The sequence below is a fragment of the Psammomys obesus genome, unplaced genomic scaffold, assembly GCF_907164565.1.
Source record: "Psammomys obesus unplaced genomic scaffold, mPsaObe1.curated_primary_1811, whole genome shotgun sequence".
Taxonomy (NCBI): Eukaryota; Metazoa; Chordata; class Mammalia; order Rodentia; family Muridae; genus Psammomys; species Psammomys obesus.
The window spans coordinates 1,866,122-1,938,210 of NW_026585686.1; the positions used below are offsets into that span (position 1 = coordinate 1,866,122).

The following is a 72,089-nucleotide window of genomic DNA, read 5'->3' on the forward strand; positions in this document are numbered from 1 at the left end:
AGGAATCGGACGTGGGAGTGCTCCACATCGATGGTGGCACCCAGGCGCCTGGTGTCGCGCGCAATATAATTTGCAAAGATGATCGACCTCATGCTGGTCTTCCCCGACCCGCTCTTCCCCATCAGCAGCACCTTTTTCTTCATGGCTGTATTTGGCATCACCTGCCGGCGTCGCCACGGACTGGGCCTGAGGCTCGGCCTACCGGGGGACCGACCGAGGATGGGGGCGGCGGCTCAGGGGGGCTGGGCGCCAGGCACCGCCGGGCAGCGGGAGGCTGAGAACGGGAGCTCCGGGCAGGAGAGACCGCAGGAGAGACCGCGGCGAGGCGAGTCCGCAGAGCACAGAGCCCGAGGCAATGGCTACAGCCACTCGGAGTTGGCGATTGCCGATAATGATGCGATCAGCTTCGGCCCGGCCGCCACCCACTTCCCGCCGGTATCTCGCGAGAACTCCGAGCTCTTGCCGCCACCCAATTCCGGTGGTGGCATCGCGAGAACGTAGGCTGCGCTGTGGTGACCTGCGGAATTCTGAGACACTGCTTCTTCAATTGCAACCTAGTAGTCAGGCATGGAGAGTTAAACGGGAGAGGGAGCCCACGCCGGTGTTTTGTTTTGTTTGGGTTGCTCTGGGGTTTTGCGGGAGGGTTTTTCGCGAGAGAATGGGAGGGATGGTGCTGCCCTTGCGTGGCCAAAAGTCCCCACACGCCCACTGCCATAGTCCCCTCCCGGAGAGAGGTGCTTCAGGCCTGAGAAGCAGGCAGCTGGAGGCAAGGCCTTAGCTGTCTGCCCACAAAGGGATGATGAACCAGCATAAAGAGGCTTCGAGAAGCTAAGTAATTGCCCAGGACTAGGCAGTACCTTACCAGGTACTCCAAGTTAGTCCTTTTTCTATTTCCAGACAAGTTCCTTTTTCATATCCTATTTTCTCATAATCTCAGACTTGAGAATTTGTAATTAGAATCCAAAACTTGAGGAAAGGGTAATATGGAACAGTATGCATTAGTCCCGTCCTCACAGTAAGCCGAACTCTTCTCAAGTGAGGAAATCAGACCTTAGGAGGTTAAAAAGTAGAGTCTGAATGACTTCCAGGGTTTTCCTTGCTTAAGAGCTCTGCTCTTTCTCTTCAAGGAGAAATCATCAGTGTCATCCAGTACATTCAGGATGAATCAGTAAGATTGCCAGGGCACTTCAAATTCCTAAATTAAGACACTGCGTATTGTAAAGCCTTTCTCAGGCTGTGTGCTACACGTGCGTGCACGTGTGTGTTGAAATAGGTGTTTTATTTAGGGCTGGCCATTCATTAGTCACTCTCAGTACTTTGACCAATTATGAGTCTGCATTAACTGCTGCCCACTACAGAGAAAATCCTCTCTGGTTGAGGCTGAAGGCAGCACTCATCTGTGTGTATAAACAAGAATACTTAGAGGGAGTTTGACATGTCCATTTAGCAAGATAACTGCAGTCCGTTCTTCAGCTTTCCAGTACCAGGCATGAATTCTCGCCTTCGGAACAGGCGGTTCCAATCCAATCTAAGAGCGGTTGTTTAATCCCATAACCTTTGTGCTGTTATTGTACCAGTGGGCACGGCAAGTTGGTATTGTAGCATTCAGAGTTTCCCACTATGTAATGCTACTGATGACTTTCCCTGCAGCCTGCTTAGTACCCTGTGGCACTACGAAAACTAGCCAGCAAGGAGGATGTGTTTAGATCAGTTCCAGCTTGCTGTCCTTTTTAATTTTTTTTAAAAAAGTTTTATGTCTTCATGTCCTGCAACCAAAATAATTCTGTTTTAAGCATTAGGATCTTAATGTCTACTTATGGCCAGTAACCGAGAGTGATAATCTGTGTCGTTTTGGGAGCCTCTGGGGCCTTCCTGGCCCTGATGCCATGTCTGAACTGAGTTTTTGTCTAATAACCTACATCTTCTGGGGGAAGTGTTGTCCACCCATGCTGGGTACCTGTGTTCAAAGTTATACACACACATATACACTATGTAAATATGTAATACATATTTTATTTAAATTTGCTTACAGTAGAGGAATGTTAATTTAGAACTTGGCTGTATTGGCAAGAGAGCATATCCAAAGACCTTCTAGGTCTGTGTGATCCAGCTAGAATACAAACATGCCTTTAATCCAGGAGATGGGGGCAAGCAGATATGAGTTCAAGGCCAGCTTGGTATAGTAGAAGTATCAGGTAAAGAAAAGCTTACAGTGATGGTGTTGCATGCCTTTGATCCCAAACAGTGAAGGTAAGGCTAGTTTGTAGAAGGAAGCATCCATATTTAAAAGTGATGCTAATTGAGTGGCAGAAAAGGTGACAGATCAGAGAAAGTTGGCAATAGGATATGCCCAACTCTCCCGAGAAGAGAGAGGAAAGGGAAGCTACATAAGGGGCAATGAGAGAGAGAGAGAGAGAGAGAGAGAGAGAGAGAGAGGAGGCAGTTTTACTGGGACAGTAATAGGATGCAGAGAGAGGACTCAGGTGAAGACTGAAGGAGAAGGAGCCAGGAGATTAGAGCAGATTTCTGGAATTAGTTTGAGGCCAAGCAGAGACTAAGAGAAAAGCCAGACTGAATAAGTTAGCTGGGAAAGGAGTTTGAGCCAGAACAGCTGAATTGAACCAGCCAGCCCAGAGCTCAGTAAGAACAAGAAAGGGTGAGCTTATTCAGCAGTAAGTCTTACAGGCTGAAAACATTCTAGGGCTAGAGTAATTGTGCAGAGGCTAAAAGCTTCCAGGACTAGGCCTAGGTTAGCAGACAGAGCAGACAGAGCAGTAGTCCTCCAAGACAATGACTGAAACATGTGAATAAGGGTTACCCTTACAGCTTACAGGTAGAAGGTTTCCGTAAGTGCTTTTCTCACATCCTTAATTTTGGTTAACAAACTCCCCACCCATTCCTCACCCTGTACTCCCATCACTGCTTAAACTTTTGACCTCCAGTATTTCCTCTTCTCTGTTTTCCTGTTGTATGTATTCTACTATACCTTCACCCATTAAGAACTGTCACCCCTACCTAGGCCCTTTTTAGCCTCCTGAGTTCAACAGATACTCCAAAGTAAACACACAAGTCTAAAAGTCAGTATACTTTGTTTTGTCTATTTAGTGTTTTAATATTTTCATATGTTTCAGTAATATCATATGTTTTGTTTTATGTCTGTCTGTGTCTTGAGTATATGCCTCATGTGTGCAGGTGTCTGAGGAGATAAGAGAAGGCATTGGATTCTGAACCAACATTATAGTCAATAGAGAGCTGCCGTAGTTGTAGTTGGGTGCTAGAAACCAAACATGACTTCTCTAGAAGAGTGAGGAATACTGATTATAGTGAGGATTTTTGGTTTCTTTAAAAACACATAAATATTATGTGAATATATTTTTTTTAAAATCCCAGGTGTGGGATATGGGGCTGCTTTAGATTGACCACAACAGCTAACTATGATTTGTCTCATGTTCTAGCAAAGTCATGGTTTTGCCAGCTGAGGATAGTCTACCTTTTGGAATTTTGGGGACTCTTCAAAGGTTATGTAATGCCAAAGCCCCAAGAGGAGGGTGGCTACTTCTTCCAACCTTCCCCACCCCACCCCACCTTACCCTACCCGACCCCTTGGCTGCTGCTCCTTCTGCTGCTGTTTGCTGGTTGGAGATATCCTGACAATGAAGATCAAAATTGTCCCAAGGACCTTGATGCCCCTAATCAGCGAGATCGACACCTCCTTTCCCCTCAATTCTTCTTTCTCTCCTACCTAGTATTGGGGTTTTGGAAGAGATTGGGGTGTTGGAAGGATGGTAGATATAAGAACCCAATAAAGTATTCAAAAGTCCGGCTACAGCTGATAACTCCTGCCCTGCCTCTCCAATCGCTAGTGTTTTAGTTATCCTGTGCTGAGAGGAGTTTGTTTGTTCTGCTCTATCTGGGCTGTTGTCAATGCCATGTGTGGCTGGACTGGCATCTTTTTTTCTAAATCTGGGAATGTTTCTGTTTGATTCCTTTGAAAACATTTTTCACGTTTTAGAATGAGATTCTTCTCCTTCAGTGCCTATACTCCAATAAATTTGGCCTTTATTTTAGAATGTTATGTGTATCTTGGATTTTCCATTGGAGCCTTCTTTTATTTTTTTCCCTTTATCTTCATTGGACTGTTCCACTTTCTCCATCTTGTCTTCAAACTCAGATATTCTGTTCCCCTATCCATTCTTGCTGATACTTTCCAGAGTTTATTTGATCTGTTATGTTTTTTTACTTCCAGATTTCAGATAAGTTTTTTTTTTAAAGATTTATTTATTTTATGTATATGAAGACTGTTTTCATGCACAGCAGAAAAGGGAATCAGATTCCATTATAGATGGTAGAAAGCCACCATGTGGTTGCTGGGAATTAGACTCAGGACCTCTGTGCTCCTAACCACTGAGCCATCTCTCCAGCCCTCGGGTCAGTTTTTCTTTAACATTTCTATCTCTGTTGAATTCCTTTCATACCACCCATTGTCTTTCTTATTTCATCCAGCTGTTTGGTTGTGTCTTATAATTATTATTTTGAGTTCTCTCTTTCGGTGTGTTTCTGTGACCACTGTGGCCAGCAGAGTAATGACATGTGGGGTTCAAGAGGTAGTTTGTTTCAACATGACTAATTAGCCAGTGTTGGTTTAAACTTTGGGCATCTGACCCTAAGTAGCTTATTTTAGATGTACTTAAGCACAGCACAGCTTGGTCAAAACTTTATTGGTGGCAATTAACTTAATCTTGTGTGTACAATAAAGTGTGCAACGTGACTACATTGGAACTCTTTGTGAATTACATGTGACATCTTCAATAAAGATGGGTTCTATAGATTGACTGTATTTGACACTTTCCATAAAGATGGGTTCTACAGACTGACAAACTCATGATAAGTTTCTAGAGGAGGATCCACTGTGGCCTTGACCACACAGACAGCCCATTGGTTACCAGGCTACTAACCACATCTGCTTCCAGCCTTCAGGCTGATAACAGGTTATACATCCTTCCCTGTGAAGGAACAACCCTGTGTGTTTAACATTCCTGGCTCCCCTAGTACTAATCTGTGAGCACCGTGACCTCTATGTCTCCCAGACCGCCCCACTCCACACTTTTTTATTTGTTTAAAGAGAAAATTGTGGCTGTATTAGAGGCCAAGGTTGAATGTATTGCCTGCATGGCTAGTCTAACTAATATAGGTTAGCATAACAGAATTATAAGAATAGCTAACTGAGGACCAATGGGAGGGAAAAGCCATCTTAGCCATGGTGACCATTCAAAGGTCACTTGAGAGAGTTTGTTTATCTTTATGAAGATCATTAACTTGACCATCCATAGTATGAGAGAAATCTGACACCTTAAAGCAGCACACACCAGGGAACTGTTGACAGCCAAGGTTGTGCTTGAGCAACAGATAATATAAAGTGACTGTAAAACTGTGGTTCTCAGTTCACCCGTATCTTGATTAATTTCTGCTCACGTTTTTGCTGCAATAGTAATAGTTTTACTAATCATACAGGCCGTCTGTGAGACCTCTCTGTTTTCCAGTAATCATTCCTGGGACTGGACTTAAAAAAGCCTAAAAACAATCCTTAGCATGGGAAAACATCATACTGTTTCCTATTATAGGTGTGCCTTTTATCCCTCATGACAAAAGGCATTTGGAGTCTTCACCGACAAGCTGGGGATTAATGTGAAATACAGTCAGGAAACATACCAGCATCATTTTGGAGTCAGTAGTACAGTGTCCTTGTTCTTATGTCATCTGCTTACTCTTCCCCTTGGGGTGTTTCCTCTTGATGGGTTTATTTTCTACCTTCAGATGCTTCATTTGTCCAGTGGTCTCTGTGATGCTGTCCAGATCAGATGCATCAGAGCAGGAACCATCTGAAACTTCATTTTCTGGAAAGTCATAAGCATAGCCTTGCCCTGACCTGATGTTAAAAGAACATCGGGCCTTTCCATTGATCAGTTTTTAGATCTTTCCATTTAACATGTACTTTTGGCTGTGTCTCCTTTAAGCCAAAATGCTTTGGGGTAGCAGCAGCAATATTATCCTTTAAAGTGAAAAAGTTTAACGTTAGCCTGGCTAAATGCAGTGTAGTATATGGAGATTTAGGTGAGTGCATATGTCTTTTTATTTTCAAAATTTGCTATTTAAGCATTTGGTGGTGTCTTTCTACAATAGCCTAACCCTGTAGATAAGGGATTTCAGTAATGTGATTAATACTAAATAAATTGCAAAATTCTTTAAATCATTTGCTAGTATAAGCAGGACCAGTTTTTACTTGTAATTGGAGTCCTAGAAAGGAAATGATTAAAGAGCTACTTGAAAAAAGTCAAGTTCCAGATATGACACAGCAGTATTTTTTCTGGAGCCCCCAGGTCCCATGCCACACCTGGGGCTGTGCTCTGCTGTGGGAGGCTTGGGGGTCCTTGTGCTCTCACTCTCTGGGATTTCATCTAACTCAGTCTCACTAGAGGTCATTGCTGTAGGGTTAATACAATTTGAGGGTTATGTTGTCTTCGTTTTTTTTCATAGTTCTTACATTACAGCCTTAGATGTATGCATCTGACCTTATTTCTTTGATGTTTTATTTTTTTAAAGATTTGTTTTTAATTGTGTGTGTGTGTGTATGTCTGTGTGCGTGCACAGTTGCATGTGCATGTATACATGTGACTGTAGGTGTCTGTGGAGATCAGGGGCATCAGGTTCCCCAGAGAACTAGAATTTCAGGCCCTATGAGCCATCTGATACAGGTATTGGAAACCTAACTCCAGTCCCCTGTAAGAGCAGTACATACTCTTAACAGCTGCGCCATCTCTCCAGTCCCTTGCTTTATTATTATTTTTTATCAGCTGCCCTCTTTTGGTCAAAGTTTTTGCATGTTCCAGTGGGGCCATGGATGTGGTAGGGTTGACTGCGTGGTCAGCACCTATTTCCTCAGACTAGGAGCTCTAGGTGCCTGGAGTATACTTGATGTTGCTTCCAGAGCAGGGCCTTAGCTGGGAGAGCAGCCACAGCTGTTTGATTTTCCTACTATGCAAACATACTAGCCAATTACTAATGGTGGGTGCCCTGACTTTAGTAACTATTACAGGATAAACAACCAAGAAGAGAGTGGCATATGCTTGGGTTTTAGTTAATAATGTTGGGACCAATGAAGACAATGATGAGGCACAGAGCAGATTTTATATGAAAGAGGTTTATTAGATGGAGATGAAGAGAGAGAGAGAGAGAGAGAGAGAGAGAGAGAGAGAGAGAAGGAGAGAGCAGGACATGATGGGGGAAGAAAGGGGATGCCCCGACAGAGAAAGGGGAGAAGGTAAGGGCCAAGAGAGCAAGAGGGCAAGAGAGGGACAACGTGGCAGGTTGGTCCCATTAAAGAGCAAGGTAACCACACCTGCCAGGTGTGGCCACCTGGCTGGAGACACATGATGACATCATAGATTGCTAGGCAACTCAGAAGCAGGTGCCTAAATACTAAGAAATAATATTAGTGGAAGGCCAGAAAGGTAGGTAGAAGTGAATATTAAATATCAGATTGACTTTGAAAAACTAGGTTGTATGAGGGTAACAGTTAAATTTGATCAACTTTAGAAAGAAAAACTTCAAAGTGGGTAAAGTAACTAGGAGGGAAAGTACCGACACGGTCAGGGTCCACAGATTTTAGAGATTGCTAAAGCTATGGAACATTAATTATAATTAGGAAGTAAGGAGAGTAGGAGAAGAGGATAAGAGAAAGAAGTCATGTAATAAGTGTGTGGCATATGTCATGTGGCTGAAGAGTAGAGTGAAGAATGACTAAGAGTACGCTGGGTGGGGACATAAACAGTGGTCCTAACGCCTAACTGAACAATGTAAAAATGAAAGCAAAATCATCATGAGACACACGTGCTAGAGGGCAAATCAATAGAAAATGAGAGACAGAGAGAAAGAGAGGAAGAGAGAGGGAGAGAGAGATTGATGGAGTGACTTGCTGGCACAGCTGCATTGAGTTGAAAGAAGTTCTCAGGTCCCTCTAGTAGGCTCTAATAGGTTCCATGTGGGTCAAAAGCAGGCCAAAAGAGACTTTGGCTTCTGCAGCTTCAGTGTTCTTTTGGTGTGAGGGAGGGGAGGTTTTAAGTCCTTTCCTAATATGACCCATGTTGGCATAATGTTCTTATGGAGCGCATACAATTTATCCTTGTTCATTCAAATGCTGATTTCTCTACCCCACTACCTGGTTTCAATCTGGACATTGCATTGTGATGCTTATTCTAAGCATCACCTGTCTCAAGTTTGTGTAAACTTGTCACATTTGTTCTCTGAAATTGTCAATTAAACAACCAGCCAGTGATGTGCAATGGTGAGAATAGGGTGGGCCATCCTGGTCTGGAGGGGAGGAGAGCAAGATCGGCAGGACAGAACTTCCGACCAGGAGGAGAGATGAATTGGGCCTAAGATACGACTAAAAGCAAGTATATTGGGTGAAATATGAATGGTAGGAAACCATGTGGGCTTGGAGGTTTAGGATGGAGTAACTATTGCCCAGCATTGTGCCCTAGGTTACTTAAATAAATCCTAGTCTCTGTGTGGTGATTTTGGTATACAACTGGTTTAGGAATAACTGCTGATTAACTAAAAGATAGATCAACAATAAATATTACTAACACACAATAGACCTCCCAGACTGCTGCTCATTGCTTGGGGCTTTTCTTTGTCCTGGATGGATGGCTGGCTGGTTCACTACAGTCAGGCTGATTCTATTTACTTATTTTTATTTAAACAATTTTTATTACATTTAAAAATTTGAATGTGAGTGGGCATGTGTATGTCATGGTGTGTGTGTGAGGGTCAGGAAAGAACTTTTGGGAGTTGATTTTCTTTTATCAGTAGATGCTGGGGATCGAACTCAAATTGCCTTGTCTTGGTAGCAAGTGCCTTTACCTGCTGCCAACTTTCTGGCTCTGATTTTTTAAAAAAACAAAATAATTTTTTTGCACTAAATGTCTTCATTTACATTTCAAATGGTAATTGTAATATTATCTTTTAAACGTTTTTAATTTGGGGGGAACATGCCCAGGCACTCCTGTCTGCTGCTGTGTGTATCTTTAGGCTTGGGTAGCAAATTCTACCAAGAATTTTCTACTAAGAATAAGCCTGATAAGTTTTTCAGTTAGATCTTCCCTTCCTTCCTTTCTTTCTTCCTTCCCTCCTTCCTTTGTGTTTTCTTCTCTTTTCTTTTGTGTGTGTGTGTGTGTGTGTATACATGTATATATATTTATTTTAAGGGTTTCTCTGTGTAGTCTTGGCTATCCTGGAACTCAGTCAGTAGACCAGGCAGGCCTTGAACTCACAGAGATACACCTGTCTCTGCCTTTCAAGTGCTGGGATTAAAGGTACCACACCCAAACTGGATTTTCACTGATATAAAGAAATAGTCAAGCAATGGTGGTGCATGCCTTCAATTCTAGCAGAGGCAGGTGCATTTCTTTGAGTTTGAGGCCAGGCTGGTCTACAGATGGGTTTCCAGGATAGCCAGGGCTACACAGAGAAACCCTATCTTGAAAAAAGCTACACACACACACACACACACACACACACACACACACACACACACAAAGATAAAAGAAAAGAAAAGAAAGGAAATGGTTGGGCTTAGTGGTGAACACCTATAATGTTAGTGCTAAGGAAGTGAAGGCAGGGGTATTGGGGAAGGGTCTTGTGCATTGTGTTTTCAGATGCTGATTTCAGTGACCTGAGATCTGGTTACCTCCCTGCCATGGGCATTGTTATACATACATGTTGAATCATCTTCTGTATTCCTGTGACGAAAGGAATGATCCCCGCTTATCCCTGATTGGTTAATAAAGTTGCTGGTAGCCTGGGCTGGGTAGAAGAAACATCTACCAGGTTTGGGGTCTCAGGACAACCATGAGGAGAGGACAAGGCGGAGGAAGGAGACAGAGAGGAGAATAGGAAGTTGCCATGGGGTGATGAGAACCAGGAGCACATGGCCAAGAGCAGCTTGCTCTGAGGACTGGCCTAATAGAGCAGAAGCAGCCCAAATGGAGAATGTGCAAGTATTTGGGACTTTGGATGGGATGCAGACAAGATAGCTTAAAGGGCTGATATTTGCCCAACTCTAGTGCTTTAAGGCTTATTTTAAATCTAACAAGTTTCTGGGTCTTTTATTTGGAAAATAGCTGGTTTAGGAATAACTGCTGCCATAATAATTTCCAGTATTAATTAATATGTACAGAATAATTAATGCATTTTATACAGGGGGATCAAGAGTTCAAGGACAGTCTAAATAAAACAAAGCACAAAAAGAAACAAAGACTCAAGAGGTGAGTCTGAGCTCTGGATCAAGAGACAGGCTGGCAGGCAGATGTGACAAACTATTCACTCCAGGCAAATGATAACAGGACATTCATTCAGAATCACATAAAAGTGGCATTTTGACCATTCACATTCGTTGCTTTCTCATGGTTCCCCAGATATCCAGTAGCTACCATCTTAAGTCATTCTGAATGCCCACACCAACACCATGTTGTCTAAATGTATGCTATGCTCTTATGATTTTCATTCTCTCACTAGGACTTATGAAAAAAGTGGTTTATTTAGCTTACAGTTTTGGAGAAATAAGGCCCAAATGGCTTACAGCAGGCTCAATGAAGGTTGGCCCTTGACTACATTGCCACATGGCACATAAGAATAGCAATGGCAAAAATATGTGTGGGGAGCAATTAAGTTATCTTAAACCAGGTGCAGAGTGTGCATGAGAACAAACCAGCTTCTAGAACATCCTCTCATGAGAACTACCAAAGAAACCTGTGAGAACTACCTTCTGAAGCCAGGCTTGACTCCTAAAGATCCTACCATACCCGAGGAATTATCACAATCCAGGAGCATGGTATTTGTGGGTCAAGCCATCATTAACAGTGGCTACTTTGGGGACATAAATGACACTCAAAGAACAATCTAGTTATCAAATAGAAGGTGAGCCTCCCACTCTTAAGTTTGTAGGCAGGCTTTACTTGCTCTTTCTGCTTATAATATGGAGCCTCAGTCCTCAGTGTCAGCTGTTCCCCTAGGCTAGACACTGTGATTTATTGTTTCTGGGGAATTTGCCCACTAATATGAAACTGGAGGGAGGGATCTGTGGGTATGAGTGTTTCTTAAAGAGATTCTCAAATGCTCCACCTGTTTATAGTGTGATTTTTATCCTGTCATCAAAAGAAACAATTTTACCTCGAAGGAATAAGAGAGATGGCTTATTTTGGAGCATATGTAAGTGGCGATGGCCTTGGAACATAGATTTCTATCTCTCCAAATACAATGCTCCAAGGGAAAAGCAGTTTCATGGCATTTTTATAGCAACAGAACAAAGAAAGTTATAAGTCAAGGGATTTAAAACACATTGGTGTAAACATCAGAGAGGCAGGTTGCATCAAGATGGGGTACTTGTTATAGGGCTTGGATGCTGTCCTTTAACTGTGGAAAACTAGGATTTTGTTAACATTCAAAACGATTTTTATCTGTTTGTCAAATGTTAGGTCCAAAACAGATGGGGCAAAGAATGGCTATTTAGAAGGCTAACCATTGCCCAAGATAAAATGCTGGAACAACAGCATTGCAACCGCTTGTCATCACTGATGGTTAATCAGCCAGTCAGCTTATTCCTCAGTATCCCCCCCCCCCCACCTGGTATTTATTCACAATATCCAGTGAAGCCTTCAATTCTTTAATGATTAGGATGTTCTGTGACAAGAATGAATTTCCTTGGCTTTTCCTACTATTGGCTGAAGATTCTGCTTTATTGAATCAGCTAAGTTAGTTGCTATTTTTGTTTTCCTACTTATCTTACTTCTTATCCCATTCTAGAATTTACCTTCTCGGCCAGGTGGTGGTACAAACACCTTTAATCCCAGCACTGGGGAGGCTGAGGCAGGTGGATCTCTGTGATTTCAAAGCCAGCCTGGTCTACAGAGCGAGTTCTAGGACATCCAGGGCTACCCAGAGAAACCCTTTCTTGAAAAACAACCCCCCAAACCCAGAAACAAACAAAAAGAATTTACCTTCTCATCATACTAACCTCATTTTAGTGAAATTGAGGTTAAAGAAAATAAATACATATGTTGAATCTTCCACTTTATTTGGACAAGGGGGAGATGGTAGTCAAAATATTCAAAACAACAGTAACTTTTTTGTGTGTGTGTGACGGGGTCTTGTTATGTATCTCAGACTGGCCTCAAACTCACCATCCTCCTGATTCTGCCTCCCAAGTGTTAGCATGACAAATGTGCACAGTCATCCCTAGTCCAAACAAGAAAAATTTGTTAATGACTCCGAAAGGGATTTTATGCAGGAATTTGTCTATTTTGTGTTGTTTTTGAGACAGGGTCTTTCAGTGCAGTTCTGGTTATTTTGGAATTTTCTGTGTAGACCAGACTGGCTTCAAGCTTACTGAAGTTTGCCTCCCTTCAGAGTGCTAAGACTACAGGTGTGCACCAGTATGCTGGGTTATGTGGGATTACTCCCCTCCCCCATTTTTTGCCATGGTGGAGAACAGATCTGGGGTTCCATACGTGTGAGGCAATTGCTCTATCACTGATCTATATCCTGAGCCCAAATAACTAAACAAATTAAAATAAGGTATAACTTACACATTATGGAAGTCTTCTATTTATGTTACTCCCCAGTTTTATTTTCATGGCTCAGTTTAAATATCTACCACCCTAAAACTTTTGTTTTTTCAACTTGTGTTCAGTCTCTGTCTGACTCTGAGACTCAGGCAACTGTTGGTTTGCTCTTCCTGTTTATAGACTTACCTTTTCTAGAATTTCATATAAATGGAACTATATGTGTATGTAAATTGTACCTGGTTTCTTTCTCTCAGAATATAGTTTTTGAAGCTCATACTGTAGTATGTATTAGCCTACTCCTTTCATTACCAAATAACAGTCTGTTGAATAAGTATGGAGTCTCATATTCTATTTCATTCACCAGATGGTAGAAATTAGGGTTGCTTCAAGTTTTTAGGCTACTATGAAAAATGCCAGTATGGAATATCCTACATATATATCTCTTGTTAGAATTTACACTCTCAAAAAAAAAAAAAAAAAGAATTTACCCTCTCATTACACAACTTTCATTTTAGTGGAATTTAGGAAAACGAAAATAATTACGTGTGTGGATACTGCCACTTTATTTGGACAAGAGAGAAATCTTGAGCCCAAATACTCAAAACGACAGTTTTCTTTTGTTTCTGTCTTTAGACACATTATCATGGAGGTCAGAGGACAGTCAATTCTCTTCTTTTATCACGTGTGTTCTGGGGATTGGCCTGGTAGCAAGTACATTTACCATACTGAACCATCTCACAGGATTTTCTGTAGTAAGAATTTTGGTATCTTAAAAAAACAAAACAACCCAGTTTTGTTATGTAAACATGTTTTTGTTTTATTCCCAGGTGTGGGATATGGGGCTGCTTCAGATTATCTATAGCAAGGCCTTTGGCAAGTCCCAGTGATGCCCCTCACCTCTGATTTCTGTTCTCTTACCAGACTCTCTCTCCCTATTCCTAATTTCCACTCCTGCTCCCCTCCCAATTCTTTTTTCTACCCAGTTCCCTCCCTCTACCCACCTCCAATGCCTATTCTATTTCCCCTTCTGAGTGAGATTCAAGCATTCTTCCCTGGGCCCTGCTTATAACTTAGCTTCTTTGGGTCTGTGGATTATGACACAGTTATCCTGTACTTTATGGCTAATATCCACTTATGAGTCCATTCTGTGCATGTCTTTTTGGGTTTGGGTTATCTCACTTGGGATGATTTTTCCAGTTCCATCCATTTTCTTGCAAATTCAGTATGTCCTTGTTTTATAGCTGAGTTGTATTCCATTGTGTAAATGTACTACATTTTCTTTATCCATTCTTCAGTTGAGGGACATCTGGGTTGTTTCCAGTTACCGGATATTATGAATAAAGCTGCTATGAATATAGTTGAGAAAATGTCCTGTTGTATGGCAGAGCATCTTGAGTATATGCCCAGAGGTGGTATAGCTGGATTTTGAAGTAGAACTATTCCAGATTTTCTGAGAAACTGCCAGATTTATTTCCAAAGTGGTTGTACAAGTTTACACTCTGACCAGCAATGGAGGAGGAGTGTTCCCCTTTCACCCCTGGACTTGCAGTGGAGGGATAAGGACACCAAGCCACCCACAAAATATTCTACCCAAAATTTGTCCTGCCTACAAGATGTGCAGGGACAAAATTGGAACAAAGACCCAGGGGAGAGAACCAATCCCTGATGTTATTCCACTGTGTTTGTAAATAGGAGCCTAGCATAACTCCTCTGAGAGGCTTCACCCAGCAGCTGATGGAAATGGATGCAGAGACCCATAGCCAAATATTAGACAGAGCTCTGGGAGTCCTATGGAAGAGTTGGGGGAATGTTTGAGGGAGCTGGAGGAATCAAGGACTCCACAAGAAGACCTACAGAGTCAACTAACCTGGTTCCATGGATGCTCAGAGAGACTGAACCACCAACCAAAGAGCATGCACAGACTGGTCCTAGGCCCTGTGCACATATGTAGCAGATGCACAGCTTGGTCTCCATGTGGAAACCCCAACAACTGGAGTGGGGGCCTCTCTGACTCTGATGCCTCCTTTTGGATCTTGTCTCCATAACTGGGCTGCTGCAGCGACTTAATGTGTTAGGGCAGGTGTGTACCTATGGGGGACCTCCCCCTTCTCTATGGAGAAGGAAACAGAATGGTGGGGAGAGATTTTGAAGGGGGAACAGGGAGGAGAGGAGGGAGGCTGCAATCAGGATGTAAAGTGAATAAATAAATTAAAAAAAAAAAGAAAAGAAATTGGAGATATCCTGATAAGAGGAACTCGATGCCCCAATCAGCAGAAGTCTAAAAAGATTTCAATGCCCCCTCTCCCCACTAACTTTCTGTCTCTCTTAACCTGGTGTCAAGGTGTTGGAAAGGATTGGGGTTGAGAAGGGTAGTAGATTTAAGAACCCAAATAAAGTAGTGTTAAAATAGTGCCTACAATTTTCTTATTTATTTGAGAAAAGGTCTCACAATGTAGCTCTGCTTGGCCTGGAACTTACTGTGTAGATAAGGCTGGCCTCAAATTCATAGAAATCCACCTGTTTCCCTGAGTTTGAGGCCAGCCTGTTCTACAAAGTGAGTCCAGGACAGTCAAGGTTACACAGAGAAAGTGTCTGGAATACACACACAAACAAAAAGCAAAAACAACAACAAATATCCACTGGTCTCTGATTCCTCAGTGCTGGGATTAACTTACTAATTTTTTTATGGACATGTGTTTTATTCCTCTTGGGTAAAAAAGAGTTGAATTGCTGGGTTTATATAGTAAATAGTGTAACTTTTAAGGAAATGGCCAAAGTATTTTCTAAAATGGCTGAACCATGTGATACTCCAGGTAGCAATCTGAGGAGTCAATACATCTTTCTTGTCCTTGTAATACTGGATTAGTCATTCAAATCAATGTGTAGTGGAATCTCACTGAATTCACAATCTGTTTACCCCTAATGGTTATTGTTATGTGTTTTGTTGAGGACCACCTGATTCATGAGACACCAAAAGACCACCAAGAGTCTATTCCTTTGCAAAACACATGAGGATCTTTTTATTACAAGGTATAGCTTCTGCTAACACCTTTACTGCTCCAGCGGCTGAGAGCAGAGAGTCTTGTGCTCAGGGTAGGTGGTTGATTTAAAGATTCCAGTCGCTCCCATCGCACCCAAAGCAGGGGAATTCCTGCCTGGCAAGGATCTATTGGTTGAAACACAAAAGGGGATGTTGTATTTTAAACTGATTGGCTGTAGGAAGGGCCCCAAACCGTTAACTGTCTGGCTTCCTTGTTTGGCTGTACTAGAGGAGAGGGGAGATCTGGGCCAGTTTCCTAAGCAACTGTATTTCTAGTGGGCAGGGAAAGAATGCAGTAAGGCTGGTTCCTCCCTGCAGGTGGCTGGACATATCTCCACCTGTCTGGCCTTTTTCAGGCTTGTGCTTTAAACGTTAATTCAATAACCGAAAAAACTAATTTTTAATTCTTTGGTCTCTCACTCTCAGGTCTGGTGACTTGCTCTCAGCATGTAACCATACAACTGTTATTTATTACAGAGGCAAGACACATAGAAACCAGCACAAAGGAAAGCTACACAGGCTAAAGCAGTGGTTCTCAACCTTCCTAATGCTGTGGCCCTTTAATACAGCTCCTCAGGTTGTGCTGACCTCAACCATAAAATTATTTTTGTTACTACTTCACAACCCTGATATGCGGGATATCTGAAATGTCACCCTGAGAAAGGATCGTTCCACTCCCAGGTTGGGAACCGCTAGATTAAAGGCCTCAGGGAACTAGGGGCTAGCATCCTAGAGGCTTTTGCAAGAGGCATTGCAGAAAATCACCTCCATCCCTGACAAAAATCTGGTAGGAGCTCTCAGCACAGTTAGTTTTTAGGATTATTTCCCCTCCCCTCCTACCCCCACCCTTTTTCTCTTTCCCTTCTCATTTGAATTTGAAAAGAGTATGAGTGCAACCTGCTACACGGCAAAAAGCTGGCTCTGCTTGTGAATAGTGGAGCCATTGTGGTGTCAGAGAACTTGGTTATGAACTAACTTGCTGATGGAAGGGTGGCTGTGATTCCTGTGTCTAAAGAGCTATTTCACTGAGAGGCTGATTTAGAAGTTTATATAGGGTGATCACATATGGGTGGCTACCTTCTCCTCACTGGAGCTAGATGCCTCAATGGCTAATCTCTGATCCTAAATTTATTACTGTGTGTGTGAAGTCAATTCTTTCCCTTCCAGCTTGCTTCCTGGGCTAGAACTCACAATGCCAGGTTTTCATGTCAGTCACATTGAACTGCTGAGCCAGCAGGCTGATTTAATTGAGCTTAATTGCATAGTCATGAGATGATTCACAGTTCTGCTAATCTTCAAGAACAAGAAACATTTTCTTGGGCTATTTTTAGCACTGATTGGTTTGTTCTTGTGTAGCTCTTGACACAATGAGAAAGCACAAGATATAGTCAGGGAACAGCAGCTTGAGGTCCCCTTGCTCACCACAGCTTTATACTGGCTGTAATGAGAAAAGAACTCATGGCCTGATCATTATAGAAGACAAGGGCCACATGAAGCTAGTGAGTTGGGAAATGAGTTCTCTCCTCAAAACCTGGCTTAACTTCTGCTAGCCCGTACATGGATAAGGTTTAGGTAGCAGTGGAGAGAATGCTGGTCGCCAGCACTGTTTACTCTGTAAAGACTACACGGTAACCCTGCCCTTACAGTGAACAGTGTGTGCAGGCTTTGGTTCGGCTTCCAAAAGCTCCCATTTCTCTCTGAGGCCTCCTTTTCTCTGTCCCATCTCACACTTCTGCATCCCCAGACAGGCAAGAAGTAGCTTTGCTCTTCTCAAGAGTGATCAGTAAGTGGTGTGTCTGTCTGAGTGTATGTCTTTGACTTTCTACAACGCAGGTTGGGAAACTGTAAATAGTTAGATAATAAATATTTGGCTTCTGTGGCCAAAGAGACAAAATCAAGAGTGTTTCTGTAGAATGTGACAAAACTTAAATCTTCGTAGACAGCAATGTTAGAATTTTGTTTCACAGATCATGTGATATTGTTTTAATTTTTCAACCATTTCAACGTGTCAAACATTCTTAGCTCAGTGGCCCTACCAACCAGCTACCAAATGGACTTGGACAGCCGGCAATGGTTTGTTTGCTTTTGTTTTAGAATGGCATGCAAGGAAAATACGAAAACAGAGCACACAACAGCTCAACACTTCTGCAGTCAATGATTCCTCAGATACTTGCAACCCAGACTGATTATCTGAATTCCAGCCCTCGGACCCACATGGCAAGAGGAGGAAGCCAACCCCTGCAGGTTGTCTTCTGACTTCCACAAGGCACAGGTGGCTCTCTCTACCAGAAAAATAAAACTATTATACAAATCTAGACATTCTACTATAGTAGTATACTATATACTACAATACTTTTTTCTTGCTTTTGAGAAAGGGAAATGCTATGTGGCCCGGGCTGGTTTGAAACTTGTGATCTTCTTGCCTCATTGTTCGAGCTGCTGGGATTCTAGGCACATGCTGCCATGCCCAGCCCTAGAGCAGGGACCCTTGACCTTGCTTTATCACCAGAAAAAGCTGCTATCTTGTAAAAACATGGTTCCCAAAATAGTTTTGTTTTTTTCTTTGAAATAGAGTGAAGTCTCACTTTGCAGCCCACAATGGCCTTGAGCTTTCGGCCAGCCTCCTGCCTCAGTCTGTGTACAGGGATCACAGGCCTAAGCATCATGTGCTCAGACTAGCAGTTATTTGATACAGGAGATTCCGGGGCAGAGGTCTGCAGTAGTTTCCAGGACCAGGTTAGTTGTTAGGGAAGAGAGGTGAGAGGGCAAAATAGTGTCTTCAGAGCAGTGGTCCTCGAAGTGTGGGCTCTGCTCCAGCTTCGTCATCACTAAGAACTTGTAAGGGACACATTTTCTGGAGCCCATATCACAGAAACAACAGAAACTCAGGGTGGGGCCTGGCAATCTGGTTTTCATCCAGCCACGTGGTTCTGATGCAGCGAACATTTGAGAAGGCCCTGCTTCCAGGCCTCATTACCAGCAGCTGGAGAAGCACTGAATCACCTGAGCAATAAAGGCTGGGCCCTCCCAGACTGATTTGTTCTCAAGAATGGAGGCCTGTGGTTGAGAGAAATTCCAAGGTGCAGACAGCCTAGGTCCAGATTTTCCAGGAAGATCTGGAAATGGGATTCAGGGTCAACATTCTGGAGGTCAGGGCATGTATTTCTTTAAGGAGTATAATGTATCCTAGAGATGGCAAGTGCCACCCTGACAAAATACTTCTCAGTGTCTTTGCATTATGTGGTGTTGGTTAACTCTGGGACCCAGAGGCTTTTTCAAAGCTCTCCAACACGTCCTCCATCTTCCTTCCAAGGTCCAGTGGGCGAGTCCCTGTTTTGGGTCTGCCAGGTGGGGCAGTATGTGATGGCTGACCTCACAGGAGTCTCTTGTGATGTCATTGCCACCTCAAGATGCCCTGAAGGTCACAGAGGACTCAGCCCTGGGCCCTGCGGCTTGCAGGGCCAGGCTGCTGCTGGCAGGTGCATGCTTCCCAGCGTTAGCTGTGGGAGCCGCACGCAGGCATGAGCCAGCCTGGCGTGCTGTCTGCTTAGCAGGTGCTGCTTGTTTGCCCAACGCCAGCTTCAGGAAGGGAATAGACTACAGAATTTCGCAAAAGGGCCAAAGTTTTCTTCTGAGCAAATACAGTGATCGCTGTCCCAGGCAGTTGGGATCCTGGAAGTTGCCGTGGTGGAAGCTCCAAGGTGAAGGATGGTGAGGAGGAAGTGCATCTGCGAACTGTGCTCCTGCGGGTAAGGAAGTCCCCCCCCCCCCCCAAGCCCCGCAATCTGGGGAAGGGGCCTGATTTTCACACTCCCTAGGGAGCCACGCCGTTTTTCTGGAAAGAAGACGGGCTGTGTCTACATTTCACTGCTTCGCCAGGCAGCACCGCGCCGGATTTGGGTTTTTAGATTATAGTGCTGTCTACTAACATCTGATGCACGATGCACACGTGTTGATTCAGCGCTATTCAGGGTTTTTGTTTGTTTGTTTGTTTGTTTTTTGTTTTTCGAGACAGGGTTTCTCTGTGTAGTCTTGGCTGTCTTGGACTTGCTTCGTAGACCAGGCTGGCCTTGAACTCACAGAGATCCCCCTGCCTCTGCCTTCCTGAGTGCTGGGATCGTAGGTGTGCGCCACCGGGCTGCCTATGTTGAGGTGTTTTTGTGTTCCTGCAGGGTAGAGATTCAGCATCCTTGGGAGTGGGCTTGGCTCAGCCTTGCCTACATGCTGGCAGACAGGATGGAAACCCTGGCCAGGTTGGGGCCAGTCTTGTTTCTTCAGTTGCAATTCTTAGGGTTGGGGAGAGTCCTTTTGTGGGAGTTTCTCACAGACAGAAACTGGTACTTTGTCCGGGAAGCACACGGCACTGGAACCCGTTCTGTTGTTTCAGTGTTGAAGTGAACAACAGTCACAAGGGAAAGGACTTGGTAGTTTTCTGCCCAAGCTCAGCCTTCCTGCCACTTGTTTTCAGGACCATGATGAGGTGAAGCAGGGTGAAGGCGGGGTTTTGGAGAGAAGCTTTGGGCTGCCCTGTCTGATCCTTCTGTCTGCTTTCCCAGGGCACCTGGAGAGCTGCAGGACTATGCCAGCCAGGGGCTAGCAGAGGTGGCAGTACTTAAGAGAGTGGGTTCTGGAATTGCTTCCCAGGCTTCTTTCTGGAGAAGACCAAGTGAAGAGAGTGGGCTTGGGGTCAGGCCCCTGCGGTTGTCACTATGGGATCCTGAACACTACTGAACTGTTACCCATTAAAAATTCCCTACGAGTTTTCCCCACAGGACAATTCTAAATAAAAGGGTAATGTGTACACCTACTGCACGTGGATTCTTACTGTTAGTATCCTGAGATCTGCAAAAGGGTTTTCCAACTGTAGCACGTTACATGAAATAACATTATTATTGTATCTGGGAGAATACATGAAGAGGACATTCTGAAAACGGAAACCTTTGACATCTCAGGAATCGGTGAATAGACTGCGGCCCTGGCTGCTCATTAGAGAAGACTGGGGAACCTTCCAACAGGTGTCACTGCTGCTGCTCTTAATGAGCAATCTCTAAGGACAGTCCCATCTGCAGACTCCAGTTACTGCCGTTTCCCAAAATTCAGAGCCCTGCCACAAGTGTGGCTCTTGATGTCAAGGTGTGTCAGGTGGGACTGCCCCAGTGTCCATGGCTAGTTTTTCACACTAGTGAAAGTTCAGTGTTTGCTCTAAGACTCACTTCCTCTTGGGGCCTTTTGCATCACTCCCTGGCTCCTGCTCTGCTCTCAGCCTTGGAGCTGGAGTTTTTGAATTCCACCTTTGCACAGTATGTAGTCTAGGTAGAAAGGCAGGGACACTCCCTGAAGGGGCATTCCGCCTCCTGCCACCCCGCCTCCCCCTGCCCCCACCCCTACCTGCTGTCCTTCTCAGGTTCTCTTTTCCCTTCACCCTGCAAAGTTGCTCCTTCCACTGGCCATAAAGGCTGTTTGGTGTTCCTCCCTTGCTGCCTCCTCCTGTGTTTATTCCTTTATGGTTCTGTCAAGTGCCTCTGGTCTGACCCTCATGGTGGCCAGCCTCCCTGCCTCACTGCTGGTCTTTCTAGGTTTTTCTCCTGTGATTTCAGTGGGGCAACTCAGAGGCCCAAGCAGACTTTTCTGGTCTCCCCTCACGGGTTCCTCACTCTTGCTTTTCTTCTCTTTATGTAAAATGCTTCTGATCCTTCTTCCTGCCTCCTAACCTCTAAGGTCTTCTTGTTCAAGTTACGAGGCTCCCATTAGGCTCGGCCCTGTAGTACTCCAGCACAGAGGTAGGACCCCATTTCCTCTGCTCTGCTCCTCTAGTTATGTGTCTGCCAGCTTCCTATCTAGTGACGGTGTGTTCCTGGAAGGCTGAGCTCCGTGCTGGGTGCTGTGTAGTACTGACTGCTCTGCTCAGTAGTCACCTTTGTGAGGTGGTGGATGGATCCGCCTGCTGAACTCACCATTGGAGTGGGCTAGGGACATACCATCTGGATGGTAGCCACGTGATGCTCTTTTACTTCAGTGAGTCACAAAAAGCAAAGTGAAAATTTTACTTCTCAGTTGCATTAATCACAGTTTGGAGGTTCACAAACCACTTGAGGGCCAGAGAGCTGTTTTAGCAGCCAAGAGCACTGGCTACTCCTCTAAAAGACCCAGGTTCAGTTCCTAGCACTCACATGGCAGCTTACAACAATTGGTAACTCCAGTTATAGGGAATCCAGTGCCGCCTTCTGGTCTCTGTGGGGCATGGCACACACATAAACATGCATAGGCACACTGGCACAAATATACACACCAGTTATTTTTTATTGAAACTTTTTGTTTTGTTTTCTGTGTAGTCCTGTATGTCCTGGAATTCTTCCTGTAGACCAGGATGGCTTTGAATTCAAATATCTACTTGTAAAAGTGTCCACCATTGTGACAGGCTGGTGCACAGGCAAAACACTCACACACATAAATAAAAGCCATAAACCTGAGTAAATTCTTATCATACTGCACTGAGTATGTGGAATATGTCTGTCACTGCAGAGAGTTCCACTGGCCCAGGCTGCACTTCCCTGCTGCCTCCCCAGGTGGATCTACTCAGAGGCTGGTGGGGAGATGGATTCTATAGGGGTTCTCAAGCTCTAGAAGGCTAAAGTTTCAGACATTTCTAACCCAAGGAGAAGGTGAGGCAGGGTCTGGAGGAAATCTGTGTGATGAACTCACTTGGAGAAAAAAGAGAGCATCCAGTGGCAGAGGGGAGATGCAGCTTCTGAAGGAGTCACCAGGCCACCTCTAGCCATTATTTGTAGCCACCATTGTTTTAATCCAGAGGTTGGTTTTGAAAACCAGGACCTCTGGGGTAGGAAGGAAGTCCACACTTAATAGCATGAAGATTTCTTTGATTTGTTCTTGTCCCTTTTCCCATCTCCCTCCTCCTTACCTTTCTTTTTTTTTTAAAGACACAGAATTGTGTAGTCCAGACAGGCCTGGGACATACTGTGTATGACTTTGAACAAACTCCTTTTCTTACTGTGTTCATTTCCCAAATCCTGGTACAGGCCTGTACCACTATTCCCAGCTTTTCTTTGGTTTCTTAATTTTTTTATGTAGCCCAGGATAGCCTTGAACTCCTGATTTGATTGCCTCAGGCTTCCCATTGCTGGGATTGTAGGCATGTATGCATCAGTGGGGGAAGGCTTCCATTTAAAAAAGAAAAAGAAAGAAAGAAAGAAAAAAAAAAAAAAAGGCACTGTGTTGGGAACTAGCCACTAAAGGGCAAGTTCTTAGGCTGGCCACAAGATGGCAGCATTTTCTCAGCCAATCCTCATTGCTGGTTCTTAAAACCTTTGTCCTTAGGAAGTTTTCTTTAATTTTTTGTTTTTATTTTTTTATAGGATTACCTTAACTTTTCTAAAATAAGCAATTAGTCAGCATTTAGGTCCAAGCTTAGCTGAGGAAGGTGTTATTCCTCAAGGAGCTGAACACAGATTAGAATGAAGGTGTTTCAAATATGTACCACCAGAGATTCCAACCACTCATAAAACTAGCAAGCAAGCTTTACTGGTATAAAGAAGCCAGAAATAGTTCCCCATATCAACACACACTCCACATGTTTCCTTAATCAAAAGCTGGTAAGTGGGATTCCACAATTGAATACTATAATGCTTTAAATATGATCAGTACCAAATAAACAAAAGTTACAGAAAGATGGTAAAGTCATCTTTTCTTTTCTTTCTTTTATTTTTTTCGAGACAGGGTTTCTCTGTGTAGCCTTTACTGTCCTGGATTCGATTTGTAGACCAGGCTGACCTCAAACTCGGAGATCCACCTGCCTCCGCCTCCCTGAGTGCTGGGATCGCCTGTGTGCACCACCGTGCCCACTAAGTCAACATTTTTTTTTTAACCCAGATGTTACTTTTCATATAGCTGCCGTTGCACTCTCCCTGACCCACCTCTGTGTGGGAGAGAGACAGAGAGAGCTAGACAGAGAGAGGAGAGAGAAAGAGAGAGAGATTTTAGTGGCATAACCCCACAAGAGGGGATAGTGTTTCCAAGGCTATCTGAAAACCACCAGTGTTGCCTGGTATTGAAGGAATTCCCACTTTGGAAGTTCTGCAGTCTTACACCACATTATATTTCAGGAATTTTTCAGAAAAATTCAGAGCTGCTCCTCTCACTGCCATGTGGGGTTGCCAACATGGGAAACGTGGCTTAGTGAGGAGGTGTGATTGGTCTATCTAAGCCTCTTCTCCCCGGGGAACCTTTTCAACTTAGTTAGTTGTCCTTTCCCAGTTTGCAGTGGAGAATTGGAGCCAAGTCAGCATCTGGGGTCAGGGCTGTGCACTAGACAGTCAGGTGCTCGTGTGCCACCAGAGCTGCAGATGAGAGTGATCTCCTGCTCTCTCATCTCTCAGGGAAGAAAACAGAAGCAAGGAGCTGAAGTTTAGAAGGATACATTTTGTCATACTCTGACGTAAATAGGTCAATCAAAGCATGTTCACATTTCAAGGGTGTCAGACACTGCCAGCCACTGTAATTCATTCTGGTGCAATTTCAAACAACATGCGCCCACCTTTTCCTCCTTCTTTTCCTCTCCTTTCTGACAGGGTCTCCCTACGTAGCCCAGGCTGGCCACGAACTTGTGAGTCTTCTGCCTTATAGTTCTTTTGGATGGGATTACAGGCGTGCACCGCTGTGCCAGCTTCAAGATGCACCTTTAGGTCAAGAGGGCTCATCAGGTAAAGGTGCCTGCCGTCATCAGTCCCGGATCCCTGGAGCCCACATGCTGGGAGGAGAGAACAGATTTTCACAAGTTGGGCTCTGATCTTCACACATGTGCTATGGTGCCATGGCGCACATGTGCCTCAGTACATGCACACATGAGACAGACAGACATAAAAGAAGATTTAAGGGGCTGGAAGAGACGGTCAGTGGTTAAGAGGATTTGCTGTTTCTGCCAAGGACCTAAGTTCAGTTCCCAGCGGCCACATGGCAGCCCATAAAGCATCTGTAACTCCTGTTTCAGGGGATCCCCATTCCCCCACTGGCTTCTTCCAGCACCAGCTACACACACGGTGCTTAGACACTCAAACACATAAAATAGAAACAAAAATTTATAAAAATACATTCTTAACTTTTTAAACATTGTGTGTGTGTGTTTGTGTGCACTGGCGTGTGAGTTCAGCTGCTCTTGAAGGCCAGAGGCCTCAGATCCCCCTGGAGCTGGTGTTACAGGTGGTTGTGAGCCTCCTGCGTTGGGTGCTGGAATTGAACTCAGACCGTCTACAAGAGCAGTTTATGCTCTTAGCCACGGAGCCATCTCTTTAGTCCTGACATACATCATTTTAATTTTCGTTTGTGCTGTGGACCAAACTCAGGGCTTCACACATCCTAGGCTCCGGCTCTGCTGCTGGACTGAGTCCACACTTAGCCATCTTTGTCTGTCAATCACAAGATGAAGGTTCCTGTCCTACTGAGAAGTATTATCTGATGTAAAAAAATCTAGCAATCCTAAAAGCTTTTTAGTAAAGCAATATAAACAGCAAATCTGCCTCCCAAGATTAGAATGTAGTACCTCTGCTTTTTCTAAAATATTGATAAAAATGTAGATATTAATGAGGGGTTGGTGTAGCTTACTATTATAGCTGATTATTTTATGGCTCATTGTGTATCACTTAAGAGGTTTTGTGCAACTTGCAGGAAATTCCAGGATAGGAATGGAGTTGTATCCTGGACTGTTTATGTGGCGTTGGTCAGATGCACAACATCTCATAAAGAAGTTAGCCCCAGAGAGGACTGGCCAGTTGCTGTGGAGGATGTGGATTTGGCTGTTTCTGGGAGCGTGCGGAGGAAGGTGATGTCCAGGGCAGCCATGTATCTGCAACTTAAATCAGTTATGTGAACCAGGGAGGAACTTGTTATTTTAATTTTGGAAAATATTTTCTTCACATTGATGGAAATTTCCTTAACCTTAGATTTTATTTTCTTAGAGTCTCTGTTACAAATTAAAAGGAAGGGGGAAAAAAAAAGAAAAAAAAAGAACTTAGTTGGATATTACATGTTTCAAGAAAAATTCTTGTTTTTAATTTAAATAAAATTGACTTCATAAATCCTGATTAAGAGAGAAAAGAAGAGAAAAAATCTGAGAAAAACACTTCACAAATACTTGCTGATGACTGTTAGAAGACAAGGGGGACAGTTTTTCACTTTATCACATTTGTTTTGTGTATTTTCTGTACCTTTTCATGTTAAGCTACTTTATAAGCTCTTTAAAATGTGGACTTTTGGATGCCAAAAATTGCTCACATATACTTTTCATATTAGATAGAAGGCTCTGTATAGTTGTTCACACTACGGAGGACACAGGGCAAAGCTTTGTACTAATTCAGATAGTGTCAGTTAAAACAATTCTACCATGTAGGCTGAGAATGGATCTGTTAGAGCATGCTTGCTTTAATTCCTCTTTTTTTCCTTTTCCGCTTCCTTGGAAGATCCCTTCTCTGCAGCTGGCTCCTTAATAGCCACATCACCATTTCCATCGCTGATGTTCAAAAATTTATAGTTTGGGAAGATGACATGTCTGAAGGAGGAAAAGTAGCCACCCTACACAGATGAAGGCGGGAAGGTTTCCGAGGTGGGGCGGCAGGAAGGGGAAGAGAGTTTGCATGCTTAGGAAACTGAAGCAGCCTGGAACCTCAGGTTCTGAATCCTGGTTCTTCCTGACTGAGCTCTTGCCTGCCATCTGCTGTCCTTGTACAATAGGGGTAATAGCAGTACTCTGAGGGCAGGCGGGGGTGGGGATGGATGCGTGCTCTGAAGAGAAAGGTGGTGCTTGGGGAGTTGGGCAAGCCACTTGCTAAAGGTGTTGGTCCCAGAAGAGGGAGACTATGTCAGAGGCACACTACAGAGGGCCCTGTGGCATCGTGTTGGCATTCTGGCCATCTTTCCTTTATTTTCCCTCCCCTACCTTGGGAGTGGGAATTTAGGATCTTCCCACCTGAGCTGTGAGATTACAGGCATGGTCCACCACACTCAGCTTTCATTTTCTTACTTAGTAATGGAATGATGATCTGCTATGAGAGCAGCAAAGCATACAGATCAAAAGGTCTGGATACATACAGATGCTGGACCCCGACATAAGTTCACACTCCAGCCTTAACACAGCCTGGTTGTGTTACACTGACCCCATTACAGTGAGGTCTGTGCTTCTGTGTGCCTCACTGCTCTCATCTGTGAGGCAGACGCGGGAGTAGAGTCTGTGTGGCAGGGCTGTTGTGAGGCTGGAGTCTTTACAAAGTAAGAAGAGAGGGAACACTTAGGGTGAAACTAGCAAGTGTTGTTAGTGAGTGTAGATAAAGGTACCGGTCTGTATTCCCAAGAGAGGAAAATACCACTTTTGTTCTCAGGAGGCTGTGTGTTCTGTGGGAGAGAGCAAATCTTTTTAACTGGCAGGCAGTGAAGAATGCTTCCCAGAGAGGTTAAACCAGGGGACTGTAGTTAAATGGTTTGGGGCGGGGTTATATTTGGCAGTTGGGAATGGCTTACAAAGGTTTGAATAATTGAAAATTATGTAATGTGTGTACATCCAGGTGAGGGGACAGTTTTGTGGAGTTGGTTCTCTCCTTTCACCTTTGTGTAGGCTTGGGGGATTGAACTTAGGAATTCAGGCGTGCTTGGCAAGCACCTCTGTCTGTTGAGCCATCTTGCTGGGCTGGCTTACAAGGTTTAGTTCACTTTGTACTCAATGGTAGGCCCTCTGCTCTGTTGGGGACTGCTTATACCCGAGCCCAACAGTCACTGCACAAGTTCAGATTGACAGGAACAAGCACTCAGAGAAATGGCTACTTGGATTAGAGCTTTTCAAGTCTTAAAATCAGTGACTGTGGGGATTAAAGCCATCCTCACTGCAAGCACAATTTACCATTCTCTTTTATCACCTTTTCCTTTTTTTTTTTTTTTTTTTTTTAAACTGGCTCTTTCAAAATTACATTATGGTTTCTCTGATTACTGCTCCAAAGGGAAAGGATAGTATTTCTAAGTGGCTGTCAAGTTAACCACTGAGCCAAATATATCCATATATTTTGAATATCCAAGCATCTGAAAGCCCCTCATTCTAATGTTAACAAATTGAATTTGTAATGTCAGAAATGAGTTAGGTTTCTGTTTGTGCTGGTCAATTACTTAATTTCAGAAATGTTACACTTTATTGGATGATTATTTTTAAAAGTCACCATTTTTCCCTGCAACTACCCATTTTCTCTTTCAAGTATGATGTATTTTCACTCTGTTCTCCAAATAAAATCTACCTAACACCTGGGAACAAAAGTTCAACATGAACAGTAAAGAATCAGCTGAACAATTCAGTCTTTAATCCTGATTTAATTCAGAGAGCAGCTGGGGTATAGAGAAAAATCCAGGGATGGTTGAGTGGGGAACCCTGGGATTACTGTCCTGGGCTTGATAAATTGTAAACCTCACCAGTCTGTTCAGGGCCTTCAGCATCCTTGGGTTCTGTGTGTGTGTGTGTGTGTGTGTGTGTGTGTGTGTGTATCCTGAAATTAGATGACATCAGATCACACTTTATTTATTTACTGTGTGTACATGCATGCACCTTGGTGCATGTGTGGAGGTCAAAGGACAAGTTATGAGTTGGTTCTCTCTCCTTCCACTGTGTGGAATGTGGGGATTAGAGTCAGGTCATCAGCCTTTGCAGCATGAGCTTTTAACCCAACGAACCATCTTGCTGGCTCCACTTTTGGACTTTTTGGGGATGGAAGGATGGTTCAGTGGTTAAGAGCACTGGCTGTTCTTCTGGAGAACCCGTGTTCAATTCCCAGCAGCCACATGGTAGATAACACCTGCCTATAATTCCAGTTCCAGAGTGTCTGACACTCTAACATAGACAAATATGCAGGCAAAAGCAACACACATAGAATAAAAATAAATTAATCATTAAAACATTTCTGTCTTTCTCAGTAAGACCCCAGGGTTCTATCCATAACAGTGAAGAAAGAAATGGTGCTCTTGCTGAGCATGTGGGTATTTGAAAGCCATCCTCTCACTTCAGCAGCGGAAGCTGGAGGATGATGAGTTTAAGGTCAGCCTGAGCATCATAGAGAGATCCTGATTCAAAAAACTAGACTGATCTTCAGATAACAGGTTTGGCATCACTTTCTGTGATAGTGACTGTCTGGGATCAGAATTTCTGTTTCAAGGCTCTGAAGGTGTCTGGTGAGGACTTTTGGAAACTGGGGGTGACCTTAGCGGGGAGAGAAAAAGGTGAACTGTGTCATAGACGTGGGAAGATATTTTTTCCAATTTTCAGAAAACTCCTGAATGATTAGCCAGCACGTGTTTCTTTCATGGGCCCTGAGGACTTGTAGGCATGTCTGGCCTGTTTTCACAGGGCATTCTAAGCTGCCCCCAAAATCAACATCGGCAGGCTCTCCAGCTGCACATCACCTCTCATTTTAGACCACTGAAGGCATTAATTACATTTTACTATCCCGTTTCTCCCCTCCAAAGGGAAGAGGCCTGGTTTGATCAGTCTCTGACATAGTTCTGCTGGCATCTAGGGTCCTTCCCATGGTTCAATTTGCTGAGCTCTTGCAGGTCTACAGTTATGTGATACCAGCCTCATGGCTGCTCTCTATAAGGGCACGAGTTGGAAAACAATCAGAAGAGGGACCAATTGGCCTTCTAAAAAGATAGTGAGAATATAATTAGATGGATTCTCAGCTCATTGAACAAGTGGGTCCAAAGAACATTGATTGATAGTTAGATGGTTATTGGCTTACTTGGAAGAGTATCTCCAGTATGAGGCAACAGGGCATATCATATGTATATATGACAATTATTATAACATTTATAAAATTACATTAATCCTGTATATATATATGATAAAAATTGGATGAAGATATAGAAGGTGCCCTCGTCACATGGACTAAAAACACAGAGTGGAAAGAGTGTAGCAAGTCTGACAGATGACAGGATCAAGATCTGAATTATCTTGACAAGGTAGAGCGCTGGATCAAAATCGAGCTGAAACTTAGGTGCCAACCTGAAGCTCTATGTTGGGGTGAAAAGATCAGTAATATATGTTTATAATGGGGGATGTTCATTTAGGTCATTCTTTGTGGAAGGTGCCTTTGGGTTTTATTCAGTGATGTACCGTGCAACTTCATTCCAGGCTGGATGGAGATAAGATGTCCATAGCAGAAGGTTCCATTGCTTCATATGCTCTGGCCTGGTCAGCTATTTTCTTCTAAGGATGCTAGCACATGACCTGGATGTCTAGATTATGGAGAATACATCCTGGAAGTGATAAAACTCAAACCTCAGAAGATCAGAGGATGGTCAATGTTTAAAGCTGAATTTTATGGGGAGATCTTATGCTTATCCTAGGTTGTTCAGATGGAAGAGAAACAAGTGAGGGGTCACTCCATGAAAACTGGTTTGTCAGTAAAAAAAAAAACTTCAGAGAGTTATGACTATAGGAGCTTGTAGGGGTCTTTCTCAGATCATTGAGCTGAAAATAGGTTGGCTAGGATTTTACAAAAGGATCCTGCACCAGTCAGGAGTTTGACAAAATAGTCTATCTCCAGGTTCCCCCCCCCCCCCCTTAATATTGGCAACTCAGGTTTCTGGAAAGGCAGATGAGCATTCATTTTAACATGACTATTGAACTCGAATATCAAAGAAAAACTGGTGCAGCCAGTTTTTACATGGTGGCATGTAATACTGAAGAATAAGATGACGTCCATGTGGTGCCTGAAAAATAATAAGGAACTTCACAGGGTCATAAGGCATCCATCTTTAATATCTAAACACATGTTCAGACCTTAGCCATTTGTTTGGAGCCTCTGCTATGGAATCTGCCTTTCCCTCTAGTCAACTTGCTTATTCTGAGTTCTCTGGTAACCTCCTTTGGGTAAGTGTGCAGAAAAGCTTCACCCCTGGCTTCCATGGCTCTCTCATTTCGTGTTCATGCGAAGGATGCTTTTGTATGGCAGCTGGAGACATTAGGCGATACAGGAAGTGTGCTTTGATGGGAAAACAAAGCTGAAAGCTAAAGATTTTTGAAGCATATTACACCACAAATCGGGCAGGACCTCTATTTCTTCTCCTATGATGTCACACTTTATATCTACCTTAAAGCCTTTTCTAAACTGAGCTCTTGTCTTGGAAGCCTTTCTTGCCCTCAGCCCCAGCAAGTCTTGAAATTCTGACACATGAAGGAATCAAGAGGTTCCATTCTTTTCTCTCCTTTATCTAGATATGGAATTTACAAACCAGTGAGGTGGCTCAGCAGGGAAAGACACTTGCCGTACAGGTCTGCCCTGTGTGTTAGAGCCCTGGAATCCATATAAAGGTGAAGGAGAGAACTGCATTTACAAAAAGTTCTCTGGCCTCTGCATTCATGCCCCCATCACTACACACACACACACACACACACACACACTAATAAATAAGAGGAACATAGGAAATGAATTTTTTTTCCTGGGAAATAGGAAATGCCATAAATACCTTTAAACAGTATAGCCCAAGAAATAAAAATCCATCTATCATAGTTCACACTGAAGTATACATGCTCTAAGAAACTGTGTGTGGATTCAGTGTCTGGAATTTCATTTTTATCTTTTGTGTGGCCTTTTACATGGATGTATGGATGGGAATCCTGTGTATTGCATGCTTGGTGCCTATGTAAGCCAGAAGAGGCTGACGGATCCCTTATAACTGTAGGTATAGGTGGTTGTGGACTGCCACGTGGGTGCTGAGAACTGGACCCAGCTCTTCTGCAGGAGGAACAAGTACTTTTGACCATGGGCCATCTTTTCCTCCCCTCCCTTCCTCCTTTTTTTTATGCCTTCTCTCCCTCTCCTCTTTTCTTTCCATCTCTTCCTCCTTTTCTCTTTTTTCTTTTTGGCAGTTGAGATTGAACCATGGTCTTGAGTATTGCTAGGCAAGTGCCCCTACCACTCAGCTATATTTCCACCACCCCACATGTTTCTGTCTTGGTGTCCTTAGCTTCTTTAGCTTTGGATCGAGGCTGTGCTGGTACAAATGAATGGTCCTATAATGGTTATTTGATATGGAGTTGAAGTAAGTGAAATGGACAGTGACTGGTTTCAGCAGGTTTAAACAAAGAGAAGACTGTAGGATACTTTGCAGATTTTTTTGGGAAGTCTTGCGGAGAAGTGCAGCAGAAGCCAGGATGTGGGAGCCACAGCCCAGAGGATAGCCAGTGAGCAGAGGGTGACGGCTGCTGCTGTTCCTTCCTCACTGAGGATACTGTAGCTGAAGCCATCACTGTGCATGCTGGACAACACAACCAGTGTGCTTAGGAATTCTCTGCTGTCATCCTATTTAAAATTTGTTATTTTATTGCTGCAGTCATTAGTTATTGTGTGTGCACCCGTGTGTGTCTGTGTCCATGTGAGAGAGATGTGTGAGTACATGTGTGAGTAGAACGCACACGTGGAGATCAGAGGACAGCTTGCTTGAGTCAGTTCTCTCCTTTCACAATATGAGTTCTAAGGATTGGCCTCTAGTTTTCAGGCTTGGCCCCAAACATTTTTATCTGTTGAGCCACGTGAGCAAGCCCCCATTTTCTTTCTTTATGATTTGAATATTGTAATTGACAGATGGGAACTTGAAACTGAGCTCGTCTTGGTTACGCGCTGACACCTCAGCAGTGTCTCACTGCTCTCTGTAGAGGGAGGTGGATCCCTCTCTACCATGGGATTAACACAGTGGGAATTCATCAGATAAGAGGTAGCTAAAATACGGTTGGATGAAAAGAATTTGTGTTTTAATTTTATACCAGTTATGCAAATAAAAGCCTCATGTAGGCTTGAACAAAGGTTCTCATCTGTGGCAGACATAGACACTTCTGTCCTTGGGGCCTGTCCTGTGCAGTTGTTTTTGCAGGATGCTTAGCTATATATTCCTGTCATTAGATGCTAGTGACATCTGTCTGATTATAACAACCAAAACTGTCTGCTATGAACAAAGAGGCTCTTGTTGCCGAACTTGAACACCAGAGTTTGACTCCTGGGACCTCCATGAAGGAGAGAACCAACCACTGAAAGTTTTCCTCCACTTGCCACATGTGCAGTTGTCGCCTGATGTCTCTTTAGGGAGATGCAGAATCATGTGAGGTTGGAAATTACTGGGTGAGAGGCATTCCCAAGCTGTGATGATTTGGTAGCCACACACTGATGCCTTTAATCATGAGAGTGGATCTCATTTGACTGTTCCTTGTGTCATGGTGGTAGACATCACCAGCACATGAATGCCTGAAGGTACAGTGTCCTCAGCTTTAACCGTCCCCAAGAATTCCCTGGAAATCTGTACTTGAAGGACACTGATTTCTGGGCTCTGTTTCTGTGGGTCTGAGGCCTTAGGCCATTCGATCAATTAACTCTGAAGCCGTGGGGCAGCAGGCCATATTTTAAGAAACATGATGCTAATTTGATGAGAGAATTAACAAAATAACCTTGAAAACAGAAGACCTGTGTTTGCTGAGAGAACCGGTACAATTTTAAGATTTCCCATCTTCCCAGATCTTTTTTTTTCTTTTTATTTTTTAAATATTAATCACAGGTTGTTTACTTTGTATCCCAGCCATAGCCCCCTTCCTCATTCCCTCCCAATCCCACCCTCCCTCATCTCCTCCCTGTCCAACCCTCCCTCCCTCATTTCCTCCCTGTCCTTTTCCAAGTCCACTGCTAGGGGAGGTCCTACTCCCCTTCCACCTGACCCTACCTTATCAGGTATCTTCAGGCCTGGCTGCAATGTCCTCCTCTGTGGCCTAGCAAGGCTGCTCCTCCCTTAGGGGCAGGGAGAGGTAAAGGAGCCAGTCATTGAGTTCATGTCAGAAATAGTTCCTGTTCCCCTTACTAGGGAAACCAACTTGGATACTGAGCTACCATGGGCTACATCCAAGCAGGGGTTCTAGGTTATATCCATACATGGTCCTTGGTTGGAGAAACATCTCATAGAGGACCCTGTACCCTGATATATTTTGTCCTTGTGGCTCTCCTGTCCTCTCCCGGTCATACTAACTCTCCCTCATCTTCCCAGATCTTGATAAAAAGAAACAAGGTGAAGATGCTATCTGTGTTCTGGCAGCGAGCTTGGAGGCAGCATTCATCACCCCGTGGTCCCATCAGCAGGAAGTGTGTTCTCTGTCTTGAGCCCTGACTTGCTTGGGGAGGAAGTTTTGAATCCCTAACTCCCTGTTGCATTGCTCAACCTCCTCAGGGTGGTTTTAGTGCTTTCTGGACCTGGAAGGCCTGTTCTGTGATCTTGATGATGGTCTTCCTCACCACTGTGGAAGCAAAGGGAATCTCCTGAGCAGCCTAAGCTCCCGTCCTCCTGTGGAGCCTCAGGGGTGGGAGGTCTGATGTCCTTACGGTGTGTGTCTTCAGCCTCCGTAAATCCTTCCACAAAGCTGTGCACAGTTTAAAGCATTCAAGGGTGCTCACCTGAGTGTGTGTGCTTGCGCATTTGTGTGTGAGTACGTGTGTGTGTTGAGTGGGTGTGTGCAGGGAGGCCAGGGGTTGATTGATGTCCACTCTCTTTCTCAACTGCTTCTTGTATTTTTGAGACAGGATATCTCCTTGAACCTAGAGTTGACTGATTTGACCAACTGACTGGCTAGCAAGCTCCAGCCATCCTCCTGTCTCTGCAGCCCAGTACTGGGATAACATGCTCAGGCCACCGCATTCAGCTTTTTGGCATAGGTTCTGACTGAGCCATCTGACTCCCTGCCTCTTGGTTCGGTTTCCACCTCCTTCCTAGCTGGGACTGCTCATAGTACTATTTACGATAGCATTTTTTTTTTTTTGTGACATTAAGACCATGTGACTTGAGCCATTTAAAATAGGAGCCCTCAGATCCCCCACCCCATGAGAACAGAGTCTCGTTATCGGTGGCCTAGAACTGGATATGTAGCTCAGCCTGGCTTCAAACTCATGGAGATCTGCCTGTCTCTGCCTCCCAAGTGCTAGAATTAAAGGCAAGAGCCGCCACACTTTCTAGATCTTTGCCTACGGTACTCTATTGACTTGGGGGAGACTTGGCATTCATCCCCATGCACCCTGTCTCTCAGACTCACTGAACCATGCTGGCTGTCCTAACATCCTGGCTGCCGACAACAGTCTCTATATGAATGACTCAGACCCACCCAACTATACTACACACTAATATGCCAACCGAGTAGGGCCCAAATTTTCTTTCAGATAAATAGACTGGTTTTTAATATCCTGTAAAACCTTCTGAGTTAAAACTTTGAGTTTCTAGATTCTCTTAAAAAGAAGCAAACAAACCAAAATGACATGGCAGTATCGTGACTGTTTTTGTAAGTGGCAGTGTCCTGGTTGTGCCCTGAGAAGACAGGTATGCCCTTTCCAGATTGTTCTTGGTGAAAGATAGAGGGGAAATACCATGAAAGTTTATCTTCTGATTTCCCACAAGAGGGCAGTCTAATTTCTAAAACGGTAGCAGCACTAGGCTTTGAACAGCTGTGGATTTGACTTTGCTGAAATCGTTTGTCCATTCACCTACGTTTGCTTCACGCTTTACAGCCATATTTTCACCAACTCCTGTCCTCGGGCCTGGTTCTCTCAGTCCCACTCCTGCAGCTCCCCAATCTTCACAAGTTACTCTGGAGATCAAAAGGGGGGACGTTGATTATGTAGCTTCAGAGCCACAAGTTGAGCTGAGATGACAGCTGTGGAAGCTTAATAGGGGCTTTGTGAGTCAGAATTCTTTCTGGGAGAACATCCCAAGCCACAGAGCCTCTCAGCCTAATGCCTCCCCTTTTAGCTAGGGGTCCTCTGCCTGAGCTGGTCTCCTTCTCTCTAAAAAGCTGAAGATGACCTTGAATCTGATCCTCTCACTTCCAACCTCTCAGGTACTAGAAATATCAGCATGTGCTACCCAGGCCAGGTTATTTCACTCAGCTCATGGGCTGTGGGCTCGGCAAGAACTCTACCAACTGAGCTATGTTCCATCTCTTTGTGGTAATTCTGATTGGTGTAGAATCCTGAGGCAGAGAATGCAGCCCCAGGCATGCCCTAATTCTGACTAGGCCCCAAAGAGATGCTATGTAAACCCAGATGCTTGCTAATTCAGAACGAGCCACATCTGCCGAGGAGACCCAGAAAACTCATATTTGCTAACCAGCATATTTTTCTTTCAGAAACAACAAAACAAAACAAAGCCAACCAGGTCAAAATATAAATCAGAAACCCACACAAGGGCAGTGATAGAATTGGGCGTTGAGGATTCCATGTGTTGTATCCAAGCCCCGCTCCCAGAGACTGCATAGTTGGTGCCAGCCCTGTGTTCTAGCAGTGCTATGGGTAACTTGCTCTAGCTACTTGCCTCTCTGTTCCCTGGTCCCCCCTCTCCACACCTACCCTGTGTAGTCCGCCCAGATTTCCCTGTCATCAGCTATGTGTCACCCCCACGTTTGTTTGCATTGATTTGTAGCACTTTCTGCGTTAGATCCTGTTCCCATTTTATCTACTGCAAATTATTTTAATAACTCGGCCACAGGACTGTGACAGGCTCAGGATCCCAGACACCCCCCAAACTAGGACCTTTGAAGACACCTGAAGAGATTTCAATGGTTTGGAAAAACTAGTTTTGCCAGCTGATGGTGGTTGTGTGTTTTTAATCCCAGCACTCAGGAGGCAGAGGCAGGCAGATCTCTGTGAGTTTGAGGCCAGCCTGATCTAGAGTGAGTTACAGGACAGCCAGGGCTACGCAGAGAAACCCTGTTTTGAAAAACTGAAAGAACAACAACAACAAAAAAAACCCAAAAAGCAAGACCAAAAAAAATCCTGAACTCATTGGTTTTAATCCTAGGTAAAACTAATATTGAATTGGGTGTACTGGATATAACATATCCCCTGCGCAAGCACAGGCACAGGCATACGGGAATACACACCACACTTGTGTTTGTGTGTAATATATATGTGTATACATGTAATATATACACATCTAATGTAAGCTAATATATGTATAAAATACCTTGTTGTGTGTGTCCTGTTTTTCACCCTAGTTTCCACCACCTTGCCCATAATCACCGAGGATACTGACTCTGTCTTGGGTTTTACAATCTTGGGCAGAGAACTTGCCTGACTGTCGATGTTGTTGTTAATGTTTATTTGTAAGTGCACTTGGAGGAATCTCCGTGTGTTCGGGCGTGTCTCCTTCAGGCATGTTAAAGTCAGCTGTACCCTGCGTTTCCCATACAATTGGAATGTTTGGTGGGCATTGTGTTGGGTCCATCCCTGCCTCCCCAGTGCCTCCTCCCTCTCCTAAAGGAGAGTGGGCACAGATGCCTCATTAAGTAGCTTGATAGGATTTGGAGAAATCGGGCAGTTAGAAAATGAGTTATTTGGTACTAAAGGGCAGTGAAGCGTGTATTTAAATGTTTATTTGGTACTTCAAACCTGGCTTTGGCTCATGGTGCTATTAGGAGATGTAGGAGACCTACTTTTATTTTAAGGAGGATTAAAATCTATGCAGCTGGCCGGCTATGCAAGACTTCGATGCAATGAAGCCCAAGTGGACTTGAGCTTTTTTTTTTTTTTTTTTTTTTTGTAATTGTTTTGAGAGTTCCTTAATATTTTAAAGAGATTATGTAAGGTGATATTGTAAATTACTCAGCCCAGAGCCTGGTGTGTGGTGAGATGTCCATCATATGGAAATAGCCACAGTAATTGGGTCTAATGAAAGGTTTCCTTTCTGTACTCACCGATCCCGATAATCTCGCTGAAAGTTTCCTAAAACAGCTGTGTATGTCTACTGAGTTTCTGAAACATATCCTCAAGATAGAATTATGAACTTTTGATTTTGTTCTTTTAAAATCTTCTGTCAGTTTCATATATGAATGTATTGTGTTGTGATCATATTCACCCTTTACCTTCTCACCCCAAGTTCCAATGGTCCTCCTTTTCCTGCCCAGTCCCCTTCCTGGTCCCCTTCTCTGTTGTGTGTGTCACTCTTGCTTTGTTCTCCCCATCAGTAGGCTTGCCTTTTTGTTTCTTTTTCTAAGAGGATTTCACTATGTAGCTCAGGCTGGACTCCAGCATTTTCGATCCTTCTGCTTCCTGGTGCTGGCATTACAGGCATAACCCACCAAACTTGGTTTGTGACTGCTTTTTACCAAAATCCCCTACTTTTTTTTTGGGGGGGGTACAGGTCTCATACAGCTCAGGCTGCTCTTGAACTCATGGTTAGCAGAGACTGACCTTGAATTCCTGGTCCCTCTGGGCCTACTTCCACTGAGGTCACAGGGGTGAGCCCCTACGCTCAGCTCCCCTTTTTCTAAAGTGCTTCAGTCTGGGAAGCCAGCTAACCAGAGCATGCTTCTACGTAAAGAGTAAAAAGCGCATGCGTTTGTAGAGGATGAAGGAGTGAGGCCTTTGGCCACAACTTGAGTGTTTTGGGTGTTCAGAATCCTTTGCCTTCCAATCCTGTTGCTGTGGTAAAGACTGGGCTTTTCTAGCAGCGTGGTTATGGTTAAAGGGAGAGTTTGCTGAGGATCACAGGACACAGGCACGGGCAGTGGTCCCTGGGCCCACTCCAGAGGTGAGCTTTATATGAAGGCGTGTTCAGAAGCTTGACGAATGTTGCTTCCAACCCCAATTACGTAGCAGGGCCCTGTGCAGGGGTACCCGTGTGACACTGGCTGTTGAAACAGTAAGGAGTACAGTGAGTTTACTACATCATAGTCTTTTTGTTTTTTTTTTTTTCAGTTAAAAAAAATAAAACCCAAAAAACCCTCAAACAAACTCAAAACCAAAACCAAAACAAAAAATAACAAAAACCGCCTACCCACCCACCCAACTAACCAACCAACCAACCAAACAAACAAATAAACAACCAACCAACCAACCAACCAACCAACCAAACAAACAAACAAACAAAAAAACCTCCCCAAAACCTCTTTAACAGGCTTCAACTCTTTGGGGTGAACCTACTCTTTGAAGTGATGAAAGTCACAGGAGCAGAGGAAACTCTGGCTTTGGTCATGAAAGCGTGTGAGGGCTCCACGGTTCTCACAGCTGCTTTAGTAGGCAGAGGGCATCCACTCAGGGAATCCCACCACAGGAAATCTCAGCTTCTCTTCCTGATGTTTGTTCCATTTCATTCTGTGTACTCCTTGAAGTCTCAAACGCCAGATCGTGTCTGTTACTTACAGTTTCCACGGGGGTCTCTGGAGTTTGCCGGAGGTCGAAAAGCATCCGCAGTTTCCCGTTGGCCACATCTTATAACCCGGGGCTGCTTTTTGGGCTGTTTATGTCATCAGTAGGATGTCTCTGGGTATTGCTAGTTGAGTTTTCAGTTTCAGCTGGAGCTGTAATCTCAGAAGTAGGGAGACTCCCTTTGCTTAAAGTCCAAGGTCATTTTGGGAATATTTTTTTTCTTTTGCTTGTGATGGTTTGGGGCATTTGAATCAGTTTTAACCGCTCCCCCTTTGTCTTTTGGAATTTTGCTGCTATTTTTCTTGTATTTTCTCAATGTGGATTAACATTAACAAAATTAACAAAAAAAATCATAACGTTTATTTCTTAGATGCACGGAGTGGCTTCAGTGTAATCTTGTTCGCATGTTTTTTCCATTCTCTATCATGGATGAAAAACTGCAGGCAATAAAGATGGAAACTGATTCAAATGAAGCATATTTACTTTCAAACTAATGAGGGCTTTCATTGAGGAATACCTTTGCATGGGTGAGTTTAGAATTTTTTTTTTTTTTTTTTTTTTTTTGGTGGTGGTTTCTCTGTGTAGCCTTGGCTGGCCTGGAACTTGCTTCTGTAGACCAGGCTGGCCTTGAACTCACAGAGATCCGCTTGTTTCTGCTTCCAGAGTGCTGGGATTAAAGGCATGCACCACCACTGCCCTGCCATTTTTCTTTTTCCTTTTTTTTTCTTCTTTTCCCGAGTTTGCATATTTTGACTGAGCTGACTGAGCTGATCAGTTCAGTTGATGATCAGTTCCTTTCAGTTTGAGATTACGGTCTAGGTGCTCCTGAATCTGTTCTAGGAAGGGCCCCTTCTAACAGCTGGGCCTTCCCTCTCCCCTCCTGATTTGTTGCTCTTCATCCAGGGTCACTCATATTTGGGTTGAGGGGAGGTTACTGTGACAACAGCCTCACAGGAGGTAGGAAGTCTTGAGACCTGGGCCCATTTCTCCCAGCTCTGTTGTGGTTTTGCATTTCTGTATAGCCTGGTTGCCCACCCTTCAGGAGCTCTGAGGCCTGAGGCTTGCCAAAGATATTGACCGACTTCTGACACTCCAGGGTGTTCTCTGTTTCACACATTCGTTTCCTTCCTTGATTTCAAAATTCCTTGTTGTTTGCATGCATTTTAATTTAGGTGTTTATTTTATTTTATTTTATTTTTTAATTCCTTGTCTCTGGCTCTTAGAACAGTTGTAGATAGTAAGTAAGGTTTCCCTTAGTATTTGAATGAACACAGGAACAAATATTTTAATTTATAGGTGGAAATCAATCTGACTAAGCTAAGGCCCATTAAAATACAAATGACTAGGGAGGGAAGATTGCTCAGTGGTTGCAGTCTACAAGTAAGAGGACCAGAGCTTGGATCTCTAGAACCCACCTAGATGCTGTGGTGAGGTGAGGTGGCCTGCCTGCTACAATTCTAGCCTCGGAAGGCAAGTGGCAGGAGATCCCCAGAGCAAGGTAGTCTCAGAAGTGACTAACTGTATACTGGGGACCTTTGTTTGACTGACAGACCTTCCCTCAGTAAACAAGGCAGGAGAAGGATGGCAGAATGACTGATAGGACATCAACCTCAGGACCCTAGAGGCCTGTACATGTGTATCTACATACACAAGAAAATGGAAAAAAAAAGATGACCAGCTGCCCCAAATCTTTTATCAATATCACTTTAAACATTATGGGGAATTGTGCTTTGATTTATGACATGTGTAATATTAGTTTATTGTTTTCAAAACAAACAAAAATTAAAGGAGGACCAATGAGATGTATTTGGATGTCAAACCTGGGTTTGACCCTGGGCCCTGCAAGGTGGGAAGAGTGTACTTGATTCCTGAAATTTGCCCTTTGACCTGCACACAGGTTCTGTGGCACAAATGTGTGCACACAGACACATGCATGCACACACACTTTTTTTTTTCTTTCTCTAGTGCTTTTTTTTCAAATTGAAAAGTTTGTAATTTATTTTTTTATCTATTTATTTATTACAATTTATTCACTTTATAGCCCTGCTGTAGCCTCTCCCTCATCTTCTTTTTTTTTGATTTTTAAAATTTTTATTAATTACACTTTATTCGCTTTGTGTCCCCCCCATAAGCCCCTCCCTCCTCCCCTCCCAATCCCACCTTCCCACCCCCTTCTTCATGCATGCCCCTCCCCATCCCACCCTCCCTTCCCCTTCTTCACGAATGCCCGTTCCCAAGTCCACTGATAGGGGAGGTTCCCCCCCCTTCCTTCTGATCTTAGTCTATCAGATCTCATCAGGAGTGGCTGCATTGTCATCTTCTGTGGCCTGGTAAGGCTGCTCCCCCCTCAGGGGGAGGTGATCAGAGAGCAGGCCAATCAGATTATGTCAGAGAGACAGTCCCTCTTCCCATTACTATGTAACCCACTTGGACACTGAACTGCCATGGGCTACATCTGTGCAGGTGTTCTAGGTTATCTCCATGAATAGTCCTTGGTTGGAGTATGAGTCTCTGGGAAGACCCCTGTGTTCAAATTTCTGGTTCTGTTGCTCTCCGTGGGGAGTTCCTATCCTCTCCACATCTTACTATTTCCCACTTCTTAAAGATTCCATGCACTCTGCCCAATAGTTGGCCATAAGTCTCAGCATCTACTTTGATAGTCTGCAGGGCACAGCCTTTCAGAGGCCCTCCGTGGCGGGTTTCTAGCTTGTTTCCCTTATTCTTCTGATGTCCTTCTTCTTAGCCTTTCGGGATGGGGATTGAGCATTTTAGTCAGGATCCTCTCTCTTGATTAGTTTCTTTAGATGTACAGATTTTAGTAGGTTTATCCTATATGTCTATATGAGTGAGTATATACCATGTGTGTCTTTCTGCTTCTGGGACAGCTTACTCAGGATGATCCCACCATTTACCTGCAAATTGCACGAATTCCTTATTTTTCATTGCCGAGTAATATTTCATTGTGTAGATGTACCACAATTTCTGCATCCATTCTTCAGTTGAGGGGCATCTGGGCTGTTTCCAGCTTCTGGCTATTACAAATAAAGCTGCTACAAACATGGTTGAGCAAATGTCCTTATTGTGTACTTGAGCCTCTTTTGGATATATGCCTAGGAGTTTTATGGCTGCATCTTGAGGAAGCGCTATTCCTAATTGTCTGAAAAAGCACCAGATTGATTTCCAGAGTGGTTCTACAAGTTTACATTCCTACCAGCAGTGGAGGAGGGTTCTCCACAGCCTCTCCAGCATGTGTTGTCACTTGAGTTTTTCATCTTGGCCATTCTGATGGGTGTAAGGTGAAATCTCAGGGTTGTTTTGATTTGCATTTCCCTGATGACTAATGACATTGAGCATTTCTGTAAGTGTTTCTCTGCCATTCTATATTCCTCTACCGAGAATTCTCTGTTTAGCTCTGTTCCCCATTTTTTAATTGGATTACTTGGTTTTCTGCTTTTCAGCTTCTTTTTTTTTATTTTTTATTTTTATTTTTTATTATTCTCATTAGTTACATTTTGTTAATTCTGTATCCCAGCTGTATCCCTCATTCCCTCCCCAATCCTACCCTCCCTCCCTCATCTCCTTCCTGCCCCTTTCCAAGTCCACTGATAGGGGAAGACCTCCTCCTCTTTCATATGACTCCGTTTTGTCAGGTATTTTCAGGACTGGCTGCAAAGTCCTCCTCTGTGGCCTGACAGTACTGCTCCTCCCTTGGGAGGTGGGGAGGTCAAAGAGACAGTCATTGAGTTCCTGTTAGAAATAGTCCTTGTTCCCCTTACTATGGGAAACCAATTGATTACTGAGCTATCACGGGTCACATCCGAGCAGAGGTTCTAGGTTTTATCCTCTCATGGTCTTTGGTTGAGTGTCCATCTCAGAAAAGACCCTGTGCCCAGATATGTTTGGTCCTTGTGTAGCTCCTATCCTTTCCACATCAAACTCCCCTTCTTTCATATGATTCCCTGCACTCTGCTGAAGGTTTGGTTATGAGTCTTAGTATCTACTTTGGAACACTGCTAGGTAGAGTCTTTCAGATGCTTTCTGCAGTAGACTCCTGTCATACGTTCAATGCATATCCCATTTGTCTTTCTAAATGAGGATTGATCATCATACCTCGTGTCCATTTTCTTGATTATCTTCTTTAGGTGTATAGATTTCATTATGTTTATCATATCTTTTAGGTCTATATAAGCGAGTATATTCCATGTTTGTCTTTCTCCTTCTGGGATACTTCACTCAGAATGATCTTTTCTAGATCCCACCATTTGCCTGCAAATTTCATGATTTCCTCTTTTTTGATTGCTGAGTAGTATTCCATTGTGTAAAAATACCACAATTTCTGTACCCATTTCTCCGTTGATGGACATCTGGGTTGTTTCCAGGTTCTGGCTATTACAAATAAAGCTGCTACAAACATGGTTGAGCAAATGTCCTTATTGCGTACTTGAGCAAATTTTGGGTATATACCTAGGAGTAGTATAGCTGGGTCTTGAGGAAGCACTATTCCTAATTGTCTGAGAAAGCACCAGATTGACTTCCAAAGTGGTTGTACCAGTTTACATTCCCACCAGCAATGGAGGAGGGTTCCCCTTTCTCCACAACCTCTCCAGCATGTGTTGTCACTTGAGTTTTTCATCTTGGCCATTCTGATGGGTATAAGGTGAAATCTCAGGGTCGTTTTGATTTGCATTTCCCTAATGGCTAATGAGGTTGAGCATTTCTTTAAGTGTTTCTCTGCCATTCTATATTCCTCTACCAAGAATTCTCTGTTTAACTCTGTTCCTCATTTTTTAATTAGATTACTTGGATTGTTGCTTTTCAGCTTCTTTAGTTCTTCATATATACTGGATATTAGCCCTCTGTCAGGAAAAGGGTTGGTGAAGATTCTTTCCCAATCTGTAGGCAGTTGTTTTGTTTTGATGACAGTGTCCTCTGCGTTACAGAAGCTTTTCAGTTTCATGAGGTCCCATTTATTGATTGATGCTCTTAGAGTCTGTGCTGTTGGTGTTCTGTTCAGGAAGTTGTCTCCTGTACCAATGAGTTCTAGGGTCTTCCCCACTTTTTCTTCTAGCCGATTTAATGTGTCTGGTTTTATGTTGAGGTCTTTGATCCACTTGGACTTTAGTTTTGTGCAGGGTGATAAGTATGGATCTATTTGCATTTTTCTACATGTAGACATCCAGTTACACCAGCACCATTTGTTGAAGATGCTATCTTTTTTCTATTGTATGGTTTTGGCATCTTTGTCAAAGATTAGGTGTCCATAAGTGTGTGGGTTTATTTCTGGGTCCTCTGTTCGGTTCCATTGATCCACCATTCTGTTTCTATGCCAGTACCATGAGTTTTTATTACTGTTGCTCTATAGTATAGCTTAAGATCAGGGATGGAGATACCTCCAGAGGATCTTTTATTGTAGAGGATTGATTTAGCAATTCTGGGTTTCTTGTTATTCCATATGAAGCTGAGAATTTTTCTTTTCAGATCTTTAAAGAATTGTGTTGGTAATTTGATAAGAATTGCATTGAATCTGTAGATTGCTTTTGGTAAGATGGCCATTTTTACTATGTTAATCCTGCCAAGCCATGAGCATGGGAGATCTTTTCATCTTCTGACATCTTCTTCTTATTCTTTCTTCAGAGATTGGAGTCTTGGAGAGATCAGGGATACAAGGCACATATCTAACCATAGTAAAGGCAATATACAGCAAGCCTATAGCCAACATCAAACTAAACAGAGAGAAACTTAAAGAAATCCCACTGAAGTCAGGCTGCCCAAGGCAAGGCTGCCCACTCTCTCCATATCTCTTCAACATAATTCTGGAAATCCTTGCTAGAGCAATAAGACAGTTGAAGGAGATCAAGGGGATACAGATGGGAAAGGAAGAAGTCAAAGTATCACTATTTGCAGATGATATGATAGTATACATGAGTGACCCCAAAAACTCTACCAGGGAACTCCTACAGCTGATAAACACCTTCAGCAAAGTGGCCGGATACAAAATTAACAAAAAAAAATCAGTAGCCCTCCTGTATACAAAACACACATGCAGTTTTTTTTTTTTTTTTTTTTTTTAAAGGAAGTAAAAGTTCCAGGATTAAAAGTTCAAATACTCCTCCTATTTCCCTTTTTTGGTCAGTCTTGGGGTTTGAGTAGGCCTTGGGCATGCTGGGCAAATGCTCTATGACTGGGTTATTCCTAGCTCCTCTGGTAGCATCGTTTGTGATAAACTACAGAAATACCCGCGTGTGTATGTGTGTGTGTGTGTGTATGTATGGCCTGCTTTTTAAATAATGTGAGACATAATACACACTCTCATGTTTAGTTCCCTGTAACAGGCCATAGGGCTGCCTTTAACAAAGACTCTCTTTCAGAGTCTTCACTGTTTTGTAACTTTATATTTGTAGTTTTTAAGATACGTTTAGTTGTATGGTTCAGAAGTCCTCAAATAATAGTGGCTTAACAAGATAGAGTTTTTCTGTCATTTGAGAGGTGCAGGAAGCACAGGGACAGCAGGGTGGCTTACAGTGCTAACTAGGAGCCTAGGGTCCTTCTGTTGTCTTTTAGTATTTTGCCTCATTACACAGGATGGATGATTAAAGAGTGTGTGTGTGTGTGTGTGTGTGTGTGTGTGTGTGTGTGTGTGCGCCTGTGTGTGCTTGTTGTACTACCAGGAGGGAATAGTCTCCTCTAACCTTTTACCCTGTACTGGAGACCTCACAAGTGTACCGTGTTAGACTTTCTAATTGACACAGCTAAAAAAATAGGGATCCAGGTGCTGCAGAAATGGCTTAGAGGTTAAGAGCACTCACTGTCTGTTCTTCCAGAGGTCCTGAGTTCAATTCCCAGCAACCACATGGTGGCTCACAACCATCTAGAATGGGAACTGGTGCCAGTACATGCAAATAGAGCACTCATATATATATATATATATATACTGGTGCCAGTACATGCAAATAGAGCACTCATATATATATGTGTGTGTGTGTGTGTGTGTGTGTGTGTGTGTGTAAATCTATATCTATCTATATAGTGATCCATTTACCAAGGAAGCAGAAGTAGGTATCTAATATGTTTTGCTATAATAACTCTGCTCTTAAAATAAAGCAATTCAATTTCCTCCAAACTTCCATATCATCATGAGCTTCAAAATACTTTCTAGATCCCTTAGAAATTCTGTTTCTAAGTTGTAAATGCAAAGGCTGCTTTGCCTGGCAAGGGCCATGTAGCCCAGATCTTTATAAGAACAAAATGAATGTTGTGTGAGCTCAAAGGCAGTTCAGCACCACTGATTGAGATTACAGTTTAGCTGTATTTGAATTGATCATTTAGGTCAGGGCTTTAGAGCTGGTGGCTCATGCCTGTAATCCTAGCACTTTGGAGGGATTTCCCAAGTATCCTACTGAAAAGCAGTAGGACTGCCATGAGTTCAAGACCACCCTTGCCAACAAAGAAACCCTGCTTTAAATAAACAACACACACACAGGTTTGTCAACTTTCTTTAAAGAATCATATGCAAATATTTTGCAATTTGCAAACTGCTGTAGTTTGGATCTGGAATGTTCCTTAAAGGCCAATGTGTTAAATAAAGGCCTAGTGTCTGCAGTGCTCTTGGGAGGGACAGAGGAGGAGGTGTTAGGTTCCTGAGGATGTTCCTGAGAAGAGAGTTGTGGGTATCTGGCTCTTTTCTCTCATTTCCCAGCCATGATCTGAGCATCTTCAATTTGCCATGTGCTGTGCCTTTGATGTACTTCCTTGGCACAGGTCTAAAAGCACAACCAACCATGAATTGGGATCTCCAAAATTGTGAGCCACCTTCTCTCTCTGGAAGGTGATTATGCCAGATATTGATGTGATGGAAAACTGATGCGCACATGACCTCCTATGAAGCTTTGCCTTCATTTCCTAAGAGCAGGTAAAGATGGCACATAGAGCATTGAATAGTCATGCCTTAGTGAGACTCTACCCATCACACTGAAATTTGGGTTATGAAATAGTTTCTATTCTTTCAGCAATTTCAAAGTATAAAGATTATTCTTAGCTTTGGAAGCTGAACACACAAGGAAACAATCTGAATTTAGTCCAAGGATCATAATTTGACAATTCTCAGTTTTAGTTGATGTTTATAGAAGTTGTTCCTAAGGAGGTAGGGTTCTTTAAGATGAAAATTCATTGCATAGGCTAAGATTCTGGAACAGACCAGGGCGGCGGAGTCTAAGTGTTTAGAACTGAGTCAGACTTAGTTTTGAGGTCACAAGGTCTAAAATATGGAAAAATGTCTCACTAGCTTAAGAAAATGTCTGTGTTGTTTAAAGATGAAATTCTAGTGTGATAATATAGAGATGAAATGTGAAACTTCCCATTTAAGCCAATTTTAAGTGTACAATTTAGTGACACTAAGAAATTTACAGTGTGGTGAAACTATTAGCACTCTCCGCTTCCAGAAACTTCCCACCAGCCCAGACTGAAACTCTGTACTTCACACATGATCACTCCTTGTACCCCCTGCAACTCCAGGGAGTTTTGAAATCAAGAAGCTTGAATCCTCTAACTTCTTCATTTTCAAGTTTGTTTTGGCTATTTGGGGTCCCTTGGGCTTCTATGCAAATTTTAGGATAGGTTTCTAGTAAAAAAAAAAAAAAAAGGCCAGGTAGGGTCTGTATTGAATCTGTAAATTACTTTGGTTAGCGTTGTCAGTTTTAAGCTTTGGTTTGTGTGCCTGTAAAGGCAGAGCTCTCTCTCTCTCTCCAGCCATTTATATAATCAAGTCTTGTAGTCCATGAGCATGGGATGTTGTTCTTTTTATCTGTATTTTTATTAATTTCTTTCAGCAATGTTTTATAGTTTTTAGTGTATGTATTTTCCTTCCCTGGTTAAATTTATTCCAAAGTATTTTATTTTTCTATAATTAAAATAATTGTCTTAATTTTTTTTAGATGTTCATTGTTAGTATACATAAATTCTGCTAATTTTTGTATTTTGTATTTTAAAACTTTACTAAAATTGTTAGCACCAAGAGATTAAAAATATTTTAGCATTTCCTATATAGATAGTAGCTGTGATCAGAGATAGTTTTATGTCCTTTCTGAGTGCATGATTTTACTTTTTTATTACCTAAGTGTCTGGCTAGAACTTCCAGGATTATGTTGGCTACTAGTGCTAAAGTGAGCACCTGGGTTTCTTTCTGATTGGAAGGAGGTCTTCAATCTTTCATCACTAAGTCTGATGTTTGCATATGTCTTCCTACATGCTCTTAATCCTGTCATAAACATTTTCTTCTAACTTAGTTTTTTCTTAGTCAATGAAAGATTGATCTTATCAAGCTGGGTGGTGGTGCACACCTTTAACCCCAGCACTCAGGAGCCAAAGGCAGGCACATCTCCAAGTTTGAGGCTAGCATGGTCTACAGAGCAAATTCCAGCATAACCAGGGCTACACAGAGAAACTTTGTCTTGAGCCCCCTCTCCCTCCCCACCCCCCAAAAATCAAGCGCTTTCTCTTGAGATTCATATGGAAGTGCGTTACCATGATTTCTGAGATGTACTTTAAAAGTCTTCAGCAAAGTAGAAAGAATTGATGTGTGGTGAGATTGGAATAATTATGAGGAACGGATGACACAGAGTTAAGAATTAATCATGCCATTACTTCTAACTATTTCTATTTGATTATATTTGGATATTTACATAATCAAATTTTTGAAAACATTCATCTAAGTTTTCTTGCTTGCATGCCCTTTTAAACTGTCTTTTTGATTTTAAAGTCATTGTTTCATTTTGTTTATTTTATTTTAGGAAGTTTTGTGATCTTTGGGGTAACATACAGTTATACTAAAGTTTTTCTCCAACGTAGAAAAGAATGTCCTTTTGCTCTGTGTCTAAAATTTCATTCTTTCCTTAAGTACTGTTTTTTATTGCCAGAAGCCAATGGGTTCTTCTAAACTCATCATGTATTAATATGAGTATATGTGTGTTTGCATGTGCATGGGTATACATGGTGAGTGTGTGCTGGGGGGAGGGTGCACCTACGTGTGTGTATGTGTGTGTATGTTTGTGCGTGTGTGTCTGTGAGTAGAGGCCCAAAGTTGATGTCAATTGTTTTCCTTGGTAGTGTCCTACTTTACAGAGTCAGTGAACCTGGAGCTTACCAACTCCTGCTGGTCTAGCTAGCCAGCTTGCCTTGGGCATCCCCTGTCTCTGCCGCCCAAGTGCTGAGAGTCCAGATGGCCTCCATATCTGTGGGGCTTTTACATGGGGTCTGGGAATCTGAACTGCAGTCTTCATGATTGCATGTGAAGTGCTTTACCCGCGGGGCCATCTCAGGCCCTATGCAGACATTTCTAATGTTTAAAAAACACTGTAATTCCTGGGTGCAGGTTCACGAGGCCTAGAGTAGGACTTGGTCTTTGGAGGTGACTGGGCTGTAGTCAGGTGAAGGCTTAAGAAGGGGAACAGGGGCTGTCTCTGACATGAACTCAGTGGCAGGCTCTGACATGAACTCAGTGGCACCTCCCCCTGTGGGGTTCAGCCTTGCCAGTCCACAGAAGATGATGATAAAGCCAGCCCTGATGAGACCTGATAGGCTAGGGTCAGATAGAAGGGGAGGAGGCCCTCCCCTATCAGTAGACTAGGGGAGGGGCATAGGGGGGGGAAGAGGGAGGGAGGTTAGGACTGGGAGGAGACAAAGGGTGGGCTACAGCTGAAATACAAAGTGAGTAAATTGTAATAAGCAAACATATACATAAACTGTAAAAAAAAGAGAGAGAAGGGAACTGTAGCAACTCCCTTTGTATGTTTTTCATCAGCCTGTATTAGTGGGTGTCTTAGGGTTTCTGTAGCTGTGACGAGACACTGTGACCACACAAACTCTTCTAAAAACGTTTAAATAGGGCTGGCTTACAGTTTCAGAGGTTTAGTCCATTATCATGGTGGGAAGCATGGCAATGCACAGGCAGACATGGTGCTGGAGAAGGAGCTGAGACTTCTACATCTGGAGCAGCAAGCAGCAAAGAGAATACCGCTGGGCCTGGCTTGAGCATTTGAAAGCTCAGTGATACACTTCCTCCCACAAGGCCACACCTAATGCTGATGTAAATATTGAGATACATGAGTCTATGGGGTCAGTCTTACTCAAACCACCACTGTGGGTGAAAGCAGGACTTGGAAGCAAAAGTCCTAGTCAGAAAGTGAGCCTAAATGCTTGAATGGGATAGGTAACAGCTCCACTTTACCCTTAGAAAAACAAGGCCAATGCTAACCTTCCCAAGTTTAGAATCTCGAAAATGAAGCTTTGGCTGATGCTACCTTCAGCTGGGGGTGAGGTGGGGTGCCATGGGATGTGATGTTGGTCACTGTAAGTGGGGAGATTACTGTGGAATAAGTATGTACTAAAGGAGATATTTGCATGTTTACATTAGGGGTTCGTAAGATAATTTAGAGAACTCACCAAGAAATAACATTCGAAGGTTATTTGGGAGCAAGAAGGTGTTATTTCATTAATCAATTATAATTATTTAACTAAAACCCAAAAAACACTAAACATTCGTAGGGGCAACATGGCATTCTATAGTCACATTTGACTTTTTAAGAAGGGAACTTGGGTGCCCTGGTGGAACCACAACTTTGACATAGCTAATGATACTAAGCACTGTACTTGAGCTTTTCTGTTGAGGCCTTCAGAATGTTTGAACATGCCTCGTTGACTCCCTAACCAGCCAAACTGGGAGGCACAGGAAGTGCTGGCAGACTGTCAGGGCTTGAGACCCCCCCGGCACTGAGATCAGCCTCAGATCACATCCCGGGTCAGTGTGGGGCTGCTAACAGGTTCCAGGATTCAGAGGGGGAAAGACCTGAGAGAGAGTTGGGGCAGCCTTTCCTTTTATGGATGGCAGAACTGAAGCCCCAAAAGGAGGCATGCTGACCCTGAACAGAGAAGTCTCCTGCTGGGCCGGGTGGTTTCCATTTCCCTGGGACTCAGTGAGCACTGCAGAACCGTCAAAATGCATAACATACTTTCCTGCCGGAAGCCACATCCTTCAATAGTGATACCCAAAGGTGGCTCCCTTGGTCTTTTGATTGTTTTGGAGAGATGCAGCGTGACTCCCTTTATTGCTACAGCCATTGGGTGGTCTACCAGGGAGCACATAGCATAAATAACAACTAATAAATAATTTTACAGCAAAGGTCCTAAATCTTTCCAGATAGCGTACTGGTGTGTGGCTGTCAAATGCCAGGCAGGTCCTAAGAAAACAGTAACTTTAACCCATCCATCTTTTACAGACAAGGCACGTTGTTGTCATAATTTTTTCCTGAGGTTTTAACGGCTCAAGGGGAAAAATGTGCATGTAAAAACACACATACGAAAACACGCCCTCCTCTGCATAGTTTCCCTAGCTGGCTTCATGATAACTTCTGTTTTTAAATACATTATAGCCCATTTGGAATGTTCCTTCTTTGGCCACAGTAATGTGTTTTATTTTGTTGCCAAGAATTTGAGCATACTTGATATTTTTGAAATACAATTCCTCTGATTTCTGCCTTCTTGACTCTCCATACTTTTGCATTTAAATTAGTATCAGTAATGCTCAGAAGATGGATTTCACTCATTGCCCCGGCTTGCTTTTTTCCTCATCAACTCTTGACTGCAAGTGACCTTGTGTTATACAAGTGACCTTGTGTTCTGTGTCACCAATAACCTTTAGTTTTCCTGATGAGCTGGGGGATTCTGGATGTTTCGTGTCTGGAATCTCTCAAGCTTTGGTTTCATCCTCTGTAACTTTGGAGATAAAAATGTCTGCTACATAGGAGTGATTTCACAGACCGATGAGTACAGTAGCTAATACAATTCCCACCTTCCGGTGAAGTGCTTTGTAGCTGTCATTCTTGCCTTCTTGATGTTGTGTGCTGTCTTCAGTTGAAATTCCACCCGTAGCAATACCTGTTCTTTCTTTCTCATTGTCACCTTGAGTCTTAGAATGGAAGCCATGCTGCTCATTCTTTCTTTTCTGTGTATATGGTGCACGTGTGATTGCAAGCACGAGTCCACACACAGGCAGATGCCAGAGGAGGGTGTCAGCTGTCCTGTTATATCATTCTCCCCATTGTTCCCTTGAGACAGGGTCTCTTACTGAACCTGGAGCTAGGCTGGTGACCAGCAGGCCTTAGCAATCCTCCTGCCTCCACAGGAGATATAGATGCCTGTGTGGCTACACTTGGCTTTTCCCACGGGTGCTGAAGACTCCATCTTGGGTTCTCCTGCTTGCACAGCAAGTGCTCTTGTTCATTGTCATCTTGCCAGCCCTTGCTTTGTATCTGCATGGTGTGCCATGCCTCACATCTGTCCTGTTTGGCCTTAGCTGGGATGCCTTTCACTCTGGTGACTACAGGGCACATGTCTGTCCCACCCCCTTCATACTCTCAAAGGTGGTTGAGCCAGTAGACTGAACGTTAAGAGGCTGGGGCTGCTCAATCCTCACCAGCTGCTAATAGGACATTGGCACAGGGCTGCCCACACTGTAGCTGTGATCACTTGTGTAATCACACAGAAGTGTGGGACAATTTAAAATGAAATCTTAAGTAGCCATAGAAGTTCAAGTTTGAGATGGCGGTCATCTTCTTCATTCTTGCTGTTTGTGGTCCATCCATTCTCTCATGTTTCACTTGGAGAGGCCCTTGGCTCTTCACCTGAGAGGGTGTGGCTGCCTTGGGGTAGGATATTGGGGCTTGTAAAGTAGTGGTTAATTAGGGCAGCCTGACTACATACTTCCTGTGTTTTAGGGCTTGGCTTGTGTCCTGACTCTCCCACCAAAAAATGTTGAAGGTCTAATCCTCAGAACCTTAAAATACGACTTAATTTGGGGAAGGGTTTTTATGGAGGTCATCAAGGTAATGTGAGGTCATCAGAACAAGCCTGTATAAATTAGGACTAATATTGTCAAAGGTGATAGGTGGATTGAGACAGACATAGCAGGAAAATGATGGAAAGACACAGAGGATCTCATGTATATCCCATGTATGTTCATATAAAGCTCCTGGAAGCTAGAGAGAGGCATAACATAGATTCTCCCCAAGAACAGAAGGAGCTAGCACCTTAAACTCTTCTGGAACTATGTCTTAGTTTCTTTATCTGTTGCTGTGATAAGATACTCTGACAAAAGCAACTTCAGAGGTAAAGGGTCTATTCTGGTCCACAGTTTGAAGGTATAGATAGTCTAATATGGCATGGGCTTGAATCATGGCGCGGGAGCTTGAATCAGTGGTTAATATGACATTCAAAATTGGGAAGCAGAGAGCGATGAATGCACACTGCTTCTAAGCTTCCTTTCTTCTCCTATACAGTCCAAGATCTCAACTAGGGAATGGCCTTCCTACCTCAATAAATAACAGCCAAGATTCCTATCCCCACAGGCTTGTCCAGAAGCACACCTCTTAGGCATCACATTGACAGCAATAACCACGGCAAACAAATTATGAGATAATTAAAGTTTCCTAGCATGTATAACACATTAATGGAAGCCTTACAGGAAGGTCACTATACAATGGGAAGGAAGCAAATACATTCATCGTCTCTGGCTTTTTTTCTTTATATGATGGCACAGTGTGACAACTCCTATCTACTACCTATTGGGTTATTTTGATAATAGTATAATGGCACTGGTGCTTTGGGGAGACCTTTGTAAATCGTGTCCCATTCCTGTTGTTATTCCATAGAGTTTTTTTTTTTTCTTTCCTTGACCCTGGATCACTTTCCAACTCAGTAGTCTCTCGTTGACTACCTCCAGAGGTTCTAATTATGAGTAGGGTATGACTAGGTGACCATCTAGAGTGTCTACCCATCTGAGAGGCTGTTTGAGGTTGAAGTCAGGTAGTGTGGGGAAAGAAACTTCTTTTCTACATGGCACACAAGTTATCTCCCCATCTCTCATCTCCCCATCTTTTAACAGCCTCTTCAGTCATGAAGTGGAGGTGATGTTCAGGCGTGCAAGAGCGCATTGTATTTTTCAATTCTGCAGAAAGCTGTGCACCACCCATCTGCTCAGAGCCTCCCAGTGATACTTTGTAGACAGTCACTTTATACCAGCACGGGCTGTATTGAATTTGCTACTCTGCTTAGGAGTTATTTTATTTTATTTTTTTTACAGAGTCTCAAAGTACTAAAACACTTGAAGGGCAGTGTACATGTACTCATAATAACTAAAAAGCACATTTTCCTGAAGCTCATGTTCTGTAATTAGAATTGGCCATCTCTATGAAAAATGTATATTTTGAATTTCTCTATGATAAATCTGTATTAATAACCATAGATATTGTATGACTTAGGATCCCAGATAACATCAGTAACCTAAAAAACAGGGCCCTTTATAAACATCGAGTCCTATGTTACAAGACTCGAGCTGAAGCTTAATTGAATTAGTCATTTGGTATCGTCTGAGGAGTCAGTTTTCTAGTTCCACTTAAAAAGCAGTGGGGTAGGGAAGGAAAGATGTATAGAATGTTATGTTTTGGCATAATTTATTTTTATTAATTTTTAGCCATTCTCAGCTTACTTCATTATTGAGAGGTAGGTATTTGCTGTCTTCCATGAAAGTAATGATAGGTGGTAGGAGGGATCCTTCGTTTCTCATTGTAAGTGATGTAACTCATTCTAAACTGGCTTGTGCCTTGGAAGTCAAATGATCTTATTTCCTATTTTTTTGAAAGAATGTGTAATTCTCTTTAAAAAATATTAATATGAGTGCTCTGTCTGTGTGTACATCTGAAAGTTAGTAGAGGGCATCAGACCCCATTACAGATGGTTGTGAGCCACCGTGTGGTTGCTGGGAATTAAACTCAGGACCTCTGGAAGAGTAGACAGTGCTCTTAACCACTAAGCCATCTCTCCAGCTACCCCCCTTTTTAAAAAATTAGTTACAGTTTATTCACTCTGTATCCCAGCTGTAGTCCCTCCCTCATTCCCTCCCAATCCCACCCTTCCTTCCTTATCTCCTCCCATGCTCCCCTCTTCCTTATCAGGTTTCATCAGGACTTGGCTGCATTGTCTTCCTCTGTGGCCTGGTAAGGCTGCTCCCCCATCATCGGGAGGTGATCAAAGAGCCAGCCACCGAGTTCATGTCAGACAGTCCCTGTTCCCCTTGCTAGGGCCCCTACTTGAAGGCTGAGCTGCCATGGGCTACAGGAGTTCTAGGTTATATCCATCCATGGTTTTGGGTTGGAGTATCAGTTTCAGAAAAGACCCCTGGGCCCAAAGACCTGGAGGGGACAGGAGCTCCACAAGGAGAGCAACAAGAAGGTTTAATTTTCATAGGGCAAAGGTCAAAACACAGAGGAAATTGCCAAAGGTGGTTCTTCCTTTCCCCTTGATTGATAATTATTGTCTTGAACTGTGTTCAGATACTCTGGTTTGCATTGCCACACCATCTGGTAGTTAATAGAAGGTGAATCCTTATGAGTAAGATGTTGTTTTCCTGTGCATGGAAGTCTAGTGTGTGTGCCAGCGTGCATACCTCTGAGTATGTGCATGTAAATGCAGAGGCTAGAAGCTATGGATCCTCCTGGAGCTGGAGTTACAGGCAGTTGGGAAGTGCTGGACGTGGGTGCTGGACCAAATTTGAGTCCTCTGGAAGATCGGTGTATGCACTCTTCTCTGCTAAACTGTTTCTTCAGTCCCCGGGAGTCCAGTTTCTTTTTTCCTTAAAAATAATTTTGATATTCAAGGTTAGGCTGGCTGTTGTAGAGAGGAGGGGCAGCACTCGCAGAAGCCAGCACCTGGGTGGGGGCACTGAGGACGAAGCTCCCGAACCATCTCTCCCTTACCAGATCCCGCTGCTGAATGTGAAGGGCGTTACACAGTAGGCTGGGCAGGTGAGCCGCCCTGTTACCCCTGGAAAAGTGAAGTGAGATCATCCTAGAGAGTTGGTTCTTGCAAAGGCTCATTCGTGAACCATGTCAAGTCAGAGGCTTATTTTTGTTCGGCGTTGCAGTGCAGGGATGTGCCCCCTTCCAGGTCTGCTTCATGACATTCATTTTTTTTTCCAGGCACAAGAAAGGGGGAGAAAATGTGGTTATTGCCGAGCGGAGGCATGTAGTCTGAAGTTGGCTGGATTCCATCATGCTGAGGCTTACCTACCTTCTGCAGCCAGGAAGGCACAGCACAGCCTTTAGTAACATCCTGGTTAATATCCATGCCTGGCAATCGCTTGGTTGGTGGCTTTTTGTTTAATAAAAGGTTTATAGGTGCTTATGTACAATGTCAGAGGGATTGAGAAGTTGATTCAGAACAGTCATTCGTACCAAAAAACCACCCGAACTGTGCTTCTGCCAGTAATCATAATTTCTTCATCAGGGCCGAGGCAGCGTATGTAAAAACCTTCATGCAACTAGAAACAGGTGCCTTTCTTCTTTTGCTCCTGTCAGAAAACTGTCGTGCTGATTTTATTAGAATACTCTCCTTGACTGCTGTCCCCTCGAAGTGTCAAAAAGAATAACCAATTGATGGTATCTCTGAAGTGAACAGGGCCCTCTTAGACATGTTGCGTTTGTGCAGTGTATGTGACAATCCCTCCTCTTCCCCTCCCGGCATTGCATTGCTGCTACCAAATCTTTCTGAACTTGCACTGTGGTCTCAGGTGAAAACTTTTCCACTCTCTGTAAACACTGTGGGGTCCATTTTTTTTTTTTTTCTATTTGGTTTCAGTTTTGTTAGGTTGCAGGGGGAATAAAGTATTTTCTGCTCTGCATTGCTGGGGATTGAACCTAGGCCTTCCTTGCTTCTGCTAGGTAAGTAGCCCAGCACTGAGCTTCATCCTTAGCAAACGTGAACTTGTTTTGAGTCAGGTGTCTGTGCCCTGTTGGCTGCAGAGATGAGCTTCAGCTGCCCTCAGCCTAGTTTGTCTCAAAAACGGTACCTGCCTTCCTTTGCTGAGGCCCCCTGTGCTGCCACCTGAAGCTGTTGGCAGCGGCGGGGTCAGTGGCTGAAGTAGTTCCTACTCAAAAGCCTTTACCTAAGAAGGACCTCAATGCAATAAATATCCTCGAGGGATAGATTCTTGCCATGGGCTAAAATTATTGCCATTATTAGAAGAAAATGTTTGCTTTCATTGAATGGATGGACTCAACAGTAATGCTATTTTTTTTTTTATAGGAACAAATGAAAGGATACATTGTGAGGGACATTTTGTCTGAACTGGAAAACAGTAGGTTTTCTTAAAAATGAAAAAAAAAAGCAGTTTGTTTTATGATCATGTTATCATAGAAGGACACAAACATTGAAAGCCCATTTCAATGCCTTTAAGCTAAGGATCTGTGCTAAAAAATGAAAGAGCAATCATGTGTGAAGAAAGGATAGTTATGTTTAAAAAAATTCCACGACTGGCCTAATTGCACTTTGAGTACTCTCTCGAGGGAGCAATTCTTACTCCTGGGTAGGAAACCATGGGCAAGTTCAACCATTTGGTTTTATGAAAATAAACTTGCTTTAATTTATTGACATGTTAGACATTACCTGCCCAAGTTTCTCATACTTTTCCCTTGACATGTGTCTTGTGCGATGGAGTCGCTGCCCTGTAGTCTATGTGTTTTCAGAGAAGTTGTGTTTGGCTAAGGAATGTACTGAAATGGTTGCACCTTGTTCTCATTAGGCTTTGGAATGTGGCTCCTGGAACAGTAAGAGCTGGGGCTGGGGTGGTGACTAAGTCCTTGCTCCAAGACAGGCCCACTCTGCTCCATTCTGGACTACCGTCTGGGCCTCCGCGGGCAGTGTGCCAGGAGAGCACAGCTAGGGGAGCCTGCCACCCAAGCCCAAGGCTGCTCATGAGACCTACCTCACGGACCATCCAGCCACAATTGCCCCAGTGGCAACTAGCTACCAACATCCTATTTTTCATGGCCAGAGCAGGGAGGCTTGTGTGGGCTTTGACACAAGCAGTGGACAGTGAAGAGAAACTCGGTGTCAGCCTGACAGCTGGACTTCCTAATAGAGCTTCTGCTTGCTCAGTCCGGTCTTTTTACCCTGATACCTCTCCCTAGCTCACTTTCCCACTTGAACTTGGCCAGTAACTTTCTAGTCAGACCTCCCATTCTGTTTTATTGGCCATACTGTTTGGGCTGGGGAAATCTTTTAACAATGGCTGGCCTTTTCAGAGTTCAAGATGAAAATTCCTTTGCATGTTCCATCAAGGCTCTGTCTTTCAATATTTTGCCTCTACTTTCTTGTTCATCCTATCTCCTTTTATTTCAGGCTCTTGAAATATAAAGTATTTTTGAAGGTATCTTTGCATCATGCTTCATTTTATTTATTCCTTGACTATCTTGTCTGGCATAATGGTCCATCTGGATAAACTCTGCTTAGGCAAAATGCTGTATCATCTTTAAGCCTTCCCCACTTTCTCCTGGTTCAGGTACTCACTCTCCTATTTGCCCAAGAAGCTTATGGATGTACAGCTATGAAAGCAAGTAGGTACTATGTAGTATGAGTACTTGCTTCTCCTGATTAGATTGTGAGCAACTCAAGGACTATAGCTTTCAAGCGGTAGCTCTGCTAATGATCACAGGTGTTTGATAGAGGAATTAAGACTGCTACAGTGCTTCTTGGAGAAGCATCAAAACCAGCCCCCTGTTCAGTGAGTTACTACAGGAGACTGGAATGGCTTTGATGTTGGTCCCATAGCTCAGTGAGTGCTCAGCTGATGGTCCGTTCATCTCCACATAGAACTGCCACTTCTGTGTGGATCTGACATATAAAATCACAGGAAGCTGCATTCCACATCCCCTGCTCTGTGTGGTAATGCGTGGGACTCAGTGACAGGTCTCACTGTAAGCAGCAGTCCTCCTGGGCCATCTTGTGTGCTTCATTTTGAAGAAATTTCTTCAAAGTGCGTTAGTTATTTTTCTATTGCTCTGATCCGAACACCATGACCAAGGCAACTCAGAGAGGAATGATTCTATTTGGGACTTACGGTTCTAGGCTAGTGGGTCTCAACCTGTGAGTCACCACTGTTCTAGAGGCTTAGAAACCATGGCAGTTTCAGAGGTGGCAGGTGGCAGGCAGCGGGAGCAGCAGTTGAAAGTGCACGTCTCAAATTTCAAACAGGAAGCAAACAACCCACACTGCAAGCTGTGGTGGTGGGCCTTTCAACCTTCAAAGCCTGCCTTGAGAGACATACTTCCTCCAGCAAGGTCCTGCCTCCTAAGCTTCCTCAAACGGGACCAAGGATACAATTATACTATGGGGAATATTTCATTCCAGCCATCATGCAAAGTTTCCCCAGGAACTGTATGGCTTCTTGGGGTGAGAGCTTGTGCCTGTCTTCCAGGTTTGCTTGTCTTCCTGTGCTCTGGTACTTCCTGTCTGGGGAGGAGGAGCTGGTTTTTTTTTTTTTTTTTTTTTAAACAAAAACAAACAAAACTCACTGTGTAGCAGTGGCTGGCTTGGCACTCACATCTGCTTGCCTGCTGCCACACCTGGCCTGAGGACTTTTGTTGCCTGATAACAAATTGCTGTGGAATGCCATGAAGCATGACATCTAAATTCGTTAGGCTGTTTTATTATGACTTTTTTATTTTTTTTTTTTTTTCCTCCTGGTGCTTTAAACAGTTGGCCAACGGGTCTGAATGCTCTCCAGCTTGGGGGAACAGCTGTGTCCTGCCTGGCTGGTGGCTGGTTTTGGCTGACCTGGGTGGAGAAGTTCTATGAATTGATACACTTCAGGCTGCCCTGGTGCTCGCTCAGGGGCTTCCCAGTGTCTGGGATGGAGCCTGCCTCTGGGGGCGCAGGACTGTTGTGGGCCATGCGAGTTCTGCAGGTGCAGGAGTCTATGCTGGTATGAGATTTTCTTCCTCCTCAGGAATAGGGGTTCAGCCCACTCAGCTTGCGAAAGCCACATATTTGTCTAAGCTTTGCGATTGACAGAGCAGGGAAAAAAGTTGAGCAAAGCTGGCTGGGTATCTGGTGCTGGCACATACTCGGTTGTTTTCTTGCTCCCATTACCCTCTTGGGGTGGCAGGACAATCAAATGAGAGTGCAGTGTAGCACTCCTGAGCCATGCTGGGCCCTCCCGGTCATACTTACAGCAGTGTACAACATTCCGACTACACAGTTGAGGAGCACACAGAGGGGGACACAGGCGCCTGCCTTCTCATACAGTATTAGTGTCACACTGGTTCCTAGCACCGCTCCGTTCAGAGGTACCAGACTCCATAGTGGGAGCTTTACCCGCCATCTTCCCCAGACCTTCTCAGAAGGGATCCTTTTCAAAAGGCACTGTAGGGTGGGCTGTGCTCCCAGCCACCTCTATGACCTTGGAGTTTCTAGCCCTCTGTTTGTCTACATTTCCAGACCCATTTGAAAAAGGTGTGGGCTGTCACCCTGGAGATGAAAAGTGTTGTTGTAATGGGGTGTTTTCTGACGGAGAAGGGCATGGGTGTTATGGCTGTTCCCTCCTTCCCCTCTTCTGTCTTTCCATCAGCAAGTTAGTTAATTATCACATCGCAAGAACTGGGAATCAAGGGGCAGACTCCTTCTGTTAAAGTGATTTCGTGTAGATGTCATCACAGCCATTTCCAGAGGGGCTCAGGAAAGACTTTGAAGTTGCTTTTTAACAGGCTACACCTGCTTTGCTGTCAGATGTTGGGTCAGATCTGAATTTCTCAAGTCCATTTATTCTGCAGCTCTCAGGTAATGCTCTACCAAAGAAGCCTATATATTAGAGGTGAAAATCTCTCAACTATGTTAAAAATACCAGTGGGAAGACCAGCAGGTCACATACCACAGCATTAACCTTCAGATGGTAGGACCCCAAACAAACTTTTGTTTCTTGATACCCTTTGTCCTTTCTCTCCTTTTTCCTTTTGAAAAAAAAAAAAAAAAAGCAAATGTGGCATTGCTACTTAGTATTATAAAAAATTAGGATGTTTATGAGTCTCAGCATCTGTTTCGATACCCAGCTGAGTAGAGTCTTTCAGAGGCCCTCTGTGTAGGCTCCTGTCCTGTTTTCTGTTTTCCTCCACTTCCAATGTCTATCACATTTGCTTTCTGAGTGAGGATTAAGTAACTTTCCTAGGATCCTCCTTGTTTAGCTTCTTTAGGAGTATAGATTTTAGTATGTTTATCCTATATTATAAGACTAATATTCACTTTTAAGTGAGTATATACCGTGTGTGTCTTTCTGCTTCTGGGATACCTCACTCAGAATGATCTTTTCTAGAATCTACCATTTGCCTGCAAATTTCATGATTTCCTTTTTTTTTTTTTTTACATTGCTAAGTAGTATTCCATTGTGTAAATGTACCACACTTTCTGTATCCATTGACATCTGGGTTGTTTCCAAATTCTGGTTATTATGAATAAGGCTGTTACGAACATGGTTGAGCATAGCCAAACTTTGGGCAGAGTGTAGGGAATCTTATGAAAGAATGGGGAGATAGAAAGACCTGGAGGGGACAAGGGCTCCACAAGGAGACCAACAGAATAAAAAATCTGGGCCCAGGGGTCTTTGCAAAGACTGATACTCCAGCTAAGGACCATGTATGGAGATAACCTAGACCCCTTGCTCAGATGTAGCCCATGGCAGCTCAGTCTCCAAGTGGATTCCCTAGTAAGGGGAGCAGGGACTGTCTCTGACATGAACTCAGTGGCTGGCTGTTTGATCACCTCCCCCTTTGGGGAGTGCAGCTGTACCAAGCCAAAGAGGTGGACAATGCAGCCTATCCTGATCAGACCTGATAGGCTAGGTTCAGATGGAAGGGGAGGAGAACCTCCTCTATCAGTGGACTGAGGGAGGGGCATGGGAGGAGAAAAAGGAGGGAGGGTAGGATTGGGAGTGGATAAGGGAGAGGGCTACAGCTGGGATACAAAGTGAATAAATTGTAATCATCAAAAAATAATAAAAAGTAAAAGCAAAACGAAAACTCACTAGGATGTTTGAAGAGAGGGTGACTGGGTAGTAAATTAAAGAAAGTTAGAGTGTGGAAGATCCCAGAAGGCAGGCCTGGCAGTGCAGGTGTGACCCAGCCAGGATGGGAGCTGTTCAGCCCCAGTGCACATACTTCTCTCAGTCCTTGCCTCTGTGTAGAACTGTGGGATAGGAGTGGGGGTGTGGACCTCTCATATGAGCTGGTGTTTCAGCAGTCCCATAGCAGATTCTGTGGAGAATTAATGAGCTGCTAAGACTTGGCGCCTGCATTTCTCCAAGCTTCCTTTCAGACTACAGATTCCAAAGATCATCAATGTAGCCCCTGACTACCTCCCACTCTCCTAATTTCTTCTTGTCTGCTCTTTCTTTTTTTTGTTTTTTTGTTTTTTTGGAGACAGGGTTTCTCTGTATTGGTGGTGGAGGTCCTGAACTCACTTTGTAGACCCAACTGGCCTTGAACTCACAGAAATTCACTTGCCTCTGCCTCCCTGAGTGCTGGGAATAAATGCATATGCCACCTTGCTCGCCTCTCTCTTTCTTCTTTTTTTTAAATTAAATTTTTATTTTTTTAATATTAATTACAGTTTATTCGTTTTGTATCCCAGCTGTAGCCCCTCCTTCATCCCCTCCCAATCCCACCCTCCCTCCCTCTTCTTTTTCTATGTGCCTCCCCCAGTCCAATGATAGGGGAGGTCCTCCTCCCCTTCCATCTGACCCTAGCCTATCAGGTCTCATCAGGACAGGCTGTATTGTCCTCCTCTGTGGCCTGGCAAGGCTGCTCCCCCCAGGGGGAGGTAATCAAACAGCCAGCCACTGAGTTCATGTCGGAGACAGTCCCTGTTCTTCTTCCTAGGGTACCCACTTGGATACTAAGCTGCCATGGGATATATCTGAGCAGGGGTTCTAGGTTATATCCATGCATGGTCCTTGGTTGGAGTATCAGTCTCAGAAAAGACCCCTGTCCCCAGATATTTTGGTTCTGTTGCTCTCCTTGTGGAGCTCGTGTCCTTACCGTGTCTTACTATCTGCCCTTTCTTTCATAAGATTCCCTACACTCTGCCCAAAGTTTGGCTATGAGTCTCAGCATCTGCTTTGATACACTGCTGGGTAGAGTCTTTCAGAGTCCCTCTGTGGTAGGTTCCTGTCCTGTTTCTGTTTTCTCCTTCTTCCAATGTCCATCCCGTTTGTCTTTCTGAGAGAGGATTGATCATCTTACCCAGAGTCATCCTCCTTGCTTAGCTTCTTTAGGTATACAGATTTTAGTATGTTATATCCTATATTATATGTCTAATATCCATTTATAAGTGAGTATATACTATGTGTGTCTTTCTGCTCCTGGGATACCTCACTCAGTATGATCTTTTCTAGTTCCCACCATTTGCCCTCAAAATTTCATGATTTCCTTGTTTTTTATTGATGAGTAATATTCCATTGTGTAGATGTACCACAATTTCTGTATCCATTGCTCTGTTGAGGGACATCTGGGTTGTTTCCAGGTTCTGACTATTACAAATCTCTTTTTCTTGAAACAGGGTTTATCTATGTAGCCCTGTCTCTCCTGGAACTTGCTATGTAGACGAGGGTGGCCTCAAAGTTGAGAGATTTGTCTGCCTCTTCCTCTTAGTGGTTTCTTTCTTTAAAAATAAAAAAAATTACATTTTATTACTGTTATGTAAATGTTTGTGCCTGTATATGGAGGCCAGACATGAACTTTAGGTGTCATCACTTTTCACCTTAATATTTTGAGACAGTTTTTCAGTGAAATGTTCGGCTAGTGAGCTAATCTTTTGGCTAGATTGGCCATAGAACTCTGGGGAACCTCTTACCTGCTAGGCTTATGTGCTAGGTATGTGCTGCAACACCTATTTTTTTTTTCTTTTTTACACAGATTCTGGGAATCCAAACTCAGGTCCTCACGCCCACACAGAGAACATTTCACCCACTGAGCCATCTCTTCAGCCCCAAGTTAAGATTTTTAATTATTTGAGTTTGTTAATTCTGAAGTATCGACAGTTGAACAAGCCAGAATATTCAAAACCTCAAAATTGTTTCCTTTTTTGCCAGGCAGATTTTCTTTCTACCTCATGTCAAAACAGTTTCCCCCATCTGTCAGTGGGATTGTTCCTGCTCACTCTTCTACATCATCTTACAACAGGCAGCTATTACCTGAGTCTCCACTTCTGGACCCTTGGCCCTCCAGTCCAAGCTACATTTCCTAGAGAATAGAGCTCATCAGAACCTTTCCAGCCCACAGCCTTCATCTGCTTCCTGTTGCTTTTAATTAAGCAGAGAATCAGCAGGTTTCAGTGCTACCCTGAGCCTTGGACCAACCACAGGCCAAACAATCTTGGCAGAAAATGGCTGTGGATCATCACATGGCCTCCTTGGCAGGGATGAAGTCTCTCCTCAAATACTTGCTCAGGTTGCTCCCACCACCTTTGTCCACTCTTGCTAATGCACTCACTCATTCCAGGCTATTTCCTGTGAGGGCTGCACTTGCCACGTGACTTCCCCTCAGACAAACCACAGAGACCTCATTTTCTTTCTCTCACTTCACTAGTATACTAAACAGTTTGTCTGGTAACCTGCTCCACAAATGGGAGATTCATGAGGGCAGGAGTGTCCCCCTCTTGTTATCTCCCTGATGTCTAGCCTAATGTTTTGAACCTATTTTTGCTGAATGCAATTGAGTAGTTGGCATTCAAAAGTACTTTTTTTGGCCAGTGCGATGGCTTGGGCATGACGGTGCTTGCTACCAAGACTTTATGACCCAAGTTCCATCCTGGAACCCACATAACGGAGTGAGAAAACCAATTTTCTCAAGTTATTCTCTGACCACCACGCATACTGTTGCATGTGCACAGACACAGACACACACACACACACACACACACACACACACACACACACAAAGTCACCAATGTAATAATAAAACAACCCTCCCCCAATGTGCCTTTAAAAATGTGTGTGTGTGTGTATATGTTTGTATGTATATATATAAAATTATGTGGGCACACACTTTCAGTGGTGAACATAGGGTGGTCAGAAGACAGTTTTGTGGAGTCTGCTCTTTCCTTTCACCTTTGAATGGCTTTTAGGGATGAAACTGAAGTCATCCAGGCTTGCGTGGCAAAATGCTTTTACTCACTGGCACCCAAAATGCATTTTATTGAGTCATCTAGAATAGATTTAAGAAATAAAATGTTCTTATTTTTCTCTTTGTGAAGAATACAAAGCAAAACCAATGTGTTACTATGGTAGAGTGCTATAAAATATGTGTGTGTTTTCGTGTTTTCAGCCACTTTACCTAGTCCCACAAGTCTACTACTTTCCAACTCAGAATTTCTTAGAAAAGAGAGTCAATCAGTTCTGTGAGCAAGTGGGTGTAAGGAGGGATGGACATGAACAAATGCTTTGCTGTAGACCCAATATGGCATCAACTCTTGACTCCTGCACAAATGATTTCACCTCTCTCACAGGACTTTGGCTCTCCCTCTGCCATTGATATCTGCCTGTGCTGTCGTGTGGGCTATGGACGGTGGCTGTGAACTTCTTGTACTGTGTCAGGGACAGAGTGGGCAGGCTGAGAATGCAATCGTGTGCGCCAGTTTTCCTACCCATTTCAGGGTTCAGTGAGAAAAGTGGTGCATCTGTGCCCGCAGCTGCAGATGAAAACGACTGGAGTTCAAATGCTCACCCCTACATGGTGGCCCTTATTAACACGTGACACTGTAAGACAGAAGAGGGTGACACCGATTCTGAAAGCAGAGCCTGAGCTCAGGCAGGAAGGGACAGGTGTTTGGTGCTAGTCCACACTGCACTGTCCCCCCCTGCCCTGCCCCCAATCAGGCCACTCTTCAGGCAGAACATGTAGATCTTAGAACTTCTGGGGTGAGAAGGCAGGATGGGTCCTGTTTGCTCTGTCACGGTGTGAGTGCTGTGAAAGGGTAGTCGGAAATTGTGCAGCTGGAGACCCCATATGTGCCCATAGAGCTTCCAAGTGGTCCTCATGCTTACTGCATACAGCTCTGTTGGCGATGGCATAGGAGCAGATCCAACAGTTGCACCGAGGGCAAGAACCAAGATGGTAGAATAGCCATGAGCAGCAGAGGCCTTTCTCACGTCAAGCCTTGCGCTAAGTCCTCACTTTGCCTTGGTCTGTGGCTTGGTGGGGACCTGGCTGACAAACCGTGAGGACCCTGGTGCAGTTGGAGGGCAGCAGGCTGTGTGTGCACACATGGCAAACACGCCAGCAAAAGGCATTTCTTATCAGCTTTCACTCGTTTGATTACTCCTGGGCTCACCCTTTTGGAATGTGCCTGCTGAGGAATGAAGGTTTATCATGCAGTGTAAGATTTCAACCCTGAGGTTTAGAAAAACCTCTCCGAGCTGGGGGAGAGTTACAATTAACCTCGTAAAGAGCACAGATGAAAGTCTTTCCTATCGTTACAATCAAAGACACTTTAGGCCACTCTTGCCCCGGTGGAATAGTTGCTTTTTACAGCACGTTTTAAAGTTTTATTTCAAAAACAGCCAGCGTCTTGAAGCAGAAGGCCGTGCGTGTGCTCCCCAGGCCTCCACTTACAATGTGTTTTCAGTTTTCTCAATCATATAACCAACTTCTGGCTATGATGTGAATTGCTACCCTCCTGGAGCTGCATGCAGAAGGTTTTATCTGTGACTCTCTTCTGCCCCACACAAGATCTTTCCCACATCTTCCTGCTACTCCGACTTCACAGTTAGCCTTACTATTTTAGCAAATATTGCTCTAGTTAGCCCTCCTTTTTTTTTCTTTCTTTCTTTCCTTCTTTCCTTCTTTCTTTCTTTCTTTCTTTCTTTCTTTCTTTCTTTCTTTCTTTCTTTCTTTCTTTCTTTCTTTTCTTTCTGTCTTTTTTTTTCTCTGTGTAGCCTTGGCTATCCTAGATACATTCAGCGATCCACTGCCTCCACCGCCCTGAGTGCTGGAATTAAAGGTGTGTGCCACCACGCCCAGCTATCCCTCCTTTTTCATTCAGGTAAACTGAGTCCTGGGAAGTGATAAACTCCATTCCACCTGGTATTTCTTTGACTAGACTCAGAACTTAGCTGCCCTTCAAACTCAAGAAAGCAGCCTATGCAAGTGCTGCTGTGTTAAAGGGAAAAATAACACCAGCCACCCATTACAAGCCCTCTAAAACCCCCAATCACTTCAGTCAGGTGGCGACGGATTCCATTTTATGTGCCTGTTCCAGGTGAGTGGTGGCAGCTGTAGGAGTGCAGGAAAGTCTGTGATTACTGAGGGAGCCACAGCAGGTGTTCACCGTCACACCAGGCAGAGGCTGCCATCTAAACTTCCAAGCCTGGCGCGGTAGATTCTTCTTGGTATAGATGGTGTTTACATGTCCAGAACCATTTACCAGCCCTTGCACTGCCCCCTCTTCCCATGCTCAGGAGGAATTTCCCAAGTTGGTACCATCATGAATGTCCTTGTGTGTGCCTGCTGCAGACCGGTTCTATGATAGTCTTTTGCAGCCCAAGACTGTATGACTCCCAGCTTCAGGCTTTGAGTCTTCTAGTCTAAGCAGATTTTATTGTACTGACTAGGTTAATACAGATGAAAGATTAAAACTGTGCCGGGCACACAGACAGTGTTCAGTGTCAGTTACTTACTATGCTGTCCTCAAAGATGAGCAAACTTACTGGGTATAAACTATATTTATGAACAAAGGGCCGAGACCCCATGAAGAAGTTTCTAGCAGGTCTAATAGAAGTGGTGGAGTTTTACCTTCCAGTGATGTCAGATGAGGAACAGAGGAGGATTAGCTGTGTCATAGATAGCTGAGAGTTTTACGTTTGTGAACCTTTTTGTAAAGATACATATTCTACCAGAAATCAGAAGTCGTACAAACACCTGTAGCCTTGTTTCCTCCTAACACCTTACCTAGTTCCCCAGGACTTTGGGGGATCCAGTAAGACAAATTCCTTAAATCCTCTGTGTTCTTTCAGAAACCTTAGGGGCTTATCAAGTTCTGATTCTAGATTCTAGCACACATGTGGAGTGTGTGTGTCTTTTTCTTTCTTTTTTTTTTTTTTTTTTAGGTCAGAATCCTGTACAGATGTGAAGCAGAAGCTGGTTCTTTTGCTCTTGGTGATTGGTCAGTTAGCATAAAGCAGGCTATCTTCAGATAAGATAGTGGTTTGCCTTTATCTTTTATAATGGCGTCTCTTATTGAATGAGTGGGGCTTACATCACTGGTAAACATTAATTTCCAGAGGTAACATGTTGAAAGGGACAACTGGAAGGGAATGATTTCAAAAGATTCCATTTAGGCAAAACATTTGGAGAGAAACAGAGGAAAAAAAAATCTTTAATGAAATCAGAGACCGCTTTGACATATTGAATTATAAATACATAGTACAGAAACGTAATTTTGTTCAATCTGCTCAGCTGCTGTAACAATTCAAGTCTCCTACTTTTTGGGGGTAGGGGTAAGGGGAGTCTTATAATGGTGACTTCAATCCCTAAGAATCAAATGCTTGTTTAAAAGTATTTATTTTACTCAAAGGAATAAATTCAGTGAAATAAGACTATTTTCCTAAAATCATCCCATTCATTGGCAAATTATTTTTCTTTCAGTTTAATGACATTATGGGAGCTTTGGCTCAATTTCTGAAGCTCTTCACAAAAGCACAGAGAAAAATGAGGTAGATTAGCACTGCTGAGCCCTTTTTGATGGTGGATATAAGAGCTGTTGAAATCTGGCCCTCAATAGATACCGTAAAGATTTCAAGAATTGAAGCAAACAGCACTGGAATCTGGGGACTGTTCAGTTCATGATGGTAGGCATTGGTTTATAAGCAGCAGAGAAATTCCCACTGTTGGAATTAGCCATTGGTAGATTGGGAACTTCCTGTCTGCAGGCCTGGGTAGGTACTTTTTTTTTTTTTTTGTGGCTGGTCAGAGAAAAGGCATTTGCTGGGTAGAAGAGCTGTGGATGGTAAGACTGGGCAGAGGGTATATTGAGAAAGCCAGATCTCTCCTTTGCCCACAGCATAAGGCAGGGTCCATGTTTAGAGAGGAAAAGGCATTGAGAATATGAACATCTGACATGATGTTCCTGAGGCACCACCTTTGGACACTATAAAGCCAATGAACACTATAAAGTGTCTGATAAGCTCCCTGAAATCAATAACTTAGATTTATTTATTTTTACTTTATGTTTTATTTAATGTTTTGCCTGCATACATGCAAGTACACTGCATGTGTGCCTGATGCCCAAGGAAACCAGAAGAGGGTGCTGACTCCCCTGTAACTGCAGGAATATAAGCCTGAGATCTTCCATGCGGATGCTGGAAACCTAAGCCGGTCCCTATGCAAGAGCAGCAAATGTCCTTTCCAGCTGAGCCATCTATCTAGCACCATGCATGATCAGTAACTTTGAAGGCACTCAGAGATTCCCAGGCCTTTTAGTGACTATATAGGATATCATACTTAGTATAGAACCCTAGAGTGGGACATACAGACCCCCAAACAGAGGAATGTACAGAGCTCGAGACCCTTTTCAAGAGAAGATGGTAGCAGCTGCCCTTCAAGCCACACTTGCAGACCCTCAGGCTCTACTTAAGTTGCTGCAGGTTCGACTTTGAAACCACAAGCAGAAATGGAAGGTTGTGTCTACACCAAGCATAGACGCATGTGGGTGGGGAATAGCACCAATAATAAAGACTGCCTCTGGCCAGTACTTATTTATAAACTCACTGGGAACATTCAGTTATCTCCGAGACTCAGGAAGCAGAGGAGGAGGAGGAGGAATCTCATGAACTCCTGCTTGGGGTCATCTGATCTCCATGCTGACAGTGCTGGGTGATCCTAGCCAGTCCCTGTGTGGCCCCAAAGGGGTCCAGACATGCAGTGCTTTGTTTTTTTATGCAAGATGAGGAAAAGGGCACGTGGGGTGGGAAGAATTATTAAATAAATGCTTTCAGAGCCCTTGCCAGAGATTAACATGGTGTAGCACAACGGTTATCTTTTTACCTGAATTAATTATATGCGACACTTAACATGTTGAAACAGCAAGCCAAACATCTGGGGTTTTATGGATAGTGACATTTATTCAACTGTTTGTTCTCCTTGCTTTCCAAGTAAGTCCCCAATCATCAGGTCCCATACACTTGTAATTTAGGCAGAGACCTTATATCCCCAACTCCATGGTTGGTGCTCATGCAGGAAGGCATTATATTCTGAGAAATTCCCTTGAATATTCCTTAGAATGACACTGAATAGGATAAAAAGAGTATTCCTTTTATGAGCCAGCTAACTCGTTATTTCTAGTTTTGTTGCTGATTGTTCTATAATATTGATTATGACATTAACCGTCTTGGCCTGGCCTCCTTGACTTGGATATTGGGGTTTGTAGCAGTGTTTGTACATGGATCTGTCAAGTTTGATGCCCAGCCTAACTCTTAGAATTGCACAAAGAATGAGGCAAAACTGGCATATCAAAGCTGTAGAAACTGTGCACATTTTACAAATTGTTCATCTAAAATATTAAGTGTAAAAATATTAAAATATTGAGTGTCCCAGTTATTGGCTTAGCTGGTTATTTAATAGCAAACAAGATACCTTTCCACTTAGTAGGAACCTAGTCCAGGGGACATTCACTTTTTTGAGGTTTATTTTTATTTTTGTTTATGTGCTTATACTCACACAAACATACACATGCACAAGTGCTTGCAGAGGCCAGAAGGGGTACTGGGTCATTTGGAGTTACAGGTGGCTATGAGCCTCCACCGTGGGTGCCAGATACCAAACTCAGGCCTTTTCAGAGGATCAGCAAGTATTCCTAACCACTGAGTCACCTCTCCAGCCCCATGAGCAACATAGGGACTAATATTGCATTGAGAGCAATCTCAGGCTGTAAGGCCACTGTGCTTAGTGGTGAGATGCCGTGTCTAGGAGAGTCTTTTGTTTTAAAATAGGGGATCAAAGAGGCCTGAGTAGGTACTTGTTATGCCTGTAGGCAAGCCTTGAAAAGATTTGTTTGGTGTAGCTGTTGGGTTTCTTCAGCTTTCCCAAGGTCCCGAGGTTCTTGGGAAGAGAGTAAAACTCCAGTCAAGTATGTAGGCCTGCTGCTTTTTGGCTGGAGGATACTGTGAGACCATGTGGCAACAAGCCCAGCGCAGCTGACGGCACCTTCAGAGTGTGAGAAGCGAGGCTTCCTCTGGCTGTCGGCTCTGCACTTATCATCAGTTTAAATCAAGGGCCTGTTTTGTCCCAGGTGGTTGGACTGGAGCCCTATTGGCCTCGAGGGGAACACTTGCTTAAGCAGATACACTCTTGTTTGTGTAGGCACAACCTCTCAGGGATTTGTTTTAATTTTTTCCTTAATTTGAAGAACTTAAGTCTGCAAAACAGAGAGAATGGAGTGATCCCCCCCCCCCCCCCCCCGCAAGTCCAACTCTATAAGCATAGACAGCGATGAAAGTCTGACCACATTTGGTCCATCCATCAATTCCAGCCATCATGTCATTTCACTACTGCATGTCTCGTCATGCATCTCTAAAAAAACAGTTTCGGATGCAATCATGATGACACAATCATATCTAAAAATCCAAGGATTAAAGAACCTTTTTTTGCCCCTTCTAAATCCCAATTCTCTATGAGAAATTGCTAATATACAGAAAATCAAAAGAATTTGAAAATGAATGGCTCCCAACATTGACACAGCTCTCCTGCTCATCCCACCATTCATTCCACCAATCTATCCTTTCATGTATCTGAAAGTAAATCATGGAGATCAATAAATCTTTCCTGTGAATAGTTCAGCATTAATTTCAAAACCTAGAGCACAACAGCTGCTTACTTTTACTCTTTGAAGTAAACTTTGCACTGAAATGCATAATCCCTCAGGCATATTTGTTGAGTTTTGACAAATTCAGGTGCCTAGCCTCCGTTCCTATCTAGATAAAGCCACTGCCAGCACTAGAGAGTACCAGTGTACCTCTACATCAGCCCAGCCCTTCCTTCTCTCCCTGAGGTAATAGCTGATTTGATTTGTTTTTTCCACTGAAGATTAGCTCTTATCATCTGGCTTGCTTCCTCTCCTTTCAGATTCTCTCTCTCTCTAGCCTCATTCACCTCCTTTCTTTCTCTTTATCTGTTTGGCACCTCAGGCTCTCACCATGCTGATTTTTTGCTTGTCAAAGAATGTCTATCTGGCCATTGATTTCCCTTACAAAATACTGTCCTGTGATGAGCATCGCTTTAGTTGACCTTTCTTGTGGCCCTCCTCGGTGATTTTTGTGCGCTTCTACTTTCCCTTTCTTGTTGCTTTTGCCACTTGATT

The 72,089-nt window shown here is 43.6% G+C and overlaps 1 protein-coding gene across 1 annotated transcript in view; it reads right to left on the reverse strand.

Annotated features, from left to right (window-relative positions):
* Positions 1–429, reverse strand: part of Rraga (Ras related GTP binding A) — a 1,612-nt gene extending 1,183 nt beyond the window's left edge. Inside the window, exon 1 of the mRNA XM_055629421.1 lies at positions 1–429. This exon is cut by the window's left edge and continues 1,183 nt beyond it. Coding sequence (XP_055485396.1) covers positions 1–158 — 158 coding nt within the window. The 5' untranslated portion in view covers positions 159–429.
* Between the last annotated feature and the right edge of the window lie 71,660 nt (positions 430–72,089).